The 72,089-nt window shown below is 43.3% G+C and overlaps 2 long non-coding RNA genes across 2 annotated transcripts; one reads left to right on the plus strand and one right to left on the minus strand.

Moving 5' to 3' along the window:
• Positions 1-10,616: 10,616 nt before the first annotated feature.
• Positions 10,617-33,466, minus strand: LOC116780050. Its single transcript, XR_004354293.1, has 3 exons — positions 33,456-33,466; positions 21,153-21,162; positions 10,617-10,732 (listed from the first exon to the last, which is right to left on the minus strand). It is a non-coding gene; the product is annotated as an uncharacterized LOC116780050 (long non-coding RNA).
• LOC116780066 lies at positions 28,199-30,536 on the plus strand. The gene is made up of 3 exons (XR_004354309.1): positions 28,199-28,410; positions 28,530-28,533; positions 30,524-30,536. It is a non-coding gene; the product is annotated as an uncharacterized LOC116780066 (long non-coding RNA).
• Positions 33,467-72,089: the final 38,623 nt, after the last annotated feature.

Genomic DNA, 72,089 nt, shown 5'->3' on the forward strand with positions numbered 1-72,089 from the left:
GTCACATAATCTGACCAGTGGATGTTTAGGATTGTACAGAGGCAGCATTGATGGAAGCGTTCTAGGAGTCGCAGGTGGTGGCGGTAGATGACCCATGATTCAGATCCATATAAGAGAGTAGACAGCACAATGGCTCTGTAAACACTGATCTTTGTACTTTTCTTCAAGTGTTTATTTCACCAAACTCTTTTATGGAGTCTTCCGAAGGCACTATATGCCTTTGCTAACCTGTTGTCTCTCTCTCCGTCAATCTTACTGTCCGAGGAGATGATGCTACCTAGGCAATTAAACTGCTGGACTGATTTGAGCTCTGATTGGCCAATGGTGATATGGGGATGATGGAAGACTTCCTGAGGTGCCAGTTGATAGAGAACTTCAGTCTTCTTTAAACTGACTTCTAGCCCAAAAAGCTCAGCAGCGTCTGCGAAGCAGGATGTTAAACACTGCAGAGCTGCTTCTGTATGGGCGACAAGGGTGGCGTCATCAGCATAGAGCAGCTCCTGGACAAGATGGTTTAAGGTCTTAGTATGGACCTTCAGTCGCCTTAGGTTGAAAAGGCTTCCATCAGTATGATATCGAATGTAGATGCCATCCTGATCATCGAGGTCTGCTGTGGCTCTTTGGAGCATCATGCTGAAAAAGATTGTGAATAGAGTTGGTGCGAGAATGCAACCTTGTTTCACACCATTGGATATTAGAAAGGGCTCAGAAAGTGCATTGCCATAACTGACTTGGCCGTGTTGATCCTCATGGAGTGAGATGATCATTTCGAGGAACTTGGGGGGACAACCTAAGCGTTCCAAAATCTACCATAGACCTTTCCTGCTCACAGTATCGAAGGCCTTGGTGAGGTCAACAAAGGTTACATAGAGACCTTTGTTCTGTTCCCTACACTTCTCTTGCAGTTGTCTGAGAACAAATACGAAGTCTGTGGTACTACTGTTGACTCTGAAACTGCATTGGTTTTCAGGTAGAATTCCTTCTGCTATAGCAGGTATTAGTCTGTTCAAGAGTATTCTTGCCAGGATTTTGCCACAAATGGAGAGCAGAGCAATACCATGGTAATTTGAACAGTCTGATTTAATTCCTTTCTTCTTATATAGGGTGATGATGACTGCATCTCAAAGGTCTGATGGTAGTTCGCCTAATTCCAAACAGCGTAGTACGAATTTGTGAAATTTAGCATGGAGTGCTTGACCCCCATGTTTCCAGACTTCAGGTGGAATTCCATTAACCCCAGCTGCCTTGCCAATTTTCACCTGCTGAATGACCTTAAGGGTTTCTCCTAAAGTGGGGGCAGTATCCAATTCATACTTCACCAGTTGTTGTGTGATGGACTGAATAACTGTGTCTTGGACTACACGGCTAGTACTGAAAAGGGTCTGAAAGTGTTCAGACCATCGATTTAGAATGGAGGTTTTATCTGTCAAAAGCGTTTGACCATCAACGCTGAGTAGAGGACTTTGAGCTTGGTATGTAGGTTCGTATGCTGTTTTCAGGGCTTCATAGAATCCTCTGTGATCACCCGTGTCTGCGCATAATTGTGGTTTTACAACTAGATTGATCCACCACTTGTTCTGGATGTCACGGAGCTTCTGTTGGAGCTTGCTGCATGCAAGACAAAAGGCTATTTTTCTTACTTGACAGGATGGCAGTGCAAGGTGTGCTTGATGAGCGGTTCTCCCTCAACAGTTCCTGGATCTTTTGATTGTTTTCGTCGAACCAGTCCTTGTTCTTCTTGAGGGAGAACCCTAAGGTTTCTTCAGAGGACTGCAGGATGCTGTTTTTAATTTGGTGCCAGAGTGTTACAGGAGAGGTATCTGTAGAATCTCTGGAGTGGTTATCAAGCCTTGTTTGAAGATTAACCTGGAATTTGTTTCTCACTGTGGCTGATTGGAGACTGTTAACTTGGAGTCTCCTCCTTGGGATATTGTCCCTTTTAGGTTTGAATTTAAGACTGAGGTTAAGTTTACAGCGCACCAGTCAACGGTCTGTTTGGCATTCTGTGCTGGGCATCACATGGGCATGGTGGACATAGCGGACATCTCTCCGTTGCACCAAGACATAATCGATGAGGTGGCACTGCTTGGATCTGGGATGCATCCAGGTTGTCTTCAGACTATTTTTCTGCTGAATGATAGTGTTAGTGATGGTGAGCTGTTGCTCCGCACAGAATTCTAGCAGAAGTCGACCGTTATTGTTGCAACTTCCAACACCATGTTTGCCTAATATTCCTTTCCAGGTTTCAAAATTCTTTCCTACTCTGGCATTGAAATCACCAAGGATAATGATCTTATCATCTGCAGGAACCTTCTGGGTAAGGCAGTGCAGGTCAGTGTAAAATTTATCTTTTTCAGCAGGGTCAACTTGGAGAATTGGGGCATATATACTAAAGAGGACATCGTGTTGCTTGTTGTGTAGTGGAAGGCATAGGGAGATAATTCAGTCAGAATGACCTGTCGGCAGATTTTCGAGTTTAGTAACAGTAGAGTTTTTGATCATGAAGCCGACTCCTGAGATATGCTTTTCGATTCTGGGCTTACCTGACCAAAAGAGTGTGTAACCGGCACCATGTTCTCTGAGGCTACCTTCCTCGTGAAGGCGAACTTCACTGAGATCAGCAATGTCGATGTTGAGACGTGACAGTTCATGGGCAATCAGGGCAGATCGGTGCTCAGGACGTCCGCTATCCGCAGAATCAAGCATGGTTCTGATGTTGCAGCATGTTAGAGTTAATTTGGGTACACCTTTGGAGGCAGGTGTATATGCCTTTGTCTTTTGATCTTTGTGTGTCTGCATTTGTAGAAGATATTGATACAGGGCTTTGGAAATGTGGGTAAGGCCTTCAAACCTGCGCAATGGATTTTTTAGGTGAGAAGCAGTGTGCGCAGAACTGAGCCCACCCTTTAATCTTAAGGTTCATCTGCAAGGACCGAACGAGCTTGGACGGTGGCAGCGAGGTCCTCAGGATGTAGGTTTAATTAGAGTGACCTTCTCTTAGATGAATGACCTTACAGGGCTGATCGAACTCCATCTGCCAGGGAGTTGCCAGGGAGTTGTCCTTCTCTTCTGTGTGTTCCGGGCTCCCGCCTCTCATCTCCCATGATGGCACAGTCCGCACCAGTGAAGCTCCCCCCTCTCGCTCCTTTCCTCGCCTTACACGGTATGTAAAGCACACTTTTATTACAACCAGGACCACGCAGAGGCTTTTACCCTCCAAGTGCGTGTTCAACAAGTAAAAAAAACCAACAGCTTTTATACATTTGGAAGGAGTAAGTTTCAAATATTATCTATCATATACATTCTTCGAGAATCAGTACAAAGTCTGCCTTATCTAATTATACATTCGGTTACCTATCCGCTATACTTATTACTATAGGGTAGTTACATAAAACCTTATCATTCCAAGCAACTATGCCCCCCACCCATATCCTGTTTCCCTTGCAATGTTATTGATTACTCTTGCTACGTGCTAAAAGCGCTTCTTTTCTGGTTTTCCCTGTCAGTCTCTTATCTTATCCATTCATGCAAGCCATAGTTTCCCTTTATCTTAACTGCCCACAATTGGCCAGACCCCCTACTTGCAGGCAGTTACATTTTGCAGTCACACATGCTAAATTTCAAAAGTTATGCTAACATGGTTAAGCTTTTTTTAATTTTGTTTTGTCTTTGTTTCAATCCCCCCTTTTCTTTCAACTATTGTAAATTCTTTTGCATCACCCTTTGTACAGTCCAGAGCACATGTACTTGTTGCACTATGGTCTTAATTCTCCACCACATTCATAGATTGATGATTGTCAGAAGGAAAGCCACCAGCATCAAGACCAAGACGAGGTGGACCAGGAAATTAAACAACTGGGCTGCAGTGGGTGATTGTATATTGGTTATTCCCAGAAATATGTTCCACCAATGATGTTCTCCATTTTTTGCCACTTCTGTAATGATGTTTTTAATCTCCGCAGTGTCGTGTTTCACTTGCCACAGCATGTGACGTGAAGTAGCCTTTACCTTTTCCATCATTTGTTCAATATCAGGATGATAGAGCATTTTCTGGAGGATATTAATGTCCATGCCTATTTGTAGTTTAGGCACTTCATGATATAACATATATTTATCCAAGATCAATTGCATGGTGGTCACAGGAACAGTGTACCTGAAGTCACATCCTATTATTTTAGTAAAATTGCAAACACAGAAGTTAGTACCATTAGTTAATTCTTTACAATCATCAATAGTTATACTTGTGCAAGGTGTCCTGATGCATGCACATCCTTTGCCTACATAGTATACTTGGGACTGTGCCTGTGTATTTGGGAACATTTCAAAAGTACATACACTATCTTTGGTATCTAAACATAAATCCTCCTTTTCTGCTACAGCATTTTCACATACATATCCTAGTTGTTCTCTGGGTATACAGGCTTCTGTGCTGATAGTTTGCCATCTCCCTATGTCCCTGTCATAGCTTGCTCAGACATTATGTCTCATGGGTCTAACTACTATGTCCTTGTGTATTGTTCCTAATGCTAAGACAGGAAATATGGTCTGTTCTTTTGCCTCATGGATGGTAAGAATATATGCTTCTATCTGCTCCTGCTTTGAGTTATATGTGAAGTTTACTAATTGCCACCATGCCTGATGTTCTTTTTCAAACTTGGTTGTGGTGTCATTTCTAGATATGATGTCTCTTATTTCTTGAGGCAAAATTCCTGATGTTCCTTCTCTAATGATTCCCGCAGCTACGGATTGTATCCATTGCTGAGTTTGGATACGCTGTATTGCTACTGAGACATTTTCTTGTAAACCTTCTAAAAAATTGGTCACAACATGAAAATCTTCAGATGTGTGTTTAGCTAACAAAATCATCAAGTCTGCAGTAAGATATTGTGTTTCAGCTATAGTCATTAATGATGATCTTGGTACCTCCAGTTTTCCCAAATCAGAGGTTACAGTGCTGAGTTTATTAATTAATATTTCCTGATCTTTGGAATTTAATACACCTAGTCCTGATCCAAACCATCCTGTTAGATCTTTTCATGAGAATGAAGGGCCGACAATCCCCTTTTATAGAGGATATGTCTGTTTGGATTTTTACTTGGACCTTTTTTAGCGAATATGTAGGGTCCAGGAGTAACTTTGGCTCATTAGATTGTCTAATTACATAAGGTCCTACAAGAGAAAGATTATGACTTTTTTCTGTACATTCTGAGGGTGTATATGAGGAAGGAGTCAGTTTAGCAGAAGTCTGTACTGTTGAAGTAGATACTCTTGTTGTGGTGTTTATTTCAGTGTCTATTACAAATTTCTTTGATAATGCCTTGTCTCCTTTTAAAGTAACCCAAAGACATACTATGGAAACTGGTTTGTCCAATGTAAAGTCGTGCCAGCATTGATCAGATGCACAGACGGACTGACCAATCATTTTTCCCTTGTTATATTCTATGGAGTCTTTTACAGTGATTTGAGTGTGGGAAATTCGTTTTTCACGGGCAGATACATTAATTCCTCTATATCCTATCCGTATTTCCTCTCCAATTATTCCAGTTAAGGTACTAAGCTCATTCCTTTTCTTCCAATTGTGTTTTAAATATGATTCATTTTTGTGCATGACCGCAGTGTCCAGGTTTAAATTAGAAATGTCTCTTCCAGACATACCAGAATATCCGATATAAACCTGAGACCATGACCAGTCTAAGGTAATGGCTTGAGGCAGTTATTATACTTATCAGAGTTCCAATGGTTAGTGTCGAGTAAACTTGAGGGTTGTTGGTCCTACTGGTTCTGACATCCATGTTTCTTTAGGTGCCTTCTTTACTCGTGAATAGTGAATCCGGGTAGGTTGTTTTTTTGATTTTGATTGCTGTGAAGGTTGTCAGAAGCACTTGGTTTGGTCCTTTCCACTTCTCAGCTAGTGGTTGACCTGAAAAAATTTTAACATACACCCACTCTCCAGGGGAAATGTTATGTAAGGGCTGGTCTATTCCCCTTGAGCGAGTACTTATTGCTTGTTTGTTAATTTCTGACAATTGTTTACTCAATGAGATCAGATATTCCTGTATATATCCTTCCCCAACTTGTATGAGGTCTTCTCCTTGATAATAATTTCCATAGGGTCTCCCGTGTAACATCTCAAAAGGGCTTAGCCTTTCTTTAGTCTTAGGTTTGACCCTTATTCACAATAAGGCTAGAGGTAAAGCCTGGTACCAAAGCAGATTTACTTCTTGACAGATTTTTGCCAATTGTTTTTTTATCAAATGATTCATTTTTTCCACTTGATGACTTGTCTGTGGTCGATATGGAGTGTGTAACTGCCAATTAATTTGCAGAATGTTGCTAATCCTTTGTATAATACTAGCTACAAAATGAGGTCCTCGGTCCGAAGAGATGATGTCAGGTACTCCGAACCTGGGGATAATTTCATTTAGTACCTTGACAACTTCTTGAGCCTTCGGATCAGGAAAGCCTCTGACCAGCCTGAGAAGGTATGTTAGGACCAATAAGTATTGGTACTCCTCTTTCCTAGGCAACTCTGAGAAATCTTTCTGCCAGTGTTGTCCTGGGAGGTTACCTTTGCCAATTGTCCCTATCTTGATTTTATTGGTTGTATGAGGATTATTGTAGAGGCAAGTTTTGCATTGTTTAGTAACCTGGATAACTGTAATGTATAAATTTCATCCTATAATTTGTTTCTTTAGATGTTTGTGCATCACATCTGCCCCCCAATGAGTTTTGTTATGTTCTGCCTGTACAACTTTCCATAGTACCCTTTCAGGTACTACTACTTGTCCTGTTTTTAAGTGGTACATGTTACCTTTGAGTTGAGCTTGCTGATCTTTTATTAATTTTAAATCTTCCTTTGAATATGATACATGAGAGCTTACCTCTATGATCTTGCCATCAGGGATTAAGGATGCGAGTCCTACCTGGTCGTTTTCTTCTGCCTTTTTCGCCTCTCGATCTGCCAATCGATTACCTTTTTCCGGGTCCGTATTACCTTTTTGATGTCCTCTGCAATGCATAATGGCAATCTTTCTTGGTAATTGGACAGTTTCGAGTTGCTTTAAGATTTCTTCAGCATGCTTTATCTGTTTTCCTTGAGCTGTGAGCAATCCTCTTTCTTTCCACACTGCTCTGTGGGCATGCACTACGCCAAAAGCATACTTTGAGTCTGTCCATATATTGATGTCCTTTCCTTTTCCTAATTGCAATGCTCTGGTGAGCACAATTATCTCTGCCTTTTGTGCAGAGGTGCTGGGAGAAAGTGCCTGTGCTTCAATGACTTGATCTACAGTCATTTCTCCATACCCTGTCTTGCGGGTTCTGTTTTTCACATTGCTGCTTCCATTGGTAAACCACGTTTCCGCCTCAGGCAGTGGTGTATCTTTAAAGTCCGGTCGACTGGAATACGTTGCCCCAATTGTTTTGACGCAATTGTGATGTGCTGGTTCCCATGCAGTCGTTGAACTGGACAAAAAGGTGGGTGGATTTACGATGTTAGTGGTGATGATTTTGACATCATCTTGTTCTACTAGGATGGCTTGGTATTTGAGAAACCTGGAGGGCGAGAACCAGTGACTCTCTTTCTGTTCTAGCACTGCTGAAACCACATGTGATACTAGAACAGTCATTTTCTGTCCCATTGTGAACTTTCATCTTCTTGTGTATTTAGCACTACTGCTGCTACTGCCCTCAAGCATCCTGACCATCCTTTGCTTACTTCATCTAATTGCTTAGAGAACTATGCCACTGCTCGTCAGTATGGTCCTACCTGCTGGACTAGGACTTCCAATGCAATCCCTTACCTTTCATGTGAGAAAAGCCAGAAGGATTTGGTCACATCTTGGAGGCCTAGTGCAGGTGCTTGCATCAGTTCCTTCTTTACTTGATGGAAAGCTTGCTTAGCTTCCCCAGTCCACACTAATTGTTTAATCCCGTCTTGTGGAATCTGGTATAGGGGTTTGACTATCAGTCCATATTTGTAGATCCAAAGTCTACACCAGCCAGCCATTCCTAAAAATGTGCAAAGTTCTTTTGGAGTCTGGGGCAAAGGTATTTTGCAGATGGCTTCTTTCCTCTCTGGTCCCAAATGACGTTGTCCTCCTGAGATTTCATATCCTAGATAGGGGACTTCTTTCTTGACAATCTGGGCTTTGTTTTTGGATACCTTGTACCCTTTCAGTCCTAGAAAGTTTAACAAGCTTACAGTCCATTCTCCACATTCGTCCTGGGTCCTGGTGGCAATTAACAAGTCATCCACATACTGCAGGAGGACTTCGCTGTCTGACGATGCAGTCCATTCTTCAAGATCTTTTGCAAGTTGATTCCCTAAGATCGTGGCGCTATTTTTAAATCCTTGAGGTAATACGGCCCAGGTGAGCTGGGATCGGCGACCTGTGTCCAGATTCTCCCACTCAAGGGCGAACAATTTTTGACTTTTAGGGTCCAAAGGCAGGCAGAAAAAGGCATCTTTTAAGTGTAGAACAGAAAACCAGACATTCATTTTTTAGTTTGGTCAAAAGTGTATATGGATTTGCTACTACTGGGTGGAGCTCTTCAACAATTTTATTAATGCCCCTTAAACGTTGTACCAACCTATAACTTTTGCCATCTGTTTTTCGGATTGGCAATATAGGGGTATTATGTTCTGATTTGCATTCAATTAACAACCCAAATTTGCTAAAATTTTCAATTATCTCTTTAATCCCTTTTCTGTCCTCTAGTTAGAGAGGATACTGTTTGATTCTTACCAATTGTGTTCTGGGTTTTAGCCTTACTTGTACTGGTTGTGCAGTTTTAGCTCTTCCTGGGGTCCCATCGACCCACATTCCAGGGAAGACTTGATCAAGGATTGATGATGACACTTCTCCCAATATCTGTGGCTGAATTAAAGTAAGACTTAACACTTAGATTAGTTCATTTTCTCTTACTTTAATTTGCATTTCCCCATTTTCAAAATTAATTTTTGCATTCAATTTTTTTAATAAATCCCATCCTACAAGCGATTTAGGTGCATGAGGCATATAAAGGAACTTGTGCATACCTAAGGTCTTACCTAATTTGAAACTTAAAGGTTTCATAAACAATACCTTCTGATGTTGACCAGTTACTCCTATAACATTCAAAGATACATTAACATTTAATTCTTGATTTAACACAGAAAATGTTGCACCAGTGTCCACCAAAACCTCTATTTTATGTTTGAGAACTTTCCCAGTCCAGTTGCTGATATGCTGCCTCCTGTCTCAATACTACACTGTTCTCAGTCTGACAGCATGTGCTACTTCCACATAACTGCTGAACCAGCTGCATTGAGAGGGACTTTGCCATTGATGGGATTCCATATGGTGACTAAGGCACCTTGTCGGTCATGCCTTGCTAGCTGAACGGTTTAATATTGTGACAGGAAGACTGGGGCATTCACCTCATAGCATTACATGTTCATTCCTTTCCTATATGCTTTGCCACATGCCTCTGTACACTATTGTGCTCTATATTTCTAGTCCTGGTGGGAATGTTTTCCTTGAGTGAGGGAATTGAATGTAAGTGTAGAAAACCTTTGGAAGAATTGCTCGAGGAGGAAAAAAAAAGACTCAAGGAAACTTTGCTACCTGGGAGAGGATTTCTTCCCATGAATAGCTTTATGTGTATTTCTCTCTCTGCCTGCCAGGGAGGTTGACTCCCTGTTACAAGAAAAGATAAAGTTCTCACAATCATGTCTGGAAGCCCCCACAGGAGGGTCAGGCAGGCTATAAAAAGGCACCGAGAGAACAGGTGCTCTGCGTTTTGTCTACCTGGTGTAACTAGCACCGTATTTGTTAGCATTTTCAACTTTTGGAAATAAAATTTTTCCTAGTACTTTAGCTGTAGCATGGTATCTGGGGTACCTGCATACATATAATTTGTCCCACCAACCTTCCAGAAGGGACCATTCAGATGTATTCACAGGGAGAAAGTCACAACTACCAAAACCAGCACTAGAAGGGCCCTGCCTCCAACCAGGTAGAGGCACAGGATAACTGTCTCTTGGACTGTGTGGATCCAATGGCCTAGCACATCACAACCACAAGAAGACAAGGCTTTGGTAGACACTGGTGCACAATGCACTCTAATGCCATCAGGGCATGTGGAGACAGAGTCTATTTCTATTTCTGGAGTGACAGAGTGACAGGGGGCTCTCAAGAGATGACGGTGTTGGAAGCTGAAGTGAGCAGAAACACCCCATTGTGACTGGTCCAGACGCCCCTGTTTATGACCCGCCCCAGAAAGGGAGGGGGTAACCCAGGTTCTTATTAATAAATCCCTTGGGGTGGATTAGAGTGAAACGACACTAAATGATCAGTGTTTGAAAACATATATATGTAGGGTTTATTTTAGAACAATTTTGTTTCAAAGGTAAACAGGTATGTTGCCATTTTGGGTGTTATCATCTATATCTGTCATCTATAGCAATATGGCATAAAGATAACCTTTAGGGAAAATGCATAAGGGAGAGAAAGGAAAGACAGGATAAGGGCAAAGGAGAGTAAGGGAAAGAAAAGATGAGAGTGGAAAAATGTATATAGTCACCGCCCACGGGGTCCAACAATGAAACTTGGTAGTTGCAGCTTCCAGCCCACACACTCAAAGAAGTTATGAGTTATTATATCCATGGACAGTGTCCCGGGCCATGCCACAAGCCTCCAACATCTCCTGGGCCTGCACAGAGTTCCTGTGAGGGACCTGGTAAACATAGCTCTTCTTGCCTTTTCAGGACTTGACACCTTCAGCAGCACTGGCAGGGGGGATGGGTCCAGCTGCCTCTTCCCAGCCTGCAAAAGTCCCCTGGCAATCCTAGAATGTGTAAATCATTAACCATTTCAGTCTCTGACAGCTCCATGTATCCTGGGTATTTCAAAGACCCAAAAGGACATTGGTGGGCTTTTGGGATAGCTGCTGTAGAGACAGAAGGGACTAAACAGTTAAATGCATTGCCTGACCTCTCAGAGAACTCTTCTGCTGTGGGACTGCTAAGGGTTGAAGAACAGTAGGTGGCAATGACCACCACAACAGTGCATTGTGGGCAATACTGCACGAACCTAGACTCTGTGATCTCCATCCGTAAGATGATCCGTGAACTGGAGAGCCAAGGGATGGTCAACAAGACTCACTCACTCTTCAACAACCCCATTTGGCCTGTGCATAAGCCCAATGGAGACTGACAGTGGATTATTGTGGCTTGAATGAAGTTACCCCATCGTTGAGTGCCACTGTGCCAGACATGCTGGAGCTTCAGTATGAACTAGTGTCTAAGGCAGTGAAGTAGTATGCCACCACTGACATTGCTAATGCGCTTTTCTCCATTCCTTTGGTAGCAGAGTGCCAGCCACAGTTTGCTTTCACCTGGAGGGGTGTGCAGTACACCTGCCCTAGGGGTGGAAACACAGTCCCACCATCTGCCACGGACTGATCTAGGCTACACTAGAGAAGGGTGAGGCTCCAGAACACCTGCAGTACATTGATGACATCATTGTATGGGGGAACACGGCAGAAGAAGTCTTTGAGAAAGGAGAGAAGATCATCCAGATCCTCCTGAAAGCTGGTTTTACCATCAAACAGAGTACGGTCAAGGGACCTGTCAGAGAAATCCAGTTCCTGGGAGTGAAGTGGCAGGACAGACACCATCAGATCCTGACAGAGGTAATCAACAAGATAACAGCAATGTCCCCACCAACCAGCAAGAAGGAAACACAAGCTTTCCTAGGTGCCATAGGCTTCTGGAGGATGCACATCCCAGAATACAGCCAGACTGTAAGTCCTCTCTACTTCGTAACACGCAAGAAGTGTGGGACCCCGAACAGCAACAAGCCTTTGAACAGATGAAACAGGCGATTGCCCATGCTGTAGCCCTTGGGCCAGTCAGGACACGACCAGAGGTGAAGAATGTGCTCTACTCTGCAGCTGGGGAAAATGGTCCTTCCTGGAGCCTCTGGCAGTAGGTGCCTGGGGAGACTCGAGGCCAACCACTTGGCTTCTGGAGCTGAAGAATGAAGAGGATGGCATATGAAGAGGAAGTAGAACAGGTGGTACGTGCTAAGGAAGCTCTACTATGCAACCAACTGCCAGAAGACAAAAAGCATTACACTATTTTCACTGATGGTTCACATCATAGGAACAAACCAGAAATGGGAAGCAACCTTATGGAGCCTCACACGACGGGTTGCAGAAGCCACTGAAGGACAAGGTGGATCAAGTCAAGTCGCAGAGCTTAGAGCTCTGGCTTTGGATATTGCCGGATGAGAGAAGTGGCCAAGACTTTACACTGACTCATGGATGGTGGCCAATGCTCTGTTGGGGGAGGCTGGACAGATGGAAGAAGACCAATTGACAACATAAAGGGAAACCCATCTGGGTTTCCGATATCGCTGCCTGGGTAGAGAAGCTGATTGTGAGAGTCCACAATTAACGGATCTTGATTGTGGACTCTCCGCTAGAGGTTTCCTGGAGAAGAACTCAGTTGCATGGTCCCCCTTCGGCAGGAGGAGAGAGTGACCAAGTTTCCTCTCTGTGTCCCAAGGCGAAAAGACCTTTATTTCGAAACTCCTGTGGTTTATATGGGCTCAGGGGGAGGGCAAGAAGAAGGGAGGTGATTGGGCCAAGGTCCGGGGGGGAAGGGAGTGACTTGAGGACTCTACTGACCAATGGGGGATACAGGAGGACTGTGTTCCAGTAACAGAACCAGGGACTGGGGAGAGGCGGGTGAAACAGCCTATCCTGCTTATGCAGGGGTGGAGTCCGCGATCAGGAAGGGGAGGCAATATGGTTCCAAAAGGGGCCGCGTGGGTCGGGGAAATTACACAACTCAGGGAGAACCTGTACAATAGAAAACACAAGTAGTTGTTTTTCTGCTTCACTTGATCCCGGGAAGCCGTTGCTGTAATGGACCCATTTCTAAAACTGTTCTTTCCAGGCTTCGTAATCCTGACGTTCGCCTACACACAATGTAGATGCACATGAGCCCAAAAACTGAGCAAATGAAGAACATCGCAACAATGAACAGGCAGACCGAACTGCCAAAATCAAAGTGTCTTAGATCTTGATTGGCAGGAGAAGGGAGACTTGTTCCTAACTCAATGGACCCATAATGCCTCAGGTCCTCAGGGAAGAGATACCACCTATAGGTGGGCACGAGACCGAGGGGTGGATTTAACCTTGGACAGTATTTCTCAGGTTATCCGTGGTTGTGAAACATGCTGCAATCAAGCAGGCTAAGAGAGTAAAGCCGCTGTGGTATGGTGGGAGATGGACCAAGTATAGATATGGAGAGGCCTGGCAGACTGATTACATCACATTGCCACAAACCCACCAAGGTAAATGCTATGTGCTTACCATGGTGGAAGAAACCACCAGATATCTGGAGACGCACTCTGTGCCTCATGCCACTGCCCGGAACACCATCTTGAGCCCTGAAAAGCAATTTCTGTGTTGACATGGCACCCTAGAGCAAATTTGGTCAGACAATGGGACTCATTTCAAGAATAGTCTAGTTACCACCTGGGCTAAAGAGCAGGGTATTGAGTGGGTATATCATATTCCTTATCATGCACCAGCCACTGGGAAGGTTGAACAGTGTAATGGACTGTTGAAAACTACTTTGAAGGCATTGGGTGGGGGGACTTTTAAGCATTGGGATCAACATCTAGCAAAGGCTACTTGGTTAGTCAACACTAGAGGCTCTGTCAACCAAGCTGACCCCTCCCAGTCAGAACCCCTTCACACTGTAGATGGAGATAAAGTCCCCGTTGTGCACCTGAGATGTATGTTAGGGAAAATGGTTTGGATTAGTCCTGCCTCAAGCAAAGGCAAACCCATTCTTGGGATTGTTTTTGCTCAAGGACCAGGTTGCACTTAGTAGGGAATGCAGAAAGATGGGGAAACACAGTGTATAACCCAAAGGGACCTAATTTTGGGGTAAACTATCCATAACACTGTACCTGTATATTTGTAAATGTGTACATAGTTGGAATATGTATATATATATATATATGTATGTGTATTGTTGGAAGGTTTAAATCTGATATAACTTGATGGTATAAAATATTCAGGGTGGATAATGTTGTAGTTTCAGTTAAATAGGAAAGATTTTTGGTGAATTATTTCATACCACCACGTGGTTCAGGGCATGGGGGACTGCCCTCCCCCCCCCTCCCCAGCTGAGTTGAGCCGGGGAGGGACTGTCCCCAGCATCTCGGGACCTGCAGGAACGGTGGGCCCCTGAAGTTTAGCATTGCAGGAACTCAGGAGATGGGGTAAAATCCCCAGTGCTTCCGGAACTCATTCTCTTGTTCCTGGGTGTAGTTGCCGAGGGAAAAGACCACTGCAACCCCTGTGCCGGCACTTCAAAGAGTTGCCCCGGTCTTGCCACCAACCTCCATTTTCCTAAGGACCACTCTAATATAACACACATAGAGCAAATGCTACCTGACCCTTGGAAGAAAAATTCACACCTAAAGCTAATGCAGGCAGTGACACTTATAACAAACAGCAGTAACTGCTGGATTTGTTCACAGTTTCCCACTCATTCTGATACAAGCATTCAAATGATGGGACTTCCAACACCGAACATATTCTCCAATGGTCTCCCTCTGATGTTTCTTTTAGAAGAAAAAACAGCCCAAACCCCCATAGATGCACAAATCCTGTCAGTGGAAATAGCAGTCATTGAGATCTCCTGTGTTCAAAAATGCCTAAAGGGACCAGGAGTAGCTTCTCACTGAAAAATGGAGTCACCTAATTGTAAACAAGGAATAATTGTAGGAGATTATACCAAGTGTAATTTAGATGTAACAGGAATAGGCATTTTAAATACACACTGGTGACCTATTCCACATAATATGGGATACTACTGGCTTTGCAGAGGTCAAGTTAGAAAAACTCTACCCCCTGGGTGGCAAGGAATATGCACCATTGGAGCTGTAGTACCAAAAGTAGATGTCATTGATATATCAGAATTACCCAGAGGACATCTACGATCTTTTATAACATGACACAAATTAATTTTAAATCTATTAACTGAGAAGTCCTCTGGATTCCACAAGTTTGTGAGAGGATTCTTACCATGGTTAGGAGTACCTGAATTAGAGAAGGCTATAGTGAACATATCCAGAGTTATCGAACAAATAGAAAACTGGACAAATGATGCAATTAGCACTTTGCAACAAGAAATTACCAACCTTTCAAAGGTAGTCGGTCAAATGGCTCTAGGTCTGCTTTTGGCTTCCAGAGGTGGTGTGTGCACACTCATCAACACCAGTTGCTGTGTATGGGCAGATCTGACTTTGAGAATTCAGATTGATTTGGAAGAAATGAGAAAGAACACCAGAATCTTTCATGAAATACAAAAAATCAAGGGGAAGATATATTTGACTGGATAACATCATGGATTCCAAATTTAAGTGTGATTGTAAGAAAACTGATTGGCATAATTATCATATTTCTGACATTAATGGTTGGTATATGAATTTTATTTCAAATTTGCAAAATAGGATGTAACGGGATGTGTAAATCTGACAAAAACCATTTTTTCTAAAAAGACCTCAAAAGGATGGATAGTTACTCTAACTTAAGTTTGTTTACATAGTGTTAAGAACCTTGATCAGTATTATTAAGGTACTAGATAATTTGAATAAGATAAGTTTTCGATTGTGTCAGGGTTTAGAGATGTAACAAGAACTAATAGTATTTGCAATGGAATTTACCACAGAAACTACATATATCTGAGCCAAGTGATTTAAAGGGACTAACCAAGCAAAGTAAAGAAACAACAAAGAAGGGAACTGAGGCAGCCAGCCAAGCAACACCAAGTTACTCTATAACCAGGTGAATTGTCCTGAAGAAGTTCATAAGGTGACCACTTAGAACTTTGGGGGCTCCAGACACAGACGATCACCAGAGACCCCCAATGAAGCCCCTCAGAGACCTTATAAGGATATGTATATGCTAATTAGTGTCGGGAAATGTCATGAATATGTAACAAGAATGCAGGGAACGAAACATTAATAAAATCATGTAATGCTGACATAGTGTGCACTTTGGTGAACTGATTCCCAGGGCACCTGATGTGCTGTGATCATGCAACGCATCATAATAAAAGAATGCCTGACTTCTAAAACTCACAAATTGAGTCTTAGAGGTTTCTTTAAAAGTCAATTTTAGGTAACAATTCTTTTTAATAATATGTTTTGTCTCAATAGTTTTGCAGTATGTATATGAGTTTTCCACAAGCATTACTTTGGAATGTTTGTACCTTCTCTCTGTTTACCACAGTGGGTGGAGAAGATTCCTCCCTGAATTCATATGATTATGGAATCAGGTTTGTGTACCTCCTCCTACCTCCTCAGAGCAAAGTACCCTGACTGGAGTAATATGCTGAGTAGGTAGGAATGATTTGAGTTTCATTACACCTCTGATTCCCCTGAGGTAACCAGGCTATTATGTTGTAGAATTTTTATATTTGTTAATGCTGAACTTCACTGAAGAACTGTATTAAGAAGCACGAGTGAAAGTGAAGGGAGTCACCAACCAATCTGTTGAACTCCTTCAATCACTGTCACCAAAAAGATGGGTTTCATGAACTCTTCTCCTGGATCCTGGTTTGCATCGCATCTTTCCTACAATTTTAAAACTCCTGATCTACACAAGCTGGTAACATCATGGGTAGAATGGCTTGTTTCGATTGTCACTCTGCCCTTATTACCCATGAACTATCACGTCTCAACATCGACATAGCTGCTCTCAGTGAAGTTCGTCTCCATGAGGAAGGCAACCTTAGAGAACATGGTGCCAGTTACACACTCTTTTGGTCAGGTAAACCCAGAACCGAAAGGCATCTCTCAGGAGTTGGCTTCATGATTAAAAACTCTGTTGTTCCTAAACTTGAAAATCTGCCGACAGGTCATTCTGATCGCATTATCTCTCTATGCCTTCCATTACACAACAAGCAACATGTTGTCCTCTTTAGTACATATGCCCCAACTCTCCAAGTTGACCCTACCGAAAAAGATAAATTTCACACTGACCTGTGCTGCCTTACCCAAAAGGTTCCTGCAGATGATAAGATCATTATCCTTGGTGATTTCAATGCCAGAGTAGGAAAGAATTTTGAAACCTGGAAAGGAGTATTAGGTAAGCATGGTGTTGGAAACTGCAACGATAATGGTCGCCTTCTGCTAGAATTCTGTGCAGAGCAACAGCTCACCATCACTAATACTATCTTTCAACAGAAAAATAATCTGAAGACAACCTGGATGCATCCCAGATCTAAGCATTGGCACCTCATTGATTATGTCTTGGTGTGACAGAGACATGTCCCCGATGTCCACCATACCCGTGTGATGTCTACTGCAGAATGCCAAACAGACCATCAACTGGTGCGCTGTAAACTTAACTTCAATCTTAAATTCAAACCTAAAAGGGACAGTATCCCAAGGAGGAGACTCCAAGTTAACAGTCTCCAATCAACCACAGTGAGAAACAAATTCCAGGCTAATCTTCAAACAAGACTTGATAACCACTCCACAGATTCTACAGATACCTCTCCTGAAACACTTTGGTACCATATTAAAAACAGCATCCTGCAGTCCTCTGAAGAATCCTTAGGGTTCTCCTTCAAGAAGAACTGGTTTGACGAAAACAATCAAGAGATCCAGGAACTGTTGAGGAAGAAGAGATCTGCTCACCAAGTACACCTTGCACTGCAATCCTGTCATGTAAGAAAAGCAACCTTTTGTCTTGCATGCAGCAAGCTCCAACAGAAACTCTGTGACATCCAGAACAAGTGGTGGATCAATCTAGCTGAAAAAACTCAATTATGCGCAGATACGGGTGATCACAGAGGATTCTATGAGGCCTTGAAAACAGCATATGGACCTACATACCAGGTCCAAAGCCCTCTACTCAGCGCAGATGGTCAAATGCTTCTGACAGATAAAACCTCCATTCTGAATCTACGGTCTGAACACTTTCATACTCTTTTCAGTACCAACCATGTAGTTCAAGACTCAGCAATTCAGTACACTACACAACAACTGGTGAAGAATGAATTGGATACTGCCCCTACTATGGAAGAAACTCTTAAGACCATTCAGCAGGTGAAAATTGGCAAGGCAACTGGGGTGGATGGTATTCCACCTGAAGTCTGGAAGTACGGGGGCCAAGCACTCCATGCTAAATTCCACAAGTTTGTGGTGCGCTGTTGGGAACTAGGCAAACTACCATCAGACCTTCGGGATGCAGTCATCAGACTGCTCTAACTACCATGGTATTACTCTGATCTCCATTGCTGGAAAGATCCTGGCAAGAATACTTTTGAACAGGCTAATACTTGCTATAGCAGAAGGAATTCTTCCTGAAAGCCAATGTGGTTTCAGAGCCAACAGGAGTACCGCAGACTTGGTGTTTGTTCTCAGACAACTGCAAGAGAAGTGTAGGGAACAGAACAAAAGTCTCCATGTAACCTTTGTTGATCTCACCAAGACTTTTGATACTGTGAGCAGAAAAGGTCTATGGCAGATTTTGGAATGTTTAGGATGTCCCCCCAAGTTCCTTAAAATGATCATCTCACTCCATGAGGATCAGCGTCGCCAAGTCAGATATGGCAATGCACTTTCAGAGCCCTTTCTAATATCCAGTGGTGTGAAACAAGGTTGCGTTCTTGCACTAACCCTATTCAGTCTTTTTCAGCATGATGCTCCAAAGGGTCACAGCAGATCTCGATTAAGAAGATGGTATCTGCATTCGATATGGTACTGATGGAAGCCTACTCAACCTAAGGCGACTGAAGGCCCATACTAAGACCTTAGATCATCTTGTCCGGGAACTACTTTACGCTGTTGACACTGCTCTCGTCGCTCACACAGAAGTAGTTCTGCAGCATTTAACATCCTGCTTTGCTGAGGTTGCTGAACTTTTTGGGTTGGAAGTCAGTTTAAAGAAGACAGAAGTTCTCTATCAACCGGCACCTCAGGAAGTCTTCCATCATCCCCATATCACCATTTGTGAATCAGAGCTCAAATCAGTCCAGCAGTTTAATTACCTAGGTAGCATCATCTCCTCAGACGGTAAGATTGACGGAGAGATAGACAACAGGTTAGCAAAGGCATATAGAGCTTTCAGAAGACTCCATAAAAGAGTATGGCGAAATAAACACCTGAAGAAAAGTACAAAGATCAGTATTTACAGAGCCATAGTGCTGTCTACTCTCTTATATGGATCTGAATCATGGGTCATTTACTGCCACCACCTGCGACTCCTAGAACACTTCCATCAGCGCTGTCTCCGTACAATCCTAAATATCCACTGGTCAGATTATGTAACTAACACATCTGTTCTAGAACAGGCAGCACTTATGAGTATTGAGGCCATGTTGCTGAGAACACAGCTGCGTTGGGCAGGATATGTCTCCAGGATGAAGGACTACCACCTCCCCAAGATCGTGCTCTATGGTGAACTTGCCACTGGGTGCCGCAAGAGAGGAGCCCCAAAGAGGAGATACAAGGACTCCCTGAAGCAACATCTCAGCCTTGGCCACATTGATCTTCATCGTTGGTCTACCCTGGCCTCCAATCGGGAGGTCTGGGTACACACTATCTATAACGCTACTTCTTCCTTTGAGAACGCATGCAGGATCACCATCGAAGAGAAAAGACAACACAGAAAGAATCATGTCCTGCCGATACCATCCAAGGAGTCTTTCTGTTGTACCTTTTGCAACCGATCTTGTCTATCTCGCATTGACCTCTTTAACCACCAGCGCGCCTGTGGCAAATGTGTGTAGAACCATTCCCAAATCTTCGTTCGCAAAACCTAACCACGATGACAGGACATATATGAACGTAGTACCTAGCCCAACATGAGGATACTAACCATTCCAAAAATCCATAAATTGAAATAACAATGTTTCTTGCAAAAACCAGTAATTCATTCCATATTATGCTCTGTTTAATATTGCTAACTAAATTCTGACTGATTTTTATAACAACTTCAAGTATAAATTTTAAGTGTAATGTATAATTATAATATAACCAACACCCTTTTAAACTACATGAGTCAAGACAGTAAGTTAGACTTTGATGTATCTCAACATACTTAATGATAACACACACATATACAGTGGATATTTTTATAGCATGGAGGCAAGAAGTAGCTGCATTACCACTTCATGAGGTAAAGATGATTGACTGCAGTCAAGGAGGGGACTGTGGCAGGATGTTCTATCCCGATAAGGCCTAGAATCCAGTCAGAGAAATGCAAACAATGCAAGCTATCATGCAAGCTATCCGTGGTGAGTTACCGCTGGTGTCAAGGTGCTGTTTTGGTGTTGAATTACGCTAAAAACAGCCTGGTTCACCAAACTTCAAACACATATCCTGCTTTTTGAAGTAGGATTTGACAGATAAGCTGCTTGCTCACCTGTAAATCTATGACTAGCAGTCCATCACTATAACTATAAAAACCTAGTCCAACTTTCATATGGCAGACTCTTCCACATACTTTTTTGGAGTGTGTGGAGTTCTCCCTTGAAGCAGGGACGCCACTTCATGGTTACTCCCCAGGGGTTAAGTGAGAGATCCGCCCATTATCATCGTGTGGTGAGTTATACCAATCTCTATGTAATGATTGTTTCTTTTGCTAATTTTGATACAATTGCTTTAATATAATTACTTTGATACAGTACACTATGCTATTTTATGCTATATTATACTCTACTAGTAGGTTTTTAGCTTTTACACTGTGTAGTAAATAATTCTGATTAAGATCTTTCGTCTGTTTATTTGTCTGTTCATTTACCATAATAGATAATTCATTTTATATAAATATATCTGATTTGCCATCATTAAAACCTGCGGGACAAAGTAGTTTAATCATACCTCTATAATTCCTTAAATTTAAATCATTGATGTAATCTGAGGCTAAGATTGGATTCAGCTGCACCCAGGTTCCTCTCTGAGAAGGAGTTTAGAAAGCAAGGGGGTCCTTTCTGCACCTCATGGCTCAACAGCAGGGCTTCTTTAATAACTTTTGTCTAAGCCTTCCACTGCTCCCACGACAGTCCCTTTCCCCCTTCCGGTCTAGTTTAAAGTTTTATCAATGAACCCTGCTGGCTCCTGTGCTAGAACTCTTTTTCCCCTCTGAGAAAGATGCATCCAATCAGGTGTCAGTAGACCAAGTGTTGAATAGATCATCCCATGGTCAAAAACCCCAAAATTTTGAACAACCAATAACAGATAGTAATCAGAGGGCCTTACTAGACTGGAGAGTTTTCCAGTAATGTCCTTTACCCAAGCTCCTAGGAGACAGCAGACTTCCTTCAGAGTTGTGTCTGATCTGCACATCGGGCCCTCCACTCCTCTTAGAAGGGAATCTCCTATTACAACTACCCTTCTTTTCCTCTTAACAGAGGAGGTCATGATGCAGGGGGCAGACTGTGTTGCCCTAGGTGGCCCCTCTGTCCCAGCCTCACCTCATCAGTTGACTGTCCTTTTAGTTCCAGGGCCTCATACCTGTTGTAAAAGGTGCCAGTCCTGCTTGTCATTGTCAAGTTTTCAGAAGGAGGAACTTTCCTCCTAATATGGGCAGTAACCAGTTTCCAGTCTCCATGTTCAACAGACCCTTGACTAACTACTCGACAGGGTTTCAAGTCCACCTGCATCTCCACTACAATGGAGGTTTAAGGCTCCTGAGACTGTAGCATCTCTGAGAATATCCTATCAATCCCTCGCTCATTTTCTCGAATACTGCATAGCATATTCACTTCCTCCCCTAGTTCCTTCACCTGACTACACAGCTCATCAACAACAGCACACCTCCTACAAAAGGAATGATTGTTGGTCCCAACCTCAATCATGAGTCTATTCACTACCTGACGGGGTTCTGGGCTGCTGACCAGGTGTCCCTGAGCTTGGAAACCCCCTGTACAGTTCGATCTAATGCTCAGCCCCAGACTTACCTCAGTAGCTACTGCTGCCTCCTCGCCTACTTCCTCCCACCCCCACCTTCTTCCCAACTTCACTCCTGACTCTTCTACCTCCTCCACTGAGAGGTGCTGGGGGGTGGAGGACAGGAATTGTGGTCAGTTCATTACGTGTTGTGTCTGCCACTTTTCCCTCCTCATGCTTTTCCCCTGCTCCAGCGTGAGGTCCCCACCACAGGATAAAGTCCTTCACGAACTTCTTCAACATAGGTCCTTCCCACAAGTTGCAGTTCTTCACAATCTGCTCTAGCACAGGTCCTTTCAACAGGGTGCAGTCCTTCAGGAACAGACTGCTCCAGTGTGAGTCCTCCACAGGGTCAAAGGTTTTGCCAGAAAACCCGCTCCTCTGTGGGCTTAAAATATGGACTGTACTTCTGTGGATGAGTGCACAAATAACGTCTGTATAGTAATAATGTTTATATCTTAATTGTAGCAAGATATTACCATATTTTTAAAATAGACTCTAATGGTGGTGGTAACTTCATTTTTTATTTTTTTTTCCCCAGTAAAAAAACACATGGTGTGTCTCAGCATAATTTGAACCCAGTTTTTCCCACAGCACTAAATTCAACTTGGTGAGTACAGGCCTAATTGTAGTAGTTTCTCCATTTATCCGTTAGTTAGGAGCATACCTTCCTTTTACATATACATATCCTAATTTCTGTAACCTGCATATGTAAAGAACCAACTGGTTCTATATAAGCAGTCATTACAAGATAGATGACCATGCTGGATTTTGTAGCATTATTTGCAACTGTGAATAAGAGCTATGGAGGAGAAAAAGGATTTTGCTCAATGCTGAGTTTTTGTCTGACGCTTTTTAAACAATGCATTATCATGTATACTTCTGCATTAGTAAACAACTCTTCTACTTAAAATAAGAATTTTCCAACCATGTTTCCTTATGAGTTCTCAGAATGCATTACTAAAAATGTATAAACAATGTGGTAAACACGAAATGTGATTTTCCACACCTCCAACCTGTGGAAAACCATTTGTAAACAAAATGAACTAATATATATAAAAAAATAATTAACTGATGTTGAAATAGTAGGGCAAGTGCATGAAATTTTTATAACTCTTTGTTTTATGACCAAAATCTAAAAAAACTGTATAGGGTGAGATTGATGGTCCATATAATTCAGTATTCTGTCCCTGAAAATGACCAGTAGTGGGTGCCTAGTGTAGCATGACAAGCATATTTTCCTGAGATATTTTTTTCAACAGTCTCTCACTCATGAACCCCCTAATCCAGAGTTTGTACCTTTGCACTGATTAGTCCCTGATGGAAATTAAGAAAGTACAACAATTGGACTAGACTTACAACAGAAGGTTTTGTCAACATAAAATATCAGCTAAAAATTTGATTGTTGTGTACTATCTTTCATTCAGGGGTTATTAAATTTATATTTGCAGAACAAATTTCTTGTAATATAAGTTGTATTCCTAGTAAAGTAGTTCACTGTTATTGTTATCCCTTTCTAATACAAAATAGACCTTATTCAGGATGCTCTCTGGTTTAAAAGATATAATATGCTCACAATCACTAGTGAAGTACAGTTAATGCCATAATCCATTCATGTTCCCATATAAATTATTTTTCTAAAAAAAAACCAGAAACCAACCCACAAAAATACGTTATTCTATTGTTGCCTAAAAATCAGGAGCAAAAAAACTCACCAGGTTAATTTAGTAGAGATATGATAGAGTGCAGGTCTTTAATGAAGGCCTTCTGGCCATGGGAGTACAGAAAAGGGGCACGCACTGTGTCCAGTGGTTCTACAATTTAATAGTATTGTCTACCAGAACTATCCACCCTCCAGATCCTCCCCAGATCTGCCCCCTGCATGCCTCTTCGAAATTGAGTCAGGGGATCCCAAGACCCCTTTCTTCCTCATCTTCCCCTTCTTCACACCACATACTGTCTTTGGACCTTCTCCAAGGTTCCAGGCTTGAAGGTTGTTTTGGCTATGATGGTATGTTGTTGTTCAGGCCTGGGGTGCAAATGTTCTTAAACAGAAGGTGTTTACTACAGTTCTGCCTTGAAAAGGAACCTAAACTAGCCTAAAGAATTTAGAAAACTCAGTATGAAATGGGGAAATAGGGTTTAGTGAGTGTTAACTACCATTCTAAAGTGTGAGAGACTATACAATTATACTAAAAATCTATATTTACTTCACAACTACTTTAAAATCTACAAAAAACTAAAAATCCTAAAAATTCTGAGGCATCACTATTCAAGCACTAAAATCAACTAATTTAACCTACTAACTGAACATTTATAAGTAATATTAGAGCAATCATAATAATATTGTTTAATGCTTGTTTGGATACAGAATTCATAGCAGTACTAAATAAAATAATAATTATGCCAGGCATCCGCCGGGCGTGCTGTGTGGCCGCCGGCGGGGATTGCACCCTCGTGGGAGAGGAGAAGGGGAGCTTCGGAGCACACAGAGGTTTGCCGGTCCGGTTTGGGGGAGGGGAGGGGTGTCGGGCGGGCTGTGGGGGTCCTCAGAATGGCAGGAGGGCGGGTGGGGCAGTCCTGTATGGAGTGTCACAAGTGAGCAGTGCGAGGGAAGATCTGTGGAAACACGGTGGGAGGAGGATAAGGTCAGAGTGGATAGTGGGTTCTTCTGGGGGGTTGGGGGGTTTTGGCCAGGCTGGGGCCATGGGAGGTACCCGAGCCCTGGGTGAGTGCGGGGACCGGATCAGTTTGCTTTTGGCTCACCTGTGGCTACTGCCCAAGTTCGGTTTGTTTTGGATTTATTTCCCTGGGTATTTCCCTGGAATTGAGTATAGATGGGTGGCAGAAAAGTAGGGAGTGAAAGCCTTGCCCTAACCGTTTCAGTGGGAAAGAAGCCTGTGTACCCCTATGCAGTTGTGAGCTATGCTGGCGATGGTACGTGCCTTCGGTAGGGTCTCCCATGCCAGACAGGTCAAAAACGAAGGGTCAGATAAAATATGTCCATGGGCAGGATGAGCTCGCTAGCCTTCTGGCAGTCATCCTAGAAGGACAACTCTAACTCCAAACCCGGGCAGATGGAGCTCGCTTAGCCCTGTAAGGCTATCCATCTAAGAGAAGGATACTCTAATTAAACCTTTGTCCTGAGGACCTCGCTGCCACCGTCCAAGCTTGCTTGGCCCTGGCAGATGAACCTTAGGATTAAAGGGTGGGTCCAGTTCTGCGCATGTTGCGTCTCACCTAAAAAATCCACTGCGCAGGTTCGAATTATGCCATTATTTTGAAATATATTTTTAAGAACTGTTAATTTCAATAAGGGTAGAGAGTACCATTTTATGGAAAATCTGGTTTAGGTTAAAAAAATAAATATACAGAACTAGTTATATTACCAAGAACAAGTACCTCATTTTCAAGGACTTATGAAGAATTTAATCTTGTCTTCCAGTTTCTCACTTTCTTGTTGCATAATGCTAATACTTTACATGTTTTGCTTACTTGAATTGTAAGAATATTAGTTTACAATTCTGAAGAGAGTTGAGGTTGCTAATTTCACAAGATAGAGATTACCAGAATGCAGCACTTTTCCATCATGTTTCTTCCTTGCTTAAGGCTTTTGAGTGATGACTGAGAAGACAATAGTGGGAGCAGAGGAGTTTCTGCCCTAAGAAAGCATTTGAATGGCATAACTTTTTCTTTTTTAAACAAATTTAAAAAAGATTAATTATTTTATATTTACTTCCTGATATTTTGATGCCTAAAATGGAAGAAAAAATATCCAAACAATATTAGTATAGATAAGATAGCAGCTCTTTAATGAAGGCCTTCAAGGTGCTCACAGTGCATAGGCGCACACCCATGTCCAGGGTGTCCAGACTAGGACTTCCCTGTAATTACTGTCATTGACTGTGTGTGGCATTCTCTCAGTACACCAGTTAAGATGGGAGAATTTTTTCCTACCCTGCAGACAGTAAAAATTACTGACCCCAGGGGAGAGAAATGGGTAATTGCAGTGTGGGAGAACTGAATTTACAGAAAACAGAAAAACACAGAGGATAGAGGAAATCAAAGCATCAAAGATGTAGCAAAACATTTTTGTAAAGGGGTTGTGTAAGGGCAGAAGACAGTGCCAAGTTTTTGGGTACGTGGACAGAATAGGAAGCAAAAGTTGGAGATGTGTAGGAGGGAGGCAAGAGTTAGGGGTCAGGTAGACAGAGAAGAGGAAATTTGGGTATGTGGAGGTGTAAAGAAGAGAAAGGACAGGAGAGTTAAAGTGAAAAATGTGACTAGATGTGAGAAAGAATCTGAGCATGAACTATAAGAGGACAGTAGACAGGCAGAAACTGAAATCTATGACACTGGAAACTTGTGGAGATGGAGAAAAAGAGGTTTGGTGGTATGGCAGAAAGGTACAGGCAACTAAGTTGGGGGTATAGTGCCTATGAGACTTCAGATTGTATGCAGTAGTATTTCTAAAATATCCTTGCAGTCACTGGGTGAAATAGCATATTTTTTCCCATCATCTGTCTTGGTTTACTGACAAATCAGAGGCAGGACTTCTGATGGAATAGAAACACTCCCCCACCCCCCCAAATTACAACAATTTTTGAAATTACGAGGCGTTCAAGTGAAGTATGAAAATTAATAATAGTTTTACTAAAAACAGAGAACAAAACAGAACAAAACAAAACCCAAACAATAACAGAAAAAACATCACATAAACCCACTGTTTCAGTTCTGTGTCACAGCAAGGTCTGACAGGGTCATGTGATCGCAATGTAGCCGGAGCAGACCTGCAGGCATCAGAGGCACTGTCAGCCCTCAGAACATGATGGTCACCATGGCAACGGGAGAGCTCCTATCCAACACAGGAGCTACAGAACTGGAATGTGTGGATGGCAGCAACGGTGGCAGCTGCTACCAGAGCGGCAAAGAAACGACACGACTCTGAACAGTGGGGAGGCGGCAGAGACTGCTGCAGTGGCACAACTTTGGGCGGCAGGGATAGCTGTTGTGGCATAGGCACTATGGCACAGAGGTACAACCCAGTCGAGCAGCAACAGTAGGAGGGGCAAATGGCCAGAGACCCAAATCATGACGAGAGAGAGAGAGCAACCCGACTGCTCCTGCCCTTGCACCCCCCCCCCCCCGGAACCAGATAGAGAGAGTTCCATTCCTGCTAGCAAGTTTTATGCTATTAAGTTCTTGCAGTATTTCCTGGCAGGACCCTTCATACCTCTCCACCCCCTCCCTGCGGAGAGAGAGTAGAGGTGTACCCCTGTTGCGACCTGCCCCAGAAAAAGGGGGGAGTAACCCAGGTTCTTATTAATAAATCCCTTGGGGTGGATTAGAGTGAAACGACACTGAATAAATAATCAGTGTTTGAAAACATATATATGTGGGGTTTATTTTAGAACAATTTTGTTTTAAAGGTAAACAGGTATGTTGTCATTTTGGGTGTTATCATCTATATCTATCATCTATAGCAATATGGCATAAAGATAACCTTTAGGGAAAATGCATAAGGGAGAGAAAGGGAAAGACAGGGTAAGGGAGAGTAAGGGAAAGAAAGGATAAGGGTATATAGTCACCACCCACTGGATCCAGTGATGGAACTTGATAGTTGTAGAAGCGATGGTCTTGATCCGCTGGGGGTGGGAGAGGGAAGCTGTAATGGGTTGAGATTGGCCCGCCTGAGAGCTGGGGGGCTCAGAGGTGATTGGGTGCCAGGGAAGTGTTCCCTGGAGAGCCAATCACCACTCATCTTGTTCGCTTCTGTTGAAAAAAATCATATATACACAAACACTGGAAGCTGTTGGCAATTTTCTGTTGGTGTCTGCTGCTGCGTGTAGGTGTAGAAGGCCAGGAGGTGGCTGGACCTCCTTCTTCCCCCCTTCGGAGGGGGAATGGGAGCCCTGCGGCCCCCCAACTCTACCTAGACCGGAGTTAGAGGCAGCATTTGGAGTGTTTGTGAGGGACGTGACTCACAACACCAGAGGTAAGAGGGAGGAGGCTAGGCCCTCTTCCCCCCTCCGCAGTTGCGGGATGCTTGGGACAGTGTATAACTGGACTGAACTGCCTGTGGCCAAGGCTAGGGGGCTTTTTTCCCCCCCCACTGCATTGAGGCTGGTGGGGGGTGGATTTTAAGGCTCAACGTTGGAGCAGAGCCAAAGTGGACGGGTTAAATACAGCTCGGTGACAGGGGAAGAGAAACACCCCAGGTAAAATTAGAGACGGACCGGAGAGAGGCCCAGAGGATGTCCTTCACAGTGATTTAAACGCAGGACAGCCGAAAACCTGGAGGAGGAATGAAATTCCAGGACACATATGTTGATAAACTGACTACACTACAGCAACCTATGAAATGAGGTATGAGAGGACAGACTCAAAGTTATCTTCTTGGACTTCATGAAGAAGAAAGAACTGCAGCAAACATCTGAAGGTTGGTGGGGGAGTGTTCAGGGCCCCCGAACACTCCCACGAGAGAGAGACTGGTTGCCTATCAGCCTGAAAAGGCTTTTCCTGGACTAATTGAGGGAGAAGCTTCGAAGGGACTGATAGAAGTGTAATATATATATATATAGTTACTTTTAGCTTGTATAGTATTTATTTGTGTAAATAAAATGTATATATGCTTCCCCCTTCCCCTATAGAAGCCTCTGGCCTAAAAGTTTTCTCTTCGGTGTTGAAATAAATTGTGGGAAGGGGTGGGGGAAGCCTGGAAATTGGATTTTGGATTTCTAATGTGGCTCAAACTGCCACAGAAGCCCACACACTCAAAGAAGTTATGAGTCATTATATACTTCCAGAATGCCTTGTACCTGCCTGGGGCAGAGAGTTTTACCATGGATAGTGTTATGGGCCATGCCATGAGCCTCCAACATCTTATGGGCATGCACAGAGTTCCTGTGAGGGGCATGGTAAAAGGGTTTTTTCCCGCCTTTCAGGATTGGTGGGGAGATGGGCTTTGACGGACCATGCCACAAGCCTCCAACGTCTCTGACAGCCCAGGTCAGATGCGCAGTGTTCATGTGAAGGGCACAGTAGAAATGGTTCTTCCCGCCTTTTTTAGGGCTCGACCCCTCAACAGCACTGGCAGGGGGATGGACCCCGCTGGGTGAGCAACCTCCTCTTCCCAGCCTGCAAAAGTCCCCTGGCAATCCTAGAATGTGATGCCTCAGAGCTTTTTGGATTTTTTAACTTTTGTAGATTTTAGAAGTAGTTGTGTAGTAAATATAGATTTTAATGTAGCTGCATTGTATCCCTTACCTTAACATAGTAGTTTACACATACCCAACCCTATTACCCCATTTCTTATCAATCCCTCTAAATTCCATTAGCGTGTTTAGTCTTCTTTTCAAGGTAGAATTGTAGAAAAACACCTCTGTTTAAGAACATCACACCCTAGGCCTGGACCAGGAGATATCACACAGATAAAGCAACCTTCAAGCTCAGAACTTTGGAGGAGTTCCAAGGACTGTACGTGCTGTGAAGAAGATGAAGGTGAGAAAGAAGGGGTCCCAAAGACCCCAAACCCAATTCCAGAAGGGTCGTGTCGGGGGGCATAACTGGGCAGGACTGGGGGCTGGATAGATCTGGGATTGGATGGACCTTACTATAAAATCATAGAACCACTGTCTGGGTGTGTGTGCGTCGTGTATTCCCCTGGACCTAAGGCCTGATTAAAGGACCCGCTCTTTTTATCTTATACACTAAATTGGCCTGAAGTCTTTTTCTCAGCGGTCTCTTTAGGCAACAAATGAGTAAATTATTAACCATTTCAGTCTCTGACACCCCCACTGAGAAGTAAGATAACACACAGGTACCCCCAAAAATGCCAGACAGTGGAAGTTCAGGAGAATTTATTCCAAAAATTGAGAACAATAGACTTACAAGGAAAAACTGCACCAGTGCTGGAAAAAGCACTGGGTCTGAGAAAGACACACCTCCTGTTCTCTTCCAGGCCTCTTATCTTCTCTGTCCGAGCCCCCCCCAGGCCCTGTCTGCTGCACCTGCCTGTAACATCTGTTTATCTCTGCACATAACAGAGAAAGAGAACCTGCATCTTTCTCTAGAATGCAAAAGGAGATGGAAAAGAAAAACATCCAACTATTTTAGAGAAAGGAACTCTTAGGCAGGAAAGACTTCCGAAGTGAAAAAGTCCTAACTCCTCATTACAAATTCTTCCAGAAGGGTATCTACCCTTACACTCGTGCTCTCCAAAACCACATGATGATATGAAAAAATTCAACAAGACAATCTTCTTCATTTAGCTAAACCATAACATTATCCACCCCGAATTTTTCCATGCCATCATGTTATATCAGATTTAAGCTTTCCAACTATACACATACATGCATATTCCAATTATATACATGTTTACAAATACACACATACAGGCACAGTGTTATGGACAGTTTACCCAAAAAATCTATTTTCCTGTTAAGAGTACTAAAAAAATTCTTATCTTGATTTAAATAAGATCTGTCCATTTGAGTCAGTCCATTTCCTGCTACCAACAAAATACTTCTTAAAATAAATTTCACATTAGCTAGGGCAACTGCAGAGTGAGTAGTCAGAAGACTACCTACCCAGTCAGCATGTCTTTATGAAAGCATCCTGGCTTGTATTAGTGTGGCCAGCAGGACTAGGGAAGTGATCATTCCCCTTTACTCTGCCCTGGTGAGACCACACCTCAAATCCTGTGTTCAGTTTTGGGCCCCTCACTACAGGAAAGACATTGAGGTGCTGGAGCATATTCAGAGAAGGGCAACGAAGCTGGTGAAGAGTCTGAAGCACAAGTCTTATGGGGAGCAACTGAGGAAACCAGAGTTTTTTTAGCCTGAAGGGGAGACCTTATTGCTCTCTACAGTTTCCTGAAAGGAGGTTGTAGGAAAGTGGGGATCAGTCTCTTTGAGGTACCAAGCCATAGGACAAGAAGAAACGGCATCAACTTGCACCAGGGGAGGTTTAGATTGGATATTAGGAAAAATTTCTTCACTGAAAGGGTGGTGAAGCATTGAAACATGCCAACCAGGGAAGTGGTAGAATCACTGTCCCTGGAAGTGTTAAAAAACCATGTAGGTGTGGTGCTTAGGGACATGGTTTAGTGGTAAACCTGGCAGTGTTAGGTTAATGGTTGGACTTGATGATCTTGGAGGTCTTTTCCAACCTTAATGATTCTATGATTCTAAGAGAACAGTCACTAAAGTCTCATGCTAGAAGAAATAGAGGATATGTTATTTTCTACACCTGAAGATGGAGATTTATTAGACCTTTTAGCAAATAATTTGATTTTACAATACATTACCAGGAATTAGTGAGATTGGCTATGGTTTTTTTTTTATGTCCTTAGTCTACTTTGAAAGATTTTGAAGTGGGCCTTTATTACAGTTACAAAACTGTTTAAAAGAGCATTGCCCTCATAAAATGAGGGTGACAGGTGGAATGTAGCAAGGCTAACATGAAAGGTAATAGAAAAATCCACTACTTAAATTGAGTAAATGGATTTCTCTACTTCCTAGGACTGTTCTTTTATGTTAGTATAGCAGTAATTAGAGAGAAGAGGTTGCTCTGCAAATTGGCTCTGTCAACCATCTTTTTACTGTGTAAAACATAAAAAAATGGCTCCTAAGCAATCCACTTCAACTTTCAGTCTACAAATTATCAGATTAGAGCACTTCTGAAATGTTTTCCTGAGATTAACTAAAAGGAGACTATATTTGTATCAATAAGGAGATTATGGTTAAGGTAAATCTTACTGTGTTAGCAACAAAGGTGTGAGAAATATCTCTAATTAAAATTTCGGAGATGGTCAAATAAAGTGAAACAAAGAACTTTATTAACAGCGCACTGGGTGCACCAAACTTGTGACCAGGTTCAAGTACCCCTGAATGGGAGGGACGAGTACTTTTAAGACCCTTTGATTAGCATAACCACTCCCTCGCTCCTCCCATGCCAGACCTCGTTCTTTTCTTCCTTAAAAGGCAATCTTTGCCTTCTGGCACAGTCCATTGGTTGTCTTCATCCACCTATCAGTTTGTTTCCCTGCCCCTGGCCGCATGGTTCCCTGGCAGTGAGCCCAGGCTGGTCTCACCACCTTACATTCTTCCCGACTCGCCTTCGCACTGTAACAATAAGCAAACAGAACAGTAAGTAACAATAAGTAGCAGTAAGCAGGCAGAACTATAAGCAGCATTAGGCAACAATGAGCAGCAATAGGTAATCTCAAGCAGAACTGTATGTAGCAGCAGGTAGGCAGCAGCAATAAGCACCTTCAAGCAGAACCACAAGCAGTCCATCAGTCCACAACCACAAAATGGCTCCCCAGTCCTTCAAACAAAATCGCTCCCAGGTGCCCCGGCACGAGGTAACCCCTGCTTGTAATAAAACCATCTTAATTATTTCCTGCAAAGGGACTACATTATTACTGCAGAGTTCTTAAAAAAATTGATTAATGGTTTAAAAATAATTAGTCCACCTTTCAGATGTAATAGTGTTCTCTTGTTTAATTAAGAAATGATGCATCACTTTACCATAATAGTAAAATAGTTAATTTTTTGAAAAACAAACTTTCCTTACCAACAGATACTAAGTCACTTCTTAATTACAGCTTGCCTCCCTGTCTTTAGCATTTGTCTCCTTTGAGACCTAGTGTGACTTCTGCTTCTTTGGACAATAATATTTTGTATTGAAACTTCGTGATAGTCAACAGTTCCCACAACTTGTCAGAATCATTGTGATCAGATGATAAAACTGGGAGTTGGTAAATGTGATTTCTACAGCAGCCTACAAGTATGACAGTGGGAAATTATTTAACTTTGGTACCATATTTTCTGTAATACATAGGCAGATGTTCATGATTAGAGTATTGTTAGGTTGTGCTGGTTTAAAAGAAAACTGGTGGGAGAAATGAACCCCACTCAACTGCCTCCTTTTGATAGCAGAGGAAGAAATACCAAGAGAGAGTACAAGTCAGAGTTACAATTTACTAAAGAAAGTGCAATAAAATACAACAATGCAGAGGAACTGGTTTAACCAACAAAGGCAGAGTATAACCTGGCCCCCTAGGACAAAAAACCAAAATGGTGTCAGTTCCTGTGCTGCAAACCACACAGTCTCCCCAGAGGCAAATCAAAAAGAAAAACCTGGGAAACTTTATCATCCGAATCAGGAATTACCTGCCTTTATGCCAACCCCCAGCAATGGTGGTGCGGGTACAGTGTGTCTTGGTGGGGGGAGTAAGCGGCAGCATGATCCGGGGTGGCTCCCTCCCTCACCTGTAGATCTTGAGACTTGGTTGTTGCAATTTCAATGTTCCTTGGTTGAAGTGATGGATCCATCAAGTGGTGGGGAAAAGTTTCCCCAACACACGGTCCATCCTAGATTATATTATGTTTAGGCTAGGTGGAAATGCCCTGGTACCATGCCGGGACGGGGACCGTTACACTGGACGATGTAATACTGGACATTTTGGGAGTCTTTGACACCTTCAAAGAAGTTACAGCTGCCTATTACATCAGTTACATCCATTATGACCCATTACTGCCCATCAGCAGAGATGAATACCTTCAGGTTACATATGAATGCCCTGGTGCTTCCTCAGAGGGGAGTTATCACAGTTGAATCATTTGTGTAAGGAAAAAAACCCCACTATCCCACCTTGCAGGATTTGCTTCTTTCCTTATCTTGTTTAACACTCAGCTTGTAGCCTGATCCAACAGATAACAATACAACCAAGGGAGACCTTGAGCATATCAAGAATGACTGCATGGCTCTGGGGAATTGAGGACCAAGGGCATGAAGGCCCAGGTTGCATCTCATTTATCCTGTTGGTGAAGGGGGAAGGTTTGGAAAGGAGCTGATGGACCCTGCAGGTCAACACCTGGTTGTACAGCTTGTGTCATGGACAGGGGTTTGACTTTTATGACCCACTTTGTGGACTGAGAACTGCTAGGAAGAGATGGGATCCACCTAGCAAAGTAGTGCAAAAGCATCTTTGTCAACAGGCAGGCCAACCTGGAGAGGAGAGCTTTAAACTAAGAATGATGTAGAGGTATCATGGGCAGAATGGGAGCTTCAGACATAGTTTTTTAGAGAAGCCCTCATGTTGAGACACGAGGTGCAGACAGGACCCCCTTGCTTTCTGAACTCCTTATCAGAGAGGAATCTAGGTGGAGTTAGATCCAATCTGTCCGCATTTGCGGATGACACCAAGTTGGGTTAGAGTGTCGATCTGCTGGAGGGTAGGAAGGCTCTGCAGAGGGACCTGGACAGGTTGGATCAATGGACCAAGAGCAACAGTATGAGGTTCAACAAGACCACTTTGGCCCCTGCAGCACTTACAGGCTGGGGGCAGAATGGCTGGAAAGTGGTCCAGTGAAAAAGGACCTTGGGGTACTGGTCAACAGTTGGTTGAACATGAGCCAGCGTGTGTGGGAACCACGTGACACTAAGCCTTTATGTAATAAAGAAGGATGTATGCTCTTCTGAGGTGGTAATCAAAGAGGTTTATTTAAAATTCGGCACTTCCCTTTACACCCTGATATCATGTGACCTTCTAACCAATAGGGTTATCCATTTAGACGCATTCTCCTTTGGGTTTCTCTGCCCCGACACATCCCCCGTGCCTTGGACAGGCCTCCTACATCACCCCCCTCGCAATTATATAAGAAGATCACGAAAACAGTGTAATAACAACAGTGCAAACAATCAGCACAGTATATTGTAAACTACCAAAGCTTGCAATGACCCAGCACATCCCTTGCTTGGCCTCTTATACTTCTATTGTAAACCTTTTAAAACCTTCTTATATTCCTAAAGGGTAGTGCAACTTGGAGAAATAACTTTATTAACCTAGGGGCCTTAGTCCAACCATGTATAAACTTATAACCTTTATTAATCTGAGGGTTTCAAATAACTGGGGAGTTCAACTTTATTTAAAAAACAGGCTAAGCTTAGCAAAACTAAATTCTCTTAAAGTGACCCTGTGGTGGAGGTAGTGTTATTTGTGAGGTGTTTTGTGTTTTAATATTTGTACACTCAAACAACTCTCTTATTCATTCACTCGCTCATTCATCGATGACCGTCTTTCACTCATACTCACACATGCATAGATACTTTGCAGACTGCTTTTCACCACATTGGTCATCCCTTAATGTAAACCTGAAACATAAACATAACTCTTTTATAACTTCTGCGTTACTCTGGTTCTTGCTGCTGTGGTTGTGTACCTAAATAGGGTTTTACACACCTGGAAGGAATCCACTTAAGTTCTTTTCCTGTAGCCACACAGGCATAACCTCTCCCCCAAGTCACAAGATCTAGGGGTCCCGTCCACTGTCCCGAAATTAAATCTTTAACCATGACCGGTGGTTTGGGAGAGGCGGACGCCTGAGGTCTATGTTACCTTTCATACTTACTTCTTTCAGCTCTGTCACAATTTAAAAAATTGATAACATATGTGGCTTTCCACAGACGCTCTTGCAGGCTATACAGGTTCCCCCCTTTTTTCTGTCTAGCTAACATTTCTTTCAGTGTGTGGTGTGCTCTTTCCACAATTGCCTGTCCTGTTGGTGAGTGTGGGATTCCTGTGATGTGAAATTCCCCAATCTGACAGGAAATCTCTTACCTTTTCTGAGATGAATGCTGGTCCATTATCAGTCTTTATTTGTTTTGGGGTACCAAGGGTAGCAAAACAACTGAGCCAGTGTCTTATTACATCTTTGGTTTTCTCTCCTGTGTGTGCTGTGGCAGTTATGTATTGTGAATGTGTGTCTACAGTTACATGTACATATTTTAATGTGCCAAATTCAGAGATGTGTGTGATATCTGTTTGCCAGATCTCATTTGCCATTAACCTTCTGGGGTTAACACCTTCCTGAGATGGCATGGGTGTGATTTTCTGACAGTCTGGACATGCCATGATAATGTTTCAAGCTTGATTAATCGTCATTTTGAATTGTCTCTTTAGAGAACGTGCATTCTGATGAAAAAATGAATGAGACAATTTTGCTTGCTCTAGGACTCTGGGTATGATGTTAAACATTGCTGCTTTGTCAGCCTCCCGGTTCCCGTCAACTATTGGCCCTGGCATGTCAGTGTGAGATCTCGTGCGCATTATGTAGAAATCAGACTTTCTGTGATTGATAAGAACCCAAATAGAACGCATTTCAAATAACAGATGAGGATTAGAGACATCTCGAAGGAAAGAACATTCTAGACGTGAGACTAACCCTGCAGCATAACAAGAGTCAGTTACAATATTGATAGGTTGTTCAGAAAATTTCCCCAAGGCAATACGAATGGCAACCAGTTCCAGAACCTGCACAGAGCATTGGTTCATGGTCTGTACCTCTCATTCCCATTGTCCTGTATTAGGGTTTACCCAGGTCACTGCAGTTTTTCGTGTTTTTCCAGATGCATCTGTAAAGACCGTGAGGCCTTTCACTGGTTCATTTTTGCATCTGGTAGTGGCTTTTAAAGGTAAATTACCAATTTCTGCCTACAATCTGTGTTTAGGGAGATGAATTGAAATGTCACCGTCAAAGCTTGCCAAGGCAGCTTGGAATCCTGCATCCTCAACCAGCATCCAATCTAAGTTGTCCTTCGTAGCTGGGATGTAGATGATGGCAGAATCCCTTCTGTCTAGTTCCTGCAGTCATCCTCTGCCTTTAATGACAAGCTTAGCAAACATTTCATTAGTAGTCCACACAGTTTTAAGTGATGTGTGGGGCAGAAAGAGCCACTCCAGAATTAGCAGCAGGTCTTTCTCAGTCTGATCCCACTGAAACAAGATTGCAAATGGTTAGTACCTGCTGGGAACTAAGGCTAGGCAGATTTGAAAGTCAGGAATTCTCCTGCTGCCCTGTCTATTCTCTATCGCCTTGGCACAAATGTCTAACGCCTGTTTTGCCTCTGCTGTCAGAGACCTGTTAGATGTTAGGTTGGAGTCCCCCTTTAGCAGCTCAAATAGAGGGTATAGCTCCTCTGTGGTTATGTCTAAAATAGGTCTTAACCAGTTGATGGCCCCCAGGAGTTTTTGCAACCTGTGTAAAGTTAAAATGTTTTTTATCTCGATCTGCAGTGGTTGTGGGGAAATTTTCTGCTGTGTGATCTTCTATCCAAGGTAAGTCCAGGGTTGTGATGGTTGGATCTTCTCTGACACAACCTGTAACCCAGCATCTTGGACAACTTTGATTAGAGCAGTAGTAACAAATGGCAGTTCATTTCTTGTGGCCGTGGTTATTAATATGTCATCTACGTGATGGTGCATGATAACTGTCTGATTTCTCGTCGGGTTGTTTTGTATCCCCTGAGGAAGGACAGCCCAGCAGTAACCTTGCATGGGTTGTGTATTGTTCAAGACCGTGATGGAAAAGGTAAACCTTGGCTTGTCCTCAGGGTGCAGGAAGATGGTAAAGAAACAGTCTTTTAAATTAATTACTATTAGAGGCCAATTTGTTGGGAGCATAGCGGGTGAAGGTAGTCCTGGATGCAACGCTCCTGTAAGCTTTATGACTGTGTTTGCTGCTCTTAACCTTTGCAGTGTTCTCCACTTCTCACCTTTCTTGGGGGTGCAGAACACAGGAGTATTTTTGGGGCTGGTTGTTGGCACATTGTGGCTTGCCTCAAGTTGCTTCCTTTCTTGCTCGGGAAAGCGGGTGGCAGAGAGGAGGATAGCAAGCAGCACGGCAGCAAGTAATGTGATGCTCATGGCGTGGTCTATGCCTCGCCCACGGCACTCTTGGTACAACTCAGTCCATTCCCTGTTGTTTAGGTACTTGTGGGATGTTGCTGCTTAGGGTCTCCTAGGACAATCCCTCTGAGAGTGGTCAGTGTCACCACATCTAACACAACTAGTTCTGTGTCTGGCCTCATCTTTTACTCCTAACTGGGCTTTTAGGGTTGTAGCAAAAGGGGTAGATTGGTGTTTCACAGAGTTAACTCTTTGGTAGGGTTGAACTAGCTCAGCAATGCTGTAGCTCTCCCCTTCAGGAGGGACCTGTAAAGTTCTTTTACAACCTGTGTTCTCCTTTTCAAAAGCCAATTGCTTATACAGCATCTCTCTGGTTTTATTGTACTCAACTTGCTTGTTTAAAGCCGATTGCAGTTGATCTAAGCATCGTGAATTTGGTTCAGTACAACCTTGGAACACTTTTGTGGAGGACGGATTGTTATTTTGGTCTGTAGTGAGAAGCTTTTTCATGGCTTTAAGGGCCTGTTTGGCTGTTACTTTGTGTCATGGTTTGAGATAGCCCCAAAATCCTAATTCCCTAGTCTAAGCCCCCTCCCACATCTGAACCTAATGTGAGATGGGTTTTTCCAGACAAAACACACCAGACTCAAAGTGAGGGAAAGGGAATATATTACAATGACTGTACAAATAAATATCATAATACATTATACACACGATTACAACTATCTCTACCATGACATATAGTATTTACAATGGATCAGATCTCTTCTCCCCTCCAAATAAAAGTCCAGGAGGGAAAGAAGGACAGATCCCTTCCAGTCTCTCAGGGCAGCAGCTTCTTCAGAGTAGCAGTCTATCTCTCTCTCATGCATGCAGTTGTTGCTGGATCTCTGCCAGCACTCACGAGGGAGGTATCCAAACTCCCTCGACCCCCCTTGATGCAGGCAAAGGGGTCTTCCTCCGTGGACTACGTCACCCCAGACAAAGGTCGTTCCACCACGGTCATATCACGAGACGCAGGGGGTCTTTGTGACGGTCTGGTATCTCCAGGAGATTCAAACTCCTTGCAGGGCCTCTGTGCCCTGTCTCAGGTTGCGAGCTTCTTTGTAGCTTGCAACAAGGGAGGGCCCCCAAGGCCAACCTCCCACACCGTCCTGACTCAGTTCTCAGGACGACTGAGTTTCTCAGCTCCTCTCTCTCTCCAGTGCTGCATGTCCAAAACTGTTCTCCAAGATAGGAGTCCATCTCCCTCTTTTTCTCAGAGGGATCAAAGGAGTTTTGCGGGGGGGGGTCTGGTATCAGTTCTTACCCCCAGAACTCTGTAGCTCTGCTGCTAGCTTCTGCTACTTCTCCAGTTCAGTTCTTATCTGTCCTGGCTCTCTGCCAGTCTCTGGACGCTGCGTCTCTGCTTTCTGCTCTGTCTCTGCTGCCCAGGGTGGAGAAAACATCTCCCAGCAAACTACAGACACTTAGTCCAGTCTAACACTGTTCCAAGTCTCTGTAGTCCCCCCAGCCAGGGGCTGGAGGCCCCAGAGGCCCGAGGGGCTCAGAGCCCCTTCCTCATGGCTCTACAACATGACTACTTCTTCTAACACCCAAAACTACAACTCATCACTTCCGGTGAGCTTGTGGGATATTGACATTTTTGCAGGAGCGCCCATTGGACAGAACTTCAAAACTTCCAGGGGTTTCCACCCCTTGGGGTCTACCACTTTTCTTAACCTCTGGGGGAAAACAAAATCTAAACCACTACACTTTGTATACCTCCCAGGGATAGGTTGATCGGGCATCTACTGTGCTGCAACTCCCCTCCTCGGTTAATTGGTTTGTTGTTATGCCTACTTGGGTGTTAGCTGCATGTTTAGCACAATTCTCTCGAAAGTCAGATAACCAGACTGTATATTGGGTGTTATTAAGAACTAATTTCATTAGATTCTTCCAGTCATGTGGGGTAAAAAAATAGATGGAACTCAATGTCTCCAAATACTTGAAAGTATTGGTTAAGGACATGTCAGCATCTCTTATCGACTGCCTCAATTTCTCTGTAGCCTCATATGATAGAGGCTGAAATTGAGGGGGCTGACGTTGGCTAGTATCGATTGAGTATGCTTGAATATCATTCAAGTTTCCCACTCGAAATGCCTTGTCCAGACATTGTTCCCACATGTTAACTGACTTTCTCTCATTTGCCTCTTCGCTCCCTCCCGCTGGAACTATTCCTGATTCTTCCTCTCCATCCTTCTTTGTCTCCCCCCCCCCCCCCGTGGTCCCAGTAATCCCGGCTCTCTGTGGGGGGGTGTGGGAGGGTGGTGGAGGGCTACCTTCCCTCTTGTGCCTATGGGTGGGGCGGGGCGGTGCTGGGGCCGGAAGAGACAGATCGGCTTTTGGTCTGTTTGGCGGGCAAGATGGCTGTGCCCAGTCCGAGACACATGGTCGTTGTTCATCCGCAGTGTGGGGTGGTAAATGTTATAAGTAAAATCAGCACTAGGCTTAATTATCGTAGTAAAAAAATTTTATTATAGATTTATATAAAAATCAAATATGCAAAACAGCGCTGGGTGACTTGATGAGCCTTCCTTGCTCATCCAAGGCACACCTCAATAATTTTCAATCTGCCTTTTATAGGTTTGTAGCTGCTTATCTTTTTTAAAGTCCCCTCTTTTTGTTTTACGTCATCAGGTCTATCTGCGCCGGCTCTGTTCTGTTGCCGAGAGGCTATACGCATGCGTTATCTTGTTGCTAGGAGACAAGCTCGGCTAGTTTCATTCCATCCTTTGACGTAGTCAGCTTCTTCTGCGCATGTGCTATCTTGCTGCTGGGAAATAGTTCTGTTCTCTTTTTGGTTCCTTTTCTTGACATAATTAGTTCCCTCCCATATTGCTTTAAGCATCATTTTATATGTATATAACATAACAAAATATCACTAATTATTGTAACATAACATTATGGTTTGTGTGATATACAAATAATCGTGATTCGTGAAACAAATGGGTGACTACATCAAAACAAAACAAATGGATTGCAAAACTCAACTACACCCCCACAAAGAAACAAAACAGACCCTCACAAGGTCAAGAGGCCTAAAACCTCCTTACTATCCCAAGAATGAAATATAGTAGAACTTTAAATCTTTAGGCGCCTGTTCGTCCAAGAATACATGAATTATGACTGGTTGTAGAGATAACCCTTTTAGCTTTAGAACTTTAAATCTTTAGGCGCCTGTTCATCCAAGAATACATGAATTATGACTGACTGTAGAGATAACTCTCTTAGCTTTAGCTGTAAGAAAATCCATACATTAAACACTTAACAAAACCCCACAGAATGTACATGTATATGATACAATCAATATGCATGAAGTAGTCAAGACAAACACCAAATATACCCTGCAGTAGGTGTGCAGACCTGGGAAACTGGTCCCATTTCCGCCACCCAGCCAGCCACCCGCTTCTACCACATAGTAAACTATTACTTGAAACTTATAGAAACTTGAGACTTTGTTTATCACAGTTTGTAATTACAGTGTTGCAAATATAAGTTGATAAGCAAATTATCTCTTCTTTGTTCTTTATTGGCTATCACAGTAAATATGCCGGGTTACCTCCCTCATGACTGTAACAGAGCTCTGTGTGTTGACCCCCATGGGCTGGGATCTTGCATTTCAGGCTTTGTTCCCTCCCAGTGACTTGTGTCTCTGTGGTACTCGGTTTCTGACCCGAAGTTTAACTCACAAATGGCTCTTTTCTCTCCCCCCAGTACATTTCGTGAGTTTCTGTTACTATGTTTTGGGGGTCGTGTGAGTGGAGGGTGGGGTGTGCGTTAATTGTTTCATTTGCTCGTGCGCCTTGTGCAGGGGAGACCTTATCCCTGAATAAATTGGTATTATGTTGCAAGCTCTGAGGTCACTTGCCTCGGTTCCAGTGTTTTCTATGTGTTTAAATGTAACAGTTCTGTTATTGGGAGTGTGGGGTGTACAGAACTCTGCTTCTGTAGTTTGAATGTGGTAAGATTTTAGCAGTAAAGTTAATGTTTCAATGTCTGTGAGGTTTCCATGGAGACAAAGTTCCCCATGTTTACCTTAGCTCCAGGCGACTGCAAGCACAAGTGTTTGGGAGTCTTTTGTCTGACTGCTTTTAGTTTCGGTTTCTGAGTCGGTTGCAGTTTCTCCGTTTGGCTGCGGTGGCGAGGGGTCCCTCGGTGTGACTGGCGGTTCCAGCGTGGCGGGGGGGGTCGCGGGTGGCTGCGGCGGCGTGGCGGCGGCAGGGGGGCTCGGTTCCTCGGCGCGGGGCGTGGTGTCTGTCCGGGGGCTTCTCCAACGGCGGCGGGATCGGCTGCAGCATCTCGGCGTTGGCGGCGGCACGGGTTCTCGGCGGCGCGGCGTCTGCGGCACGACTGGCGCGGTGTGCAGTCCTAGCGTCGCTCCAACGCGGCTCCAGCGGCTGCAAGAGGTGGAAAAGCGGCGGGAAGTTCCTTTGGGGTCTCCGCGGTTTGAGTGGTTTTTCCTCGGCTTTGAGGGTCCACCCTGTCGTCACAGACAGGCAGGGATCGGCAGGAAGCGGCAGGCTGCGGCGGTGAGCTGCAGCACTTTCTGCTAGGCAGAAAACCGATGCGGGCTTCCTGGGATCTGGCGGTGGGCTGGGGATGTTAGAAGGCGGCAGCGGCGGAGCTGCTTTTACGCGCACGGCCGAGTGGTTCTAGGGTGCTCCGCCACCCGGTTCTCTGAGCTGCGGACATGGCACCGCTTAGGGAAAGGTCCTTGCTGCGTGCTGGATGTTGGCGCTGCCTCTCAGCCTGACTCACCACTTAGGTGGATGTTGGACTCGGGTCCACTGTCTTTTGGCTGCTCGCTGTTCCGATCTCTCGGTTTCTTTTCTTCTTTCTTCTTTTCTTCTTGTTCCTGTGCACTTCTAATATTTTTTCGAGCTCACTAAACTAAGATCATGTTTCTCAGATGCCACTGAGACAACGGCTTACAGACGTCTAGATTTTTTTCGGTGAAAATTCCCATCTCCAAACAATTGAGACGAAACCAGAATTACCGAGTTTTTTGCCTGATCCAGGATATTTTAATCTACCTAATATAGGTTTCAAGTCCCTGTCCGATGTGCCACGTGTGGGAACCACGTGACACTAAGCCTTTATGTAATAAAGAAGGATGTACGCTCTTCTGAGGTGGTAATCAAAGAGGTTTATTTCAAATTCGGCGCTTCTCTTTATACCCTGATATCATGTGACCTTCTAACCAATAGGGTTATCCATTTAGACGCATGCTCCTTTGGGTTTCTCTGCCCCGTCACGTCCCCCGTGCCTTGGACACGCCTCCTACAAGCGTGTGCCCAAGTGGCCAAGAAGGTCAATGGCATCCTGCTTTGTATCAGAAATAGTGTGGCCAGGAGGACTAGGGAAGTAATTTTTTCCCATGTACTCAGTACTGGTAAGGACGCACCTCGAGTGTTGTGTCCAGTTCTGGGCCCCTATAAATTCAGGAAGGACACTGAGGTGCTGGAGCAAGTCCAGGGCAACAAAGCTGGTGAAGGGTCTAGAGCAAAAGTCCTATGAGGAGAGGCTGAGGGAACTGGGGTTGTTTAGCCTGGGGAAGAGGAGGTTCAACGGGGACCTTATCACTCTCTACGACTACCTGAAAGGAGGTTGTAGCCAGGTGGGTGTTGACGTCTTTTCTCAAACAACTAGAGACAAGATGAGAGGACATAGCCTCAAACTATGTCAGGGAGGTTCGGATTGGACATTAGGAGGAATTTCTTCACAGAAAGGGTGATTAAACATTGGAATGGACTTTCAACATCGAAACCCGACACAGGTAACTGAGGTGCCAGGATGAACTGTGCTTCATTACCAATAATTTCTGAAGTAGTTCGAATCCCTTCATAAGCTGCCAGTATGTCCTTTTCAGCTGGAGTATAGCTGGCTTCAGATCCTCTGTATCCCTGACTCCAAAACCCCAGGGGTCAACCTTGAGTCTCCCCTGCTACTTTCTGACAGTGGATCCAGGTCGGGCCATTCTCCCCAGTTGCAGTGTGCGGCGCATTTTTTGCATCTTACCCTGTCCGGACTGGCCCAAGGGCTACTGCATGAACAATCTCCTGTTTAATTTGTTTAAAGTCTTGTTGTTGTTCAGGGCCCCTATTTAAAGTCATTCTTTTTTTTTGATCACCTTATAGAGAAGGCTGACAATTAGACTGTAATTTAGAATGTGCATTCTCCAAAATCCCACAGTGACCAAGAAAACTTGTTTTTATTTCTTATTAGCTGGTGGAGACTTTTCTGTTATCTTGTTAATCACATCCATTGGGATCTGACAATGTCCATCTTGCCATTTTATTCCTAAAAACTGGATCTCTTGTGCAGGTCCCTATACTTAGTTTCATGGAAAAACCAAGTTTCAGAAGGATTTGGATTATTTTCCTCCCTTTCTCAAAAACTTCTTTTGCTGTTGTCTTAGTTTTACAAGACAAAATGTCTTCTAAGGACGGTGGGAACCTTCCTGGAATATAAGAACAAAAACCAAACTCCTCCCTCCAAGTTACTATAACTTTGAAATTAAGAGGCTTCAGGCAAAAGAAAGTGTAGAAAAGAAAATAGCAGTTCTTTACTAAATATATATATATAAAACAAAAACAGAACAAGCAACAACACCGTAACCGAAACTTTCAAATAATTAAGTGTCTTTGCCTTTCAGAGCAGTTATAACCACAAACAACAGGGCGCACTGTTGGGCTCCAGGAGGCAAAGGTTGCAGTAACTCACTGATGATTGGCAGGGGGCCCTGCTGGGCTCCAGGAGGGTGAAAGGGACCAACCAAGAGAGTGGTGCCGACTTCCAAAAAACCCCGTGTAACAATGGTGGGTCTCTGCAGCAGCAGACGGTCTGGGACCCCTCCCGTGGGCACCACAGGGACTCTCTCACCGTTTTCCTGAGGGGGAGGGGAATAGAAGCTCCTCTGCAGACGGTGCAGGTCCCCAACAGGTCCAGAGCACACCCAGGCAGTGATGGCAGTCTGCAGAGAAGACATCACAGGGCATAAGGGATTGGGGGGCGAGCTGGGACTCTCCCCGAGCTACTGCAAGCCTCAGCAAGGCAACAGCTGAGCGCCAAAGGCAATGGAACTAGAGGAGTGTGGAAATTGTCAAGGGTGAAGGCTGAAGTCTCCCTCCACACCACCTCCAAGGCAGGAAAGAAGAGAGCAAATTCCTCCCCCAAGTCCAAAAACTCCTTGCCCATGCTCCCCACTCCCCGCCGGCCCCTCAACCGTGGCTACACCTGGGAATGAGGCTTCCCTTAAGTGATTCAGTTGGTATGTGGATGCTATTAGCTTTTCAATGGGAAAACCATTAAGACCTGAGCTAGAAGATACAATTAAATCTCGATATGTATCTCTCCTTAACAGGAGACTGCTGCCTGTGTGGAAAGAATTCACTGAAGTTTAAAACCATCACGACTGTATTGCCCTACACAATTATATCATCAATGTATTGCAGGTGTTTTGGAGCTTCCCCCTGTTCCAGTGCAGTCTGGATCAGTCCATGGAAGATGGTAGGGCTTGTGAGAAATAGAAACCCAAAACCAGGTGATTGCCAATTAGAATTCATTATATGATAAAAGCAAATTCAGTACTGGGTGATCAGGGAGGAGTTTTAGCAACTCCCAACGCCTGTCACACCCAAAGAAGACAGTTGTTCAATATTTATCCCCAACTACTTCATGAATATTCATTATACATAAGCATAAATATTACACATTGTCAAGTCAGACATTCAGCAGATGTTAGCTTGTTATCTATACAAAGTTATAAATTTTTAAGAAAGGTGTTATTATCTAGGTAACTAAACGAAGTCCCTTCACTATAAATCTTATACAAGGTAAAAGGGAGGTAACTTGTTTTATGTCTTTATAGGGGCCCAATTAAGTATTACTATTTGTTTTTCTTTTCTCTCTCCAGGTTGTATTGACCTTACACTGTTTTTAATTAGCTCAAATAATTCTCTCAGTTTATTACAGGCTGGTTTTCCACCTCTGGGGCAGTTGGTTCCAGGTGTACTGGATATCCCTCCAAGTGAAGGCAAACTGTGACCTGCATTCTGCTGCTAAAGCAATAGAGAAAAACACATTAGTGATATCAATTGTGGCACCACTTGGCTACCTTTGACTCCAGTCCCTATTGAAGTTCCAGCTTGTCCAGTATGGTAATATTCAGAGGCAGTGTGACTTCATTCAGGCCACGATAATCTATTGTCAGTCTCCATTCTCTGTTAGATTTTTGCACTGACCATATGGGGCTGTGAAAGGGTGAGTGGGTCCTGCTGATCACTCCTTGGCTCTTGTCATAGGTTTGAAAAGAGATGTTGGAATTTTTTCCCTAACGTCCCATTTTTCCCACTTCCACCCCATCTGTTTCTTCCGGAATGGGGAGAGTCGGGGACGGGGTGGGGGATGGAGCAGAGTTGCAAACGCTGGGCAGCGTGAAAGTGGGGGGAAGGGGGAGGTTCCCTGGAAGCGCTGGGGCACGCCTCGGGAGTCTTTTGTGTCCGGAGATTTTTTTGGTTTTGTCGACCAACTGGAGAGAGCGAGGGTGGGGGGGTGGTGGTTTCGACTACCTCCTTTTCTTTTCCAGAGAGGAAGTTTTTTTTTCCCCACGGGACACTGACTGAGAGAGAGAGACCGACCCATCTCAGAGCGAGGTATTCTGCCTTCGGAAATGCCTGTGGGAAAAAGGACTCTTTCATTGCTGACTGCGAAGCTGTGATAGCCAATAAAGACCAAAGAAGAGATAATTTGCTTATCAACTTATATTTGCAATACTGTAATTACAAACCATAATGTTATGTTACAATAATGAGTGATATTTTGTTATGTTATCCGTAGATCTTAGAGATATATATATATATAAAATGATATCTAAAGTAATAGGAGAAGGAACTAATTACGTCAAAAAGGGGAAACGAAACAAGAACAGAGTCTGCTTCCCAGTGACAAGATAGCACATACGCCGAGGAAACTGACTACGTCAAAAGAAGGAAACGAAACTAGCCGAACTTGTTTCCTAGTAACAGGATAACGCATGCATATAACCCCCGGCAACAGAGCGGAGCAGGCGCAGATAGACCTGATGATGTGAAAAAGAAGAATCGAAACATTAGGAGGGGACTTTAAGGAATGAGCAGTTACAAACCTATAAAAGGTAGACTGAAACTTATTGAGGTGTGTGCCTTGAAGGAGCGGAGGTCTCCTCAGACCACCCAGCACTGTTTTGTTTATTTGATTTTTATATAAATCTTTAATAAATTTTTACTACTATATTTAAGCCTAGTGCTGATTTTACTTATAACAATTTTTGGTTCCGCGACTCGGATCAGGGTTCCTGGGCAGTAGAACTCCCCTCTGGGGCGGGTGCCCTGTCCTTTTTTTTTGGATGGTCCTGGAGGGGGGTTCTGCAGCACAGACTCTGAAATTCCGACCGAGAAGATTTAGAAAAAGCAAATAAGCAAATAAATTACTGCAGTTCCCTGTAATTTTATGCATAAGCCCGGGCGAAGACTAACTCCAGGAGAAAAGTGAGTAGTGAAACCTCTTCAGTTGGGAGGGGTCCGTTTGACAGGGGTTCGAATGGGGACTTACTCCAGGGGGAGTAAGTGTCTTGCTCCAGGAGAGAGCAAGAGTACCAGGTGCCGTCCGGTTAGGAAAGGGACCGTCCAGCGAGGAGTTGGATGAAGACTTATCCAGGAGAGGTCAGTATTTGCGAACCTCTTTCGGTTGGGAGGGAATCCCAGAGTGCGAGAGACTGAGACGTCCAGCAGGGCGAATTGAGTGGGACCTCCCGGTAGTGCGGTTCCTGTATCCCCGAGAGGGGGCAGGTCACGAAAGGAGGGAAGCAACTGATGTGAATTTGTGGGTGTGAAAGCATTCTGGAAGATGGGACAGAAGAAAAGTAGATCTTCTACTCCCATGGGTGGCTGTAAATTAGTGCAGGACAGCCCTAAGAGTGAGGAAAAATCCAAAGGGAAGGGTGGAATGGGGGATCATAAGGAGAAGCTGCAGGATACCCCACAGGAGAGGAAAAAACTCGAGAATGAGTCTGTGGTGAGGTTACCAACCATACCTCCAGACAGTCCTTTAGGAGTTATGATCAAGTATTGGAATGATTATCCCTCTAGAGAAGGAAAGTCGAGGGAAAAGATGGTGCATTATTGTATGGAAGTATGGGGAGGAAAGCAAATCAGACAGGACTATTTGTTTTGGCCAGTATATGGCTCATTTGAGGACTGGATATGTCAGGCTTTAAATCTGTATGTGAATAGCAAAAAACCATTTTGTGCAGAGGAATGTGAGTACGCTAGCTTATGGATAGAAGCAGATACTAGAATCTCTCTCTCCCCATTAAGTGAAGAGAAAGGACAGAAGACAGCTTATGACCTAAAAGAGTCCCAAAGAATACCCCCTCCATATGCCGTCTTGGTCTATGCCCATGGTATCACCTCCGTGTGGTGCTGTAATTCAGAATGACCACAGGAGTGTATTCACTCCCACTGCTCCAGTGAAATTACCTCTCTCCCCTATTGAAATTCAGGAAGCCACCCTGTCTGTGGCTGCTGGAGTAAGAGATCAGCAAACATTCTGTCCAGTTCCCCTTCAGGAAGTGCAGCAATCAGCAACTCCTGACAGAGTCCTAATATAATATCCCCAATGATTCCACAGTCCATTCAAACAGAGCCTTGTTCTTCAGGAGTAGTCTCTTTATCTACGAACAAGTCACAACTATACCCCCTGAGAGAGACTACAATGGGGGGAGGAAGAAATCAAGGAGATAGGATAGGGTTTATATCAGTCCCATTGAATTCAGGAGATGTTAGAACATTTAAAAAAGAGATGGGAAATCTCCTAGAGGATCCTTTAGGAGTGGCTGAGAGATTTGACCAGTTTTTAGGTCCTAATATATATACTTGGGAAGAAATGCAGTCAATTTTAGGAATATTATTCACTGTGGAAGAACAGGGAATGATTAGGAAGGCAGGAATGAAAGGTTGGGACCAAAGGCACCGGCAGGGTCCGGCTGCAGATATTAAATGGCCCTTAGAAAATCCTAATTGGAACCATAATGAGCAAAATCATAGAAGAAATATGAATGACCTGAGAGAGATGATTGTCCAGGGTATAAAGGAATCTGTTCCTAGAGGGCAGAATGTTACTAAAGCTTTCAGTGAATATCAAAAGAAAGAAGAAAGTCCAACTGAATGGTTAGAGAGACTCAGAAGGACTTTCCAACTTTATTCTGGTATGGATCCAGGTGATGGAATGGGACAGTAAGTGCTTAAGATGTGGTTTGTGAGTGGAGTATGGGCAGATATTAAAAAGAAGCTGGAGGACATAGATGATTGGCAGTGTAAAGAAATGGATGAATTGTTGAGGACAACACAGAAAGTATATGTGCGAAGGGAGGAAGAGAGTCAAAAGGAATGAGAGGAAAGACAGGAAGAATTGCAGAAAAGAGAAGAAGAAAGGCAGAAAAGGCAAGAAGAAATGCAAAGGAAGCAGACAAAAATTTTAGTGGCAGCTATAAAAGGAGGACAAAGAGGGGACAGAGAACAGAGACGAAGGATCCCTTGTGGACCTAATAAACGTGAACCATTAAGAGGGCGTGTGTGGTTAGACTTAAGTGAGATGGAGTGTTACTACTGTGGGCAGAGGGGACATATAAAAAGAAATTGCAGGAAGAGATTGCAAGACGAACAGACTTACCAAGAAGAATAGGGGAGTCAGGGGCTCTATTTGCTGGGGACCCAGAAGAATACAGAGCCCTTGATAAAACTTAAAATAGGTCCCCAGCAACAAGAACTCAAGTTCCTAGTGGACTCAGGGGCAGAAAGATCGACAGTTCAAAAGTTACCCTGGGGTTGCATGACTTCCTCAGACACAGTCCAAGTTATAGGGGCCAAGGGAGAACCATTTAAGGTGCCCCTAATAAAAGATGTGGAAATAGAAGCCCTGAATAAATATGCATTAGGAACATTTCTATTGGTTCCTGAGGCTGAGTATAATCTATTAGGAAGAGATTTGATAATAGAATTGGGAATAAATTTAGAAGTGAGAGATCAAAAATTACAAGTCCAAATATATGCCCTTACGGCGGAGGATGAAAAAAGAATAAATCCTGAGGTGTGGTTTACTCCTGACTCTGTGGGAAAGCTAGATATAAAGCCATTCTAGGTCTCTATTCGAAATCCGAGGGAACCAATAAGGGTGAAACAATATCCCATTCCACATAAAGGAAGGATTGGACTTAAACCGACCATAGAAAGACTTTTAACACAAGGATTATTGGAACCATGTAAGTCACCCCATAACACTCCCATCTTGCCAGTAAAGAAACCTGACGGATCATATCGTCTGGTGCAGGATTTGAGGGAAGTGAACAAACGAACAGTTACCCGGTATCCCGTAGTCGCTAATCCTTATACTTTACTAAACCAACTCTCACCTGACCATAAGTGGTATAGCGTGGTGGACCTCAAAGACGCATTTTGGACTTGTCCTCTGAAGGAAGAAAGTAGAGACTACTTTGTTTTTGAATGGGAAGACCCTGACTCACATAGGAAACAACAATTTAGATGGACTGTTCTACCTCAGGGATTTACAGAATCCCCTAATTTGTTTGGGCAAGCCTTAGGGCAACTATTAGAGTCTTTTGAACCTCGCCAGGGTACAGTCTTGATCCAATATGTAGATGACTTGTTAGTTGCTGGAGAAAAGTTAGAAGATGTAAGAGATGAAAGCATTAGACTTTTGAATTTCTTAAGTTTAAAAGGTTTGAAAGTGTCAAAATCTAAATTGCAATTTATGGAGGAAGAAGTTAAGTATTTAGGGCATTGGTTGAGCAGGGGACATAAAAGACTAGACCCCGATCGAGTAAATGGAATTCTGTCACTACCTGTACCCAGGAATAAAAGACAGATTAGACAACTTCTGGGCCTATTTGGGTATTGTAGACAATGGATTGAGAATTACAGTAGTAAAGTCAAATTTTTGTATGAAAAACTAACCAAGGAGGGGTTGGTAAAGTGGAGTGATGAAGATGAACAGCAATTAGAAAAACCGAAGGAAGATTTAGTGAATGCACCTGTGCTAAGTCTGCCGGACAATCGGAAACCTTTTTATCTATTTGTAAATACAGAAAATGGTACAGCCTACGGAGTCCTAACCCAGACCTGGACCGGACAGAGGAAACCAGTAGGGTACTATTCAAAATTGCTAGATCCAGTAAGTAGAGGTTGGTCAACCTGTTTGCAATGTATAGTTGCTACAGCTTTGTTAGTTGAAGAAGCTATAAAGGTGACTTTTGGAGGAGAATTAAAAGTCTTTACTCCCCATATTATAAGAGGAGTATTACAACAGAGAGCTGAGAAATGGTTGACAGATAGTCGACTATTAAAATATGAAAGTATCTTATTGCATTCACCTGATCTAGAGTTAGAGATGACAAATGTGCAAAATCCAGCTCATTTCTTATATGGAGAACCTAAAGAAGATCTAGTACATGACTGTTTACAAGTAATAAACTTTCAGACAAAGATTAGAGAGGACTTAGAAGAAGAAGAACTGAGCTCGGGAGAGAAAATATACATCGATGGTTCTTCTAGAGTGGTTAATGGGAATCGAAAATCAGGATATGCAGTGATAGATGGAGAAAATTTCCAGGTCAGAGAATCTGGACCCTTAGATAAGACATGGTCAGCCCAAACTTGTGAGTTATATGCACTGTTGAGAGCGTTACAATTATTAGATAGAAAAGTAGGCACTATATTCACAGATTCTAAGTACGCGTTTGGGGTAGTTCATACCTTTGGCAAGATATGGGAAGAAAGAGGATTGATTAATTCCCAAGATAAAGGACTTATTCATGAAACTCTAATACGAGAAATCTTAAAGGCTTTGAGAAAACCAAAACAGATTGCAGTAGTATACGTTAAAGGGCATCAAAAAGGGTTAAAAGCTACTGTTAGAGGCAACAATCTGGCAGATGAAGAGGTAAAGAAAGCAGCTTTATTAGTAATGGCTAGTTCAGAGCCAGAATACAGAAATGTCCTGAAAAGTTTCAGTGACCAAGAGAAAAAGAAACTGCGGCAATATGGAGCAAAGGAGGAAAATAATAAATGGTTATTAGCAGATGGTCGGGAAGTACTTCCAAAGGGGCTTGCTCAGAGAATAATGAGGAAATTACATGAACAGACACACTGGGGGACTCAAGCTTTAGTGGATCAGTCTGAAAATGAATTCATTTGTGTGGGAGCGTATGGAATAGCAAAAAGAATTTTGGAAGGGTGTTTAACCTGTCAGAAGGTAAACAAAAGGCAATTGAGAGAACGGGTACAAGGAGGATGAGAAATAGCTAAGAGACCTTTTGAGAAAGTACAGACAGATTTTACTGAGTTACCTAAAGCAGGCAGGTATCGCCACCTACTGGTGTTAGTGGATCATCTCACCCACTTTGTAGAAGCCTTTCCTGTAGCACGATGTACGGCCAAAACTGTGATTAAGATTTTATTAGAAGAAATCATTCCAAGGTACGGTGCTGTGGCAGTGGTGGATTCAGACAGGGGACCACACTTTACCTCTAAAATAATCAAAGAGACAACAGAACTTTTTGGAACCAAGTGGGAGTACCATACTCCTTGGCATCCACAAAGCTCTGGTAAGGTGGAAAGAATGAATGGAGAAATAAAGAAACAATTGACTAAATTAATGATGGAAACTAAAATGAATTGGGTAAAGTGTTTGCCATTGGCCTTATTATATATACGGACCCAACCACACACTGACACAGGAATTTCACCATTTGAAATGATGTATGGGATGCCATATGATTTTGGAATCCCAATAGAAAATCCCAAGGTAGAAGATACCCTCTTGAGGGAATATATCATTGAGTTAATGAAAAGAAGACAGGAATTAAGGAAGAAAGGATTAGTAACTCAGAGACCCCCGTTGGATATGGCAATACACAAAATTCAACCTGGAGACAGAGTGTTAATTAAGACATGGAAAGAGTCCTCATTAACCCCTCATTGGGAAGGACCTTTTGTTGTTCTTCTCACTACAGATACAACCATTCGTACTGCTGAAAGAGGATGGACTCACGCATCTCGGGTTAAGGGACCAGTCAACACTCCTGAATGGACTGTAACCTCTCAACCTGGGAATCTCCGAATGACGTTCAGAAAAACAGGACGGGTAAATGAATTACTTTGAACGAGACGTAAGACCCAGCCTATACTCCTGGTTTGGAGTACCTTCAGACCTAACTTTAATAAGAGTTCGGTATAGCCGTTGGCTGAGTGGACCAATCCCTTACCAGACTGGGGGAAGTGGATTATACCAAATTGCTGAAAAAGGGAGCACTTTTCCTTTTTGTTGTGAATTGGTGTGGTGGTTTGGGCTAGGCCTTCCTTGGTGACCAGTTTGTAACCAAGGAAGGGTCCAGATTTACCCAGTATTCCCTACGATTTTTACGTAAGCCAGATTATAAGAAGAAAGGAGGAGAGGCCTTCGCTCTCTTTCCTTCCGGCGGCTTGGAGGTGCAGGTTCCCTGCTGTTGAGTCTGCCGTGTTGGGGAGCGAGGCCTGGTAGGGCCTTGTCGACCTTGGGAGGCGGAGGTTGCCGGCGATCGTACCGGAGCGACTCTCGGTTGTCCCAAGGAGAGTGGTGGGATATTTTCTTTGCTAACTCTTAGTTACTAGATCTCGGGCTACTGATTGGGATATATATATATATATATATATATATATATATATATATATATATAAAATTTTGGTTTTGTTCCCTTTCCCTTCCCCCTTCCCCTTCCCTTGTGAAATTCTATATATTTTTAAATTGTGTATATATTTCAATTGTAACATAAGTGTAAATATATTTATATATATCACTTTAGCTGTCTCTCTCTCGTTTCGGGTTTTCTTAGTTGGTTGGTTTTTTTTTTTTCTCTCCCTCTTCTCCCTGAGGTTTTTGGGGGGGGGGGGGCTTCTGGTGGTAAGGTTTGGAGACTTGGCAGGGAGCCAGCTTCAAACCATATCACCTTATCTGGTGTTTCCGCCCGGTTTATCTCTGGTTATCTCCGGTTTGTTTTGGTTTTGCCACGGTTGTTTGGGAACAAGTCTGGGAAGGGAGCCAAGTTGGTGCAAACACTGCCCATTGTTTGGGAACACTACCGGGAGAGCTGCCAAGAACCTATTGTTTATATAAATATAGCTTTGTGTGGGAACAAAGAGAGAAAAATATATAAACATGTCCTTTTTATTCATTTTCTTGGTTATTTTGGCCGTTTTTATATATGCTGCTGGGTATCCAGTGAGAACTGACCCAAAAGGCATCTACTAATATCTGCCTTTCCTTAATTATGACATCAAAGGCCTAGTGGCTGAGGTCCCTGGAATCAAAATTGGCCCCAATCCTTACATAAATTGTTTGGCAACAGTTATACTATTCCTAAAAGCCATGGAAGTGGTGTTTAACATTGGAAAGGTGGTGCGGTACTGCTTTTCTTGTTGCAGGAAACGCCAAAACTCAAAGGGATTTGCTGGAACTTTGGGAAGGGCCTTGAGAAAACCAGTCCCTGGATGGCAAGGAATCTGGGTCAACTTTGGTAAATTGGTAGGGCGTGTGACACCTCCCATTAGTTGGGATTTCACACCAGAGCAGGTGTTTGATCCTGATGAGGTGGCACGTCGTCTGGCAGAAGGGTGTTTATCTTATGAGGACCCAAATATGCAGTTTTTTGCTTTGTACTGGGGCCTGGCGAGTGCCTATCGAGCTGCTGTGGACTATGCTCGGAAGACTAAGGCTGAGGCGGAAACTCAAACCCTGCCACCTGAGACCAATGCCACCTCTACTACGTGCACTGAAAGTGGAACCCAGACTACACCACCTGAGATACCTCTCGCCCCTGTAGTGAAAAGGAAGTCATGGGTATCGACGCCCAAAACTTTAAGCCTACGACCAGATGGAGAGCAAAACAGGTCAGAAGACAACGGAGAGGGGACTGATACTGATGCCAGTGCCAGAACTCCACCTTCACGAGCAGCACCATCCCCAAAAATGGAAACTACAGAGTCGCGGTCAATGACCCCATCAGAACTCCGGGACTTACAAAAAGATTACACTCGTCGACCTGGTGAGCGAATTCTATCGTGGTTGCTCCGATGCCGAGACCGTGGGGCTAGAGGTCACATATTGTCAGCTACTGAAGCAGAACAACTAGCTTCCATCTCCGGAGACCGTGAACTTGATCGCTTAATTGCAGAGGAGAAACCTGACCTCAGTCTTTGGGCACGACTTGTCTTAAGTGTGAGACAAAGGTTTCCATTTAAAGACTATTTACCGTGCCCCGTGAGGAAGTGGACCAAGATAGATGACGCCATCCAGTACCTAAGAGAATTGGCATTGCTGGAACTTATGTATGATGACCCTCAATACGATCCCGTCACTGATGACCCAGAGGTTACCACTTGCACAATGCCCATGTGGAAGAAGATAATCCAGGGTGCTCCTGCATCATATCTCCACATCTTGGCAGGAGTAATGCTTCCAAACATGCCAGAAACGCCTGTGAGCATGCTGTGTACGGTTCTGCGACATCTAAAAGAAACAGTAGAATCTAGGAATGAGTTTTCTAGAGACTATTCTGATTCTAGTTACAGACAAAAACCTGAGAGAGATGAACCTTACGGGCGCTCTGATTATGAAGATGACTACAGAGACCACAGGGACAGACGCTACAGAGATAGATCAGCAGACCGGTCTCGACCACGATCTCGATCTTGGTCCCGGTCCCGCTCACGATCTCCTTCCGTCACACGCAGAAGGAGCGAAAACCGTAAGCGTAGATCTAAGCGCAGTGAGCTGTGGTCCTATCTGCGCGCCCAAGGAGAAAACATGAGGAAGTGGGATGGTGAACCTACCTCCAGACTTGAGGCCAGAGTGAGAGAACTAAAACGCAAGGAAGCCGATAAGAAAGTTGTCTACGTAGTAGATGCAGATTTCTTTGAAAGAGAACTGAGATCTCCCAGACGCAGGGGGTCTGGAGTCCGCTTCCAGGATGACAAGAAAACCTCTGAAAAGCCGAAGCAAAGATCCGATGGTGAATGCTCCGACCAGAACCAATAGAGGGGCCCTGCCTTCTGCCAGGAGAAGGAGAGGGACGAGAAAGATAACAGAGTTTACTGGACTGTGTGGGTTCGATGGCCTGGCACATCGGATCCTCAGAGATACCAAGCTTTAATAGATACCGGCGCACAGTGTACGTTAATGCCCTCAGGACATATGAGCACAGAGACTGTTTCAATTTCTGGGGTGACAGGAGGGTCTCAAGAGCTGTCGGTGGTAGAGGCTGAAATAAGCCTGACAGGAGACCAATGGGAAAAACATTCCATTGTGACAGGGCCAGAAGCCCCTTGCATTCTTGGCATGGATTACCTCAGGAGAGGATACTTCAAAGACCCGAAGGGGTACCGATGGGCTTTTGGTATAGCTGCGGTGACTGAAGAGGAATCCAAACGATTATCTGCCCTGCCCGGCCTCTCAGAAGATCCTTCTGTTGTAGGATTACTGCAAGTTGAGGACCAGCAAGTGCCAACAGCCACTAAGACAGTGCATAGGCGACAGTACCGGACGAATCGAGACGCTGTGATCCCCATCCATAAGATGATCCGCAAGTTGGAAAGCCAAGGGGTGGTTAGTAGAACACACTCACCTTTCAATAGCCCCATTTGGCCTGTACGTAAGTCAGATGGCGATTGGAGACTGACGGTGGACTATCGTGGCTTGAATGAAGTCACGCCACCATTGAGTGCTGCTGTACCAGACATGTTGGAGCTCCAATACGAGCTGGAGTCCAAGACAGCGCAGTGGTATGCTACCATCGACATTGCCAATGCATTCTTCTCCATTCCCCTAGCAGCAGAGTGCAGGTCGCAGTTTGCTTTCACGTGGAGAGGCGTGCAGTACACGTGGAACCGACTGCCCCAGGGGTGGAAGCACAGTCCAACAATTTGCCATGGACTGATTCAGGCCACACTGGAGAAGGGCAAGGCCCCAGAACATATCCAATACATTGATGACATTATCGTATGGGGGGACACAGTAGAAGAAGTTTTTGAGAAAGGAGAGGAAATCATCCAGATTCTCCTTAATGCCGGTTTCGCCATTAAGAAGAATAAGGTCAAGGGACCTGCCAGAGAGATCCAATTCCTAGGGGTGAAATGGCAAGATGGACGACGTCAGATACCAACAGATGTCGTCAATGAGATTGTAGCCATGGCTCCACCGACCAACAAGAAGGAGACGCAAGCTTTCCTGGGGGCCATAGGTTTCTGGAGAATGCACATCCCTGGGTATAGCCAGATTGTGAGCCCTCTTCACTATGTGACCCGTAAAAAGAATACCTTTTGATGGGGTCCTGAACAGCAGCAGGCATTCAAACAGATCAAACAAGAGATTGCACATGCCGTGGCTCTTGGACCAGTTCGAACGGGACCAGACGTGAAGAACGTACTTTACACTACAGCTGGAGATAAAGGTCCCTCCTGGAGCCTCTGGCAAAAGGTGCCTGGTGAGACGCGAGGGCGACCACTTGGCTTCTGGAGCCGAAGCTACAGGGGTTCTGAAGCCAACTACACTCCTGTGGAAAAGGAAATTCTGGCAGCCTATGAAGGCATACAAGCAGCCTCAGAAGTGATTGGCACTGAAACACAGCTTCTCCTAGCACCCCGACTACCAGTCCTGAATTGGATGTTCAAAGGGAAGGTGCCCCCTACGCATCATGCCACCGATGCTACATGGAGTAAGTGGATAGCCTTGATTACGCAGCGTGTACGATTGGGAAGCTCAAATCGCCCTGGAATTCTGGAGGTTATCACAAATTGGCCTGAAGGTGGGAACTTCAGTCTGACAGAAGAAGAAGAGCCAGTGAGCCGAGCTGAAGAAGCTCCACCATTTGATCAGCTGTCAGATGAAGAAAGGCGTTATGCCCTTTTCACTGATGGTTCTTGCCGTATTGTAGGAAGGAACCATCAGTGGAAAGCAGCCGTTTGGAGTCCCACCCGACGAGTGGCAGAAGCTACCGAGGGTCAAGGCGAGTCGAGTCAATTTGCAGAGCTCAAAGCCGTCCAATTGGCCCTGGACATCGCCGAACGAGAAGGATGGCCGAGACTCTACCTCTACACTGACTCGTGGATGATAGCCAATGCTCTATGGGGATGGTTAGACCGATGGAAGAAAATGAACTGGAGGCGTGGGGGAAAACCCATCTGGGCTGCTGACTTGTGGCAGGACATCGCTGCCAGAGTGAAGAGTCTGAATGTGAGAGTCCACCATGTAGATGCCCATGTGTCCAAGAAGCGAACTAATGAAGAACATAATAACAACAGAGAAGCGGACCAAGCTGCACAGATAAGAGTGTCACAAGTAGACCTAGACTGGCAGCAGAAAGGAGAGTTGTTCTTAGCTCGATGGGCCCATGATGCTTCTGGTCATCAGGGCCGAGATGCCACCCACAGATGGGCACGAGACCGAGGGGTGGATTTAACCATGGATATAATTTCTGAAGTTATCCATGATTGTGAGACTTGTGCCGCTATTAAGCAGGCGAAAAGACTGAAACCCCTGTGGTATGGTGGACGATGGGAGAAGTATAAGTATGGAGAGGCATGGCAGGTTGATTATATCACACTGCCACAGACCCGCCAAGGTAAGCGCTATGTGCTTACCATGGTGGAAGCAACCACCGGATGGTTAGAGACTATTTCGGTGCCCCACGCAACGGCCCGGAATACCATTTTGGGCCTTGAAAAACAAGTCCTGTGGAGACACGGGACCCCAGAACGTATTGAGTCGGACAATGGGACTCATTTTAAAAATGAATTAGTCACCAATTGGGCGAGGGAACATGGTATTGAATGGGTGTACCACATTCCCTATCATGCACCAGCTGCTGGGAAGGTTGAAAGATATAACGGACTGTTGAAGACAACTCTACAGTCACTAGGTGAGGGAACCTACAAGAACTGGGATAAGAACTTAGCCAAGGCCACCTGGCTAGTTAACACCAGGGGTTCTGTCAATCGAGCTGGCCCTGCACAAGCAGAATCCCTCCACATTGTTGATGGAGATAAAGTTCCAGCAATCCATTTGAGGGGAATGCTAGGGAAAGCTGTTTGGGTTACCCCTGCCTCAGGCCAAGACAAACCCATTCGTGGGATTGTCTTTGCTCAAGGGCCAGGACATACGTGGTGGATAATGAGAAAGGATGGAGTGATCCAATGTGTGCCCCAAGGAAATTTAGCCTTGGGAAAAAACTAATTGTATGTCCTGAGTTGTGTTTTTACAGGAAGCCAGTCACCAGATGAGAGAGAGAGAGACCTGAACTAAAGCTGATGCCAATATCCAGTGATGAAACAACCCTAAAATCAGAACTGTAATTGTGACTGAGGAGACCAAAGATCTGGACTGAACTGAACTGATGTCAGTATTGATTTCCAACGACGAGACAACTGCGCCGAGAGACCAACAAGGACTATATATGCATATGTGTATATATATGCGCGGGATGTAGGCGAACGTGAGACATAGGTGTTACGTAAAAATAGTATGGAATAAGGGGTGGAGAATGTGGTGGTTTGGGCTAGGCCTTCCTTGGTGACCAGTTTGTAACCAAGGAAGGGTCCAGATTTACCCAGTATTCCCTACGATTTTTACGTAAGCCAGATTATAAGAAGAAAGGAGGAGAGGCCTTCGCTCTCTTTCCTTCCGGCGGCTTGGAGGTGCAGGTTCCCTGCTGTTGAGTCTGCCGTGTTGGGGAGCGAGGCCTGGTAGGGCCTTGTCGACCTTGGGAGGCGGAGGTTGCCGGCGATCGTACCGGAGCGACTCTCGGTTGTCCCAAGGAGAGTGGTGGGATATTTTCTTTGCTAACTCTTAGTTACTAGATCTCGGGCTACTGATTGGGATATATATATATATATATATATATATTATTTTGGTTTTGTTCCCTTTCCCTTCCCCCTTCCCCTTCCCTTGTGAAATTCTATATATTTTTAAATTGTGTATATATTTCAATTGTAACATAAGTGTAAATATATTTATATATATCACTTTAGCTGTCTCTCTCTCGTTTCGGGTTTTCTTAGTTGGTTGGTTTTTTTTTTCTCTCCCTCTTCTCCCTGAGGTTTTTGGGGGGGGGGGGCTTCTGGTGGTAAGGTTTGGAGACTTGGCAGGGAGCCAGCTTCAAACCATATCAATTGGAAACTGAAATTACTTTACCAGAAAGACCTGTACGGAAGATACCCTGTATAAAACACCCAGATTCAGGACATCAGAGTTGGGTTAGTTGCAAATGTACATTATGTGGTATAGAGTGGTATTGTGCAGCCAGTAGGCGGGACACCCATTGTATGAATTGTCGAGAGTTCTTTATTGCTTCTGATGAGTAACTGAGTGTTTTGGAAATTGATAAGTTATTCTGTGGATGGGAGTGGTTAGTACCAGAGAACTGGGAAGTCTACAAAAAAAATTGGTACAAAACTCTAGAACAGTGTGCCATTAAATTTGCCTGGAAAACAAATTTCACAACTAACCAACTTTTAGAAATACTAGAAAAGCATATGAAACAAATAGGTCTAGAGAAATAAAGGAAAAGGTCATAAGAACCTATCAAAAACCCATACTCTCCTGAAGAATATTGACTGCTGCCGAGAAGATGTAAAACCCCGTTGCTCCCTGCGAAGGAGCAGACGGAGGAGGCAGAGCAATAATATGGTGGAGAACAGATATGGGAAATTATATATGGATTGTGGTACTTTTGTGGCAGCTTTCCCCAAGCAGCGAAAGTCCACATCAACCGTACAAGTGGACCCTGACCAGATGGAGTGATTTAAAAACAATTAGGACTAATCTTACAGTAGGATCTCCCAGTTTCTCTGCTACACTGTGTCAAATAGCTCCTTTACCACATTGTTCAAATTTGAAACCTCATTATCTTTGTCCTGCATCTAATCCAGGAAAGGGATATTGTAACTATCCTGATCAATATTATTGTGCACACTGGGATTGTGCCACTATTACTTCTGCCTGGACCCCTACTTCTCGAGATAAGTACCTAACGACGACATGGGGGCCACCTGGCTGTAAACCTTCACAAGTTGTTTTGTCTAGAGGATCAAAGAGGTATAGCAATTGTGAGTATATAACCCTCCAGGTAATGCAACCAGAAGACCCAGGATGGTTAATAGGAAGAACCTGGGGAATCAGATACTGGGAACATGGAACAGACAGGGGAGGGCTGATATTCATAAAAAAACAAGAAATCACCCACCGCCCTCTGGCAGTAGGACCCAATAAGGTCATAAAGAAAAAAGAGGATAACTTAAATCAGAAGGAGAGTAGGAAAAGAAAAACTTCCACAGTTTCAACTGCCCCGACTGTAAGTTTTAATGACTCTAGTGGAACCTCAACCTACACCAAGATACATGAGAAAGCAGAACCATTGTTAAAATTGATGCAAGTGACCTATTACACACTTAACCACACTGACTCTAACTTGACTAATTCCTGTTGGTTGTGTTATGACATCAAACCTCCATTCTATGAAGGGATAACTCTGAACACCTCATTTAAAATACCCAATCAAGGCAACCCTAGGCAATGTAATTGGGGAGAAAAACAGATAGGAATCACTCTCCAGCAGGTGAGAGGACAGGGAGTGTGCATAGGAAAGGTACCTCCAACTAAAAGAGACTTATGCAGCTATACCATCAAGAAACTTGATAAAACCAAGAAATGGGTTATACCTGGCAGAGAAGGATGGTGGATATGCTCCAAGACTGGTGTAACTCCCTGTTTGTCTTTAGGAATATTTAATGAAAGTAAAGACTTTTGTGTTCAGATAACGATAATACCTCCATTCTATGAAGGGATAGTTCTGAACACCTCATTAAAATGCTCCTTGGGCTGGGAACAGCGGGGGCGGTGATGGGAATTGCATCCCTTGTTGAACAAAATAAAGGGATAACATCTCTAAGAGCAGCAGTTGATGAAGACTTAGTGAGAATCAAAAAATCAGTATCATAGAGAAGTCTCTTACTTCACTTTCTGAAGTAGTTCTACAAAATAGGAGAGGATTAGATTTACTATTCTTACAACAAGGGGGGCTATGTGTTGCATTAGGAGAAGAATGTTGCTTTTAGGCAGATCATTCGGGGGTAGTTCGTGAATCTATGACTAAATTACGTGAAGGAATTTTTCAAAGGAAAAGGGAAAGAGAAACTCAACAAAGCTGGTTTGAATCATGGTTTAACAAATCACCCTGGTTAACTACTTTAATTTCTACCGTCATAGGCCCCCTAATAATGTTGTTAATTACTTTGACATTTGGTCCTTGTATTTTGAATAAATTTGTGACTTTTGTTAAAGGTAGGATTGAAACGGTACAACTTATGGTAATGAGACAGCCATATTTCGAATCGAACGAAGAAACATCTAAAGTTGAACCATTTCCTACCTTGAGTGCAGCCCGAGAAGCCGTAATAAGGTTTGATAAGCAAATTAATGATAAATAGAAAAGGGGGGAAATTGTGATAGCCAATAAAGACCAAAGAAGAGAGAATTTGCTTATCAACTTATATTTGCAATACTGTAATTACAAACCATAATGTTATGTTACAATAATGAGTGATATTTTATGTTATCCGTAGATCTTAGAGATATATATATATAAAATGATATCTAAAGTAATAGGAGAAGGAACTAATTACGTCAAAAAGGGGAAACGAAACAAGAACAGAGTCTGCTTCCCAGTGACAAGATAGCACATACGCCGAGGAAACTGACTACGTCAAAAGAAGGAAACGAAACTAGCCGAGCTTGTTTCCTAGCAACAGGATAACGCATGCGTATAACCCCCGGCAACAGAGCGGAGCAGGCGCAGATAGACCTGATGATGTGAAAAAGAAGAATCGAAACATTAGGAGGGGACTTTAAGGAATGAGCAGTTACAAACCTATAAAAGGTAGACTGAAACTTATTGAGGTGTGTGCCTTGAAGGAGCGGAGGTCTCCTCAGGTCACCCAATGCTGTTTTACTTATTTGATTTTTATATAAATCTTTAATAAATTTTTACTACTATATTTAAACCTAGTGCTGATTTTACTTATAACAAAGCCATCGGCTGCTGACCGCTGCAGGCACACATGGCTGCGAGCAACTGTTGAACTACCGGGACAGTCCTGCCTTCCCCCCACCCGGGTTACCGCAGGTTTCTCTCCCCCCCCACCTGGGGAACTGGGACTTTGTTTTGTTTCTTCTGTGTCGTTGTTAAAGTCAGAACGGCCAAAACGACACAGATATCAGATGTAGTCCAGGTGTAAGGTGATCAGGAAACTGTTTATTGCTCTCAAGTGTTTCTTTTATACTCTTTGCACACTATCGTGCCACAACACAATTGGTCAAAAGTCTCAAGCATAAAACACTGTATACACTTTAAGTGGTAATACAGAAGACACTGCACACACTCTTATTGGTGACACTGAAGACACTGTGCATGCTGTGACATGCTATTGGTGACACTATACATATTTTGATTGGTGACCTTTGGTCTGGGCTGCATTACGTTTGTTCCGTCCGGCATTACAGTAAATATTTACACCTTGCACTGCCATCCTGTCACGCAAACACCTTGCACTGCCATCCGGTCACGCAAGAAAAACAGCCTTTCGTCTCGCATGCAACAAGCTCCAACAGAAACTCCGTGACATCCAGAACAAATGGTGGATCGATCTAGCTGAAAAAACTCAATTATGCGCAGATACAGGTGATCACAAAGGTTTCTATGAGGCCTTGAAAACAGCATACGGGCCTACATACCAGGCACAAAGCCCTCTACTCAGCGCTGATGGTCAAACCCTTCTAACAGATAAAACCTCCATTCTGAATCGATGGTCTGAACACTTTCAGACTCTTTTCAGTACCAACCGTGTAGTCCAAGATTCAGCAATTCAGTCCATCACACAACAACCAGTAAAGTATAAATTGGATACTGCCCCCACTTTAGGAGCAACCCTCAAGACCATACAGCAGGTAAAAATCGGCAAGGCAGCTGGGGTTGATGGAATTCCACCTGAAGTCTGGAAACATGGGGGCCTTGCACTCCACACCAAATTTCACGAGTTTGTGGTGCGCTGTTGGGAGCTCGGTGAACTACCATCAGACCTTCATGATGCTGTCATCATCACTTTGTATAAGAAGAAAGGTACTAAATCAGATTGCTCAAACTATCGTGGTATTACTCTGCTCTCCATTGCTGGCAAAATCCTGGCAAGAATACTCTTGAACAGACTAATACCCACTATAGCAGAAGGAATTCTACCTGAAAGTCAGTGTGGTTTCAGAGCCAACAGGAGCACCACAGACATGGTATTTGTCCTCAGACAACTGCAAGAGAAGTGTAGGGAACAGAACAAAGGTCTCTATGTAACCTTTGTCGACCTCACCAAGGCTTTTGATACTGTGAGCAGAAAAGGTCTGTGGCAGATTTTGGAACGTTTAGGTTGTCCCCCCAAGTTCCTTAAAATGATCATCTCACTCCATGAGGATCAGCATGGCCAAGTCAGATATGGCAACACACTTTCTGAGCCCTTTTTAATTAAGAATGGTGTGAAACAAGGTTGCGTTCTCGCTCCTACCCTATTCACCGTCTTCTTTAGCATGATACTCCAAAGGGACACAGCTGACCTCGATGATCAGGACGGTATCTACATTCGATACCGTACTGATGGAAGTCTATTCAATCTCAGGCGACTGAAGGCCCACACCAAGACCTTAAACCATCTTGTCTGGGAGTTGCTTTATGCTGATGACGCCGCCCTTGTTGCCCACACAGAAGCAGCCCTGCAGTGTTTAACATCCTGCTTTGCAGATGCTACTGAGCTCTTTGGACTGGAAGTCAGCCTAAAGAAGACAGAGGTCCTCCATCAACCTGCACCTCAGGAAGTCCCCCATCATCCCCACATCACCATTGGCCAATCAGAGCTCAAATCAGTCCAACAGTTTAATTACCTTGGTAACCTCATCTCCTCAGATGGTAAGATCGACGGATAGACAACAGGTTATCAAAGGCATATAGTGCTTTTGGAAAACTCCACAAAAGAGTATGGAGTAATAAACACTTGAAGAAAAGCACCAAGATCAGTGTTTACAAAGCCATAGTGTTGTCTACTCTCCTATACGACTCCGAATCATGGGTCATCTACCGCCACCACCTGCATCTCCTAGAACGCTTCCATCAGCGCTGCCTCCGTACAATCCTTAACATCCACTGGTCAGATTATGTGACCAATACATCTGTACTAGAGCAAACAACTGTCACAAGTATTGAGGCCATGTTACTGAGAACGCAACTGCAATGGGCAGGGCACGTCTCAAGGATGAAGGACCACCGCCTCCCTAAGATCCTGCTCTATGGTGAACTTGCCACTGGCTGCCGCATGAGAGGAGCCCCGAAGAAAAGATACAAGGACTCCCTGAAACAACATCTCAGCCTTGGTCATATTGATCACCATAACTGGTCTACTCTGGCCTCCAATCGGGATGCCTGGAGACACGCCATCTATAACGCAGTTGTCTCCTTCGAGAACACACGCAGGATCACTCTCGAGGAAAAAAGGCAACGCAGAAAGAACCATGTCTTGCAGAATACACCATCTAAGGAGTCTTTCTGCTGCGCCTTTTGCAATCGGATATGTCTGTCACGTATTGGTCTCATAAACCACCAGCGTGCCTGTAGCAAATGTGGATAGTGCCTTCCTAAATCTTCGTTCGCGAAGCCTAGCCATGACAGTAAATATTTCCTAAAAGTTGTTTAAATTCCTCGTCACTAATTGCCAGGCCTCTGACAGGTTCTCTGTCAACCCCAACAATTCCCCCTCTTTTTTTTTATTTTATACCGCAAGGATGGCTTTGACAGTCTGTTGCAGGGCCCTTTGCAACAGGCTGATCAAGCAATGCACCGGCATTGGCAACCCCTGATCCAAAACTAAAAGAAACACAGCAACAACATCCCACCAAGAAAGAATCCAGAGAGCTCGTCTACCATTCAAAACAAGGATTCACTACAGTCCAAGAGATCCATGTAATACATTCCCCCAAAGTCTCAACACTCCAATACAAAAGCATTGTTAAGTTCGCACACACATATATTGTCACACATATATATCTACACAGTCTCTCTCTCTCACACAATCCCTCTTCAGTCATTCATTGGTGACCACCTCAGTCACTCTTCACTCACACATAACTGGAATTTCTATTATACTTTTACATTTTAATTACACAGTTTACATTTTAAGTAGTTATTGGTTGTGTACTTCTCAGTTTGTCATCTTTGGCAGTCACGTCCAACAACTGTACCTGGCTTGAAAAGGAATACATACAAGGAATATAAAACCTAACAAATTTAAATGAGATCTATTCTGATTTAGCATCTGTTTATACGCCTGCATAGTCTCTTTCCCCCCTTTTTATATTTTAAAATGTTCATTTGATGTGTAAGATGTTTTCTTGACAACAATTTGTCTTATGAGTGAGTTAGGAATCTCTGCATATCTGTATCTTGCAGTAATTTGATTTTTCTATGCAGCACAATAAAAACAATGTCATTTGAGTTAAAAGAATATAAGTAATGCCGGTACACCTTCAATTTCCAACTGAAAGGCACTCAATTTGTTTCACAACCCAAGTTCCACTGTTATAACCATTATTTGTTATTAATGCTATTTCATTTTGGGTACTAACTTCCAGTTAAGTCAAAGTTAAGAAGACAGTTTTACATACAGAGCATTCTAAAAGAGATGATCAAGGAACATCAAGAGAAATTACACATCATGCCTTATATATGCTACTTGATCTTATTTTTAGTTCCACTTGTCCCGTGGGCTTATTTGTATAAGTCAGTTCACTGTGGAGACAACATAGTCTCAATACTCAGGCCACACAGCCAACCTAGTTATGCAAAAAAAAACAACCCCTTATTATTTGACTGAATAGACTTCCTCAATGAGTTTGCTGCAGGGAGACGCAAATGTGATGTCAGGAAGGGGGAAAAGGAAAGAAAGAAGGTTTAGTTTGCAATCACCGGATTACAGTAATCTGGATTAGGATTAAATTTTCTGAATTACTCTTAATTATTCTTTTAGTAAGTAGACATATAGAAGGGCAAAAAGGAAAAAAATCAACAATTTAAACCTTTGAATTTAACTGCAACGAGTTAAAGAACTGTTTGAATAATAAAAATCTCAGGAGTTTTTAAACATCAGTAATTTAAGTATAAACGTAAGGTTTTGTTCCTTTACACAGACAACGAACAGTACTGCACTACTAGTCTTACAACTGGTCCCTGTAAGTTAAAACATAAGGTAAATAAGTTAAAGCTTCTGTCTGTAGTTGAATATTATTGTATCACATTCTTCACTATAAAACAAAGTTAAAAAGAGACAGTTATTTTAGTGAAAATTTCTGTAATTGCAATGCTCAAATCATATGTATTCTATCTTTTATGTAAAGTCAGTACTTAAAAGTCTTATTTTTCCTGAGACATGTTTGTAGCTTACTGAAATTTAATCTTTAAGGCACTAAGATCTATTTTTCCATTAGAAGAATTATCCTTACTTCCACTTTTAACATTAATTAAAAAGGGTATTAGAAATTTTGTATAAAGCAATCTCTATTCATGTGTAAAATTCAGGGTTATGTTATTCTATTAGCACATCATCTAATTCTATATTTTTGTTCATCCTTTAGCAACATGCTGTAAGAGCTGTAAATTGCTACAAATGGTATTTCACTTCTTGAATTTAGTTACTCATAATTCGCATCTTGATTGAACTGAAGGAATATTGTATCAAACATGGATTAAATTAACCTGTACAATACGTTATCATGGGATCATCTACTCAACAGTGTTAATACTGAAAACGAATTTCTGAACGTTTACATTAAGTATATTAGGAGAAGCTTCACAGCAGTAGTCACTAAAGGAAAACAAAACAGTTATTAGAATTCATGCAGTACATTGCAAATAATTCTGTTAAAGAGGTTCATGCCCCCTCACATTGAGTATAATGTTGTAACTTTTAGAGATTTATGTTGGATGTCTGCAGCGTGACATGCACCCCAACCTGCAAGAATTGTTTTAGCTTTGGAAAACCAGCAAATTACAACATTACTTGTCCTTACAGTTTTTCAAAACTTCCTAAATTGTGGAGAAGTTAAACCAATGTCTGAGTTACGTGAGTAATGTGTGATTGGCAGCAACACATGATTTCTGTCTATAGTCTGTACCTAGAAAAATGAATAGATAAATCACTATTACAGTCTGCTAATACAGTTTGAAATTCAGTGTCTTCTGTGAGAAGTCAGTCCAAGTTGTCTCTGATGTCTGGGACGTAATTAACTCTCGACTCTTGTTCATCTACTTCTTTTAGTTGTTCTTCACCTTTAATACAAAACTCACAAATTTGTTATTAATAGTTCAGTCAGTTTTAAGTGAGTATCGTGGGTAATTTTGCATTTTTTCTTTGAAGTTGAAGGCCTAGTGATGATTCTTTGCAGTGTAATTCTCTCTGTTGGAGATAGGTTCCATGGTTTGTTTCTTTGAATTTTTCCTGGAGCATTCTTCAATCCTGCTTCTCAAATAACATTGGTTAGAACAATCACATTTAGTTTTAGCTCATCTTTTTAGGTCTCTAACTTCTGCATTTCCTTTTACTTTGCTTTTATCATTTTGAGCAGGATTTTTCATGTTGTACTGCAGAACAATTCTCTCCTATTGTAAAGTAAAACACACTGAATTTCAGGAAGGTCACTGTAACTTCAATAAAAGCAAATAGCAGCTTTCATTATGAAGAAACAATTGGCTGTTCAAAATCCCATCATATGGAAATCTTTCAGAGGATGGGATTACTGATTTTGATAAGGGTCTTAGTTGCATAATTGGATTAAATATAGTTTTGCATCTTTTACTTTTCTATTATCAAGCCACACATAGCTTGAGATTTGAACAGCATTTCTAAAATTGAAACTTCTATCTTTCTAATGTAAAAAATGAACCTGGAGAACAGTCACATCCTTTTAAAACTTAAACAGTCTCACCCAGCCTCTGAAACGATATGATCAGTTAGGATTTATAAGCAGTCAATTGTGAATTTTTGCTGATATTTATATATTTTTCTGGCATATGCGTGAAAACTTTAAACATCTTATTTAAACAAAATAGGTGTAACAGTTTAACTTACATTGATGTATTTAAGAAGTTAACACTCGTAAAGCAGCTTTCAACTTCAGCAATTTACATAAAGTCACAGTAAAACTCACTCAGGGTGCTTTAAACTAGGGTTTTGCTCATAAGAGTATACCAGGGGATCCAGAATGCACACCTGGCAAAGCAGCAACAGTTCTGGTTTAAGTTTGTCACCTGATAACAGAGACACACCTCTGCTGCTTAGCACAGAGACTAGGACAGATGCAGTTTAAACTTGAAACACTGTCTGTTGTTAGGCAATTTCCTGTATTATATCTTTAGATTTTATCTCTCTTTCCACAAATGTGGGAACTTCCAGCTAGAAACAGTTTATTTATTTTTCCTTTTTTCTCTGGCAAAAACTACCCCTGCCAAATAAGATATTTTTGAGCTAGGTATTCCACCAAATAAGTCTACCTTAAAGCTTCCTCAACAATCTCAAAAAACCTATCTGTAAAATACAGAAGCAACAAAAGAATGTTTACAGATCTGTTTGAGTGGGAAGGGGGGGGGGGGAGAGGGAAGGTAGAGCAGCTGTGCTTAGCAACTCTGCCGGAGAATCGCTCCCCCCACATGCCTTGGAATTTTCTTATGACAGGCAGTTGTCAGCAGTTACTTTAAAAACTCTATTTCTCCATTACATTTATGCATGTATTTTAAAATAAATTTTGGTTATTTTAATGAACAGCTTCAGAAAACAGTTAGTGAGACTATGTTATGAAATTGTAAGACAATTTCTCTCTCCAATCAGAAGGTTACAAACTTGCAATTTTTACAAAGTAGGAGAGTTTCACTCCTGCTTTTGAATTTTTCCTGGCAAAGAACTTTGTTTCTTCACATACACACACACAGTAACAATAATATTGTGAGTTCACAAAAACACATTCAACAGACACTAGAGTTAACACGAGAATTAAAAGAAATATCAGAAGGTAGTTTTTTGCCCCCTCTTTTCTTCCCCCAGCGGCAGAGATTGTCTTCTTCAGGCTTCCATGACACCAAACTTGATTTGTTGCATATTTTTTGTATTTTATCTTACACACATTGTGAGACTGAAACAGTCAATTAGTACATGGACAAAAAATAAGTAACTCAGACTGCGAAGAAGCAAGAAAAGGAGGTAGATGCTGACTTTTAAGTTCGAAGGCTTATACAGGGATGGGCCTTGCTCTCTTGTTTTCTGCCCAGCCCCCACTGTTCTAATTTATCTCTGTCCCTCTCCATTCGCTTATATATCTTGACTTGAATTTCTTTTCTTAGTTGTTTTCCTGGTGGAGTTATCTGGTCGAAAAACTGTTTTTTCTGCAGCAGTGGCAATGGAGGGGGGGTGTCCTTACTCCTTTTCTGTCTCCGGGAGTGAATTATTAAATTTTTCTGCATTTTTTTTTGCTTGGAGGTGTAGTTCAAGGACAATTTGTTACATCGGCAACCTGCTTATCTTTCTGGGCAACTGCGTTTCAGAGTTTTAGTTCTTATATGAATTATTGCATAGATTGTTGCCTCCCGTACGCTTCTAAATCTTTCAAAGTCTCACGGAGTAAGTGTCAGGCAAACATACGAAATGCAACTTAACATAGTAGCTTCAAAGTCTTATTTTCAGTACTATAACAGCACACATCGTAAATTAAATGCAGCAACCTTGACATTCTTTCGGTTAAGGAGGACTTTCCACATAGATAGAACTACACTTTCCTCCTTCGTTATATGCTGTCCCATCATTAAAATATTGTCCCCAGTGGCACCCCCGTTAGTTTACCTAATGAGGGTTCAAAAAAGTTCAGGTCCGGACCTTTTCGCGGGAACCAACCCCACTCTCAAGCTTCACCGGGTTCCGTTCCCCCTGTGCCTCGTCCCACAGGTCCAATCTCTCTCTAGGAGAGAAAATCTCTGCTCTTTCCCCCTCTAGGAGGGAAGTCACGGCAACCCCTCTCTCTCAGAGAGGAATCCCTCCAAACTCTTTCTCGGAGTTGGAGATAAATCTTTCTTCAACGCTGCAATCCCATCGGCGTCTCCATATGTCGTTGTTAAAGTCGGAACGACCAAAACGACACAGATATCAGATGTAGTCCAGGTGTAAGGTGATCAGGAAGCTGTTTATTGCTCTCAAGTGTTTCTTTTATACTCTTTGCACACTATCGTGCCACAACACAATTGGTCAAAAGTCTCAAGCATAAAACACTGTATACACTTTAATTGGTAATACAGAAGACACTGCACACACTCTTATTGGTGACACTGAAGGCACTGTGCATGCTGTGACATGCTATTGGTGACACTATACACATTTTGATTGGTGACCTTTGGTCTGGGCTGCATTACGTTTGTTCCGTCTGGCATTACAGTAAATATTTCCTAAAAGTTGTTTAAATTCCTCGTCACTAATTGCCAGGCTGCTGACAGGTTCTCTGTCAACCCCGACACTTCTGAAAGTTTTTGATTGCACCATTTGTTGTTTATTCACATTTTGTTAATAAAAAGCTGTTTCTTTTCCTTTTCCACACTTCCACCTGAAGTTTCTTAATTTCTAAGTTGTAATCTTGTTAAACTAAGACAGTTCTTCAGTTGATGAATCAGTTTATGGATGGGAATCAGGGAGTCTCGGTGTGATATTGCAGCTGGTACACTGCTGTGGTAGGGACTGGCACCTGCTGTTCTTTAACCTTCAACAACCCCACAACAGAAGGGTCTTCTGAGAGACCAGGCAAGGTAGACAGCTGCTAACTTTCCTCTGTCTCCAGGACAGCTATACCAAAAGCCCACCGGTACCCTTTTGGATCCTTGAAATACCCTCTCCTGAGATTATGCCAAGGATGCACAGAGCCTCTGGGACAGTCACCATAGGGTGCTTTTGCCACTCATTCCTATTCAGGTTGATTTCAGTCTCCAGTACAGTCAGCTCTTTGGATCCCCTTGTCACTCCAGAAATGCAAATGGGTTCTGCCCCTGCATAACTTGATGGCCTTAGGATACACTGTGCACCAGTGTCTACTAAAGCCTTGTACTCTTGTGGGACTGCTGTGCCAGGCCATCAAGTCCACACAGTTCAGTAAACCCAGTAATCCCTCTCCTCCACCTGCCTGGA

The sequence above is a fragment of the Chiroxiphia lanceolata genome, chromosome W, assembly GCF_009829145.1.
Source record: "Chiroxiphia lanceolata isolate bChiLan1 chromosome W, bChiLan1.pri, whole genome shotgun sequence".
NCBI classification, from domain to species: domain Eukaryota; kingdom Metazoa; phylum Chordata; class Aves; order Passeriformes; family Pipridae; genus Chiroxiphia; species Chiroxiphia lanceolata.